The sequence below is a fragment of the Zosterops lateralis genome (assembly GCF_965231275.1).
Source record: "Zosterops lateralis genome assembly, chromosome: Z".
NCBI classification, from domain to species: Eukaryota; Metazoa; Chordata; class Aves; order Passeriformes; family Zosteropidae; genus Zosterops; species Zosterops lateralis.
This window is the reverse complement of record NC_139800.1, coordinates 19,987,963-20,060,051: the sequence shown is the minus strand read 5'-3', so window position 1 is coordinate 20,060,051 and position 72,089 is coordinate 19,987,963. Positions and strand designations below refer to the sequence as shown.

At 39.8% G+C, this 72,089-nt stretch overlaps 2 protein-coding genes across 3 annotated transcripts in view; both read right to left on the bottom strand.

Annotated features, from left to right (window-relative positions):
- GOLPH3 (golgi phosphoprotein 3) overlaps positions 1 to 21,847 on the bottom strand; it is a gene marked incomplete at its 5' end in the record, with an annotated part of 32,351 nt that extends 10,504 nt beyond the window's left edge. Inside the window, 2 exons of the mRNA XM_083883080.1 lie at positions 2,641 to 2,772; positions 21,632 to 21,847. Coding sequence (XP_083739206.1) covers positions 2,641 to 2,772; positions 21,632 to 21,847 — 348 coding nt within the window. The remainder of the gene's footprint in view (positions 1 to 2,640; positions 2,773 to 21,631) is intronic.
- A 16,926-nt stretch (positions 21,848 to 38,773) lies between these two features.
- On the bottom strand, positions 38,774 to 71,871 carry MTMR12 (myotubularin related protein 12; the record flags this gene model as incomplete). Of its 2 annotated transcripts, none has more annotated exons than XM_083884522.1 (16): positions 38,774 to 41,194; positions 42,149 to 42,310; positions 43,154 to 43,321; positions 44,026 to 44,198; positions 45,241 to 45,311; positions 46,918 to 46,996; positions 49,554 to 49,678; positions 51,813 to 51,919; positions 54,807 to 54,882; positions 56,015 to 56,138; positions 58,562 to 58,655; positions 59,269 to 59,399; positions 60,585 to 60,657; positions 62,416 to 62,555; positions 63,700 to 63,754; positions 71,714 to 71,871. In XM_083884522.1, 16 exons carry the CDS (start codon positions 71,819 to 71,821, stop codon positions 40,619 to 40,621), a joined length of 2,262 nt encoding a protein of 753 aa, XP_083740648.1. In that variant the 3' UTR covers positions 38,774 to 40,618. The 2 variants fall into 2 exon arrangements, with proteins under 2 accessions (XP_083740648.1, XP_083740647.1); XM_083884521.1 differs by lacking the exon at positions 71,714 to 71,871 and adding an exon at positions 71,217 to 71,372.
- Between the last annotated feature and the right edge of the window lie 218 nt (positions 71,872 to 72,089).

Sequence of the window (72,089 nt, the reverse complement as noted above, 5' to 3'; positions counted from 1 at the left end):
CACCACAGAAGATTAAGCCTTCAGAAGGGAGACCTTTTTTCTCTCTAACAGAGGGACTAAGACAGAAAAACGAGTGAATGTCCTGTTTCTTCAGAGATGCTGGTCCTTAGCCTGATTGCAAAAGAATATTCTTTATTCCAATTTTTCAGTGATTAATTAGGTACTAGATTTGCCTAGTATTTATCAACTAAGGAAATTTCAATTATGTAGATTATTCAATTTGCATTTTCCACAATGCACCTCTGCAATTAATCAAAGCTAAGGATTAAGCATAGATTTTTAAGTAAACTTAATTTTCTAGTTTTAATACAAGAATTTGCTCTTGCATGAATTGCTCAGAATCATTAGCAATAAAATACTCAAGTAAATCTGCCAAAGATTTGTTGGGATTCCTTTTGCTTTTAATAACTCTATTGATTTGGTCTCTGAGCCTGTAAGGCAATGCAGAGTACCATCTTCTATTCTCAATAACCACTTGCAAACCTCAACATTAATTTACTTGTTTCTAATATTGATCCCAGTAGACAGAACTCCAAAATGGTGCAACAATTAGATATTCTTAAGCCATATTTACAAGGATGTTGCAATATGTAACACATCATATCCACCTACAAAGTTTCACTAAGGTCCATCAAGTCCTTGTGCACTCTTTTCTCAGTCTCATTTGACTCTGTTATGGCATTCAATCATAGATTTAATGCATTTTGATCCATTCTGAAGTATAAAACAGTATTAGCAGAGATCAACCTGATTTAAGGCTTTAAGTGGAAATCATTGTAGCTATCATTCTTTCAAGTTAATTATATGATCAAAGCCACAGCTGCTTATAAATCTGTGCTAGTGCCCAAAAACCTTGTTCTACCTTCTTCTCGTCCTCACCTTATCACTTGTGCCCTACCTGATGACAAGATCAAGAGAGTAGTTCCAGTAAAAACTAAACTGATCAAAGTAAATAAGCTTTTGCCCCTGAATCACAACCTTGGATGTATTACTAGACAGCTCTTTCCACTTATTAGGTACAGTATTTATTTCACAGCCAAAGCTAAGGGCATGGGGAGCAGAGCCTGCAGAAGCAGAACAAGGAGGGCACTGGACAGAATAGAGACACTTAAATCTGGCCAACACAGAAACAAGACTGAAATTTAGTGTTAATGAAAAACTTCAAATAAGGTGCAAAACAACACAAGTCATTCACAAGAATGATTTCTAAACTGATGGAGATGGTGCAGTTATGGATTTTATTTGCAAGAAAAGTACTTAAGCAGATAACCTTCATTTAAATTTTAAATTAATGGCTATTTTTATAGAACCCTCCTGCCTGAAAACTGAAAAGTATCTCAAATACCTTACAACAGCAGAAAAAGTAAATCTCTAAATTGCAAAGATTTTAGATCACCTTAAAAAACACATCTATCCAATCCCAAAAACACATGATAAAATTTAACAAAAACGACCAAACCACAGTCAAAGAAAAACCAGTCACAGCCCAGACCAATAATTTTGCTTGTATTCTTTAATGAATATACATACAGGTTATTTTTCCATTTTCCTAAAAAACCCAGCAACCTCATGGTTAATATTTCAAGTAGATAGAACTGACAAGGTTTTCACAGAATGAGAATAACTCCTGACTGAATGCCTAAGAAGATTACTGAATGCCTAAGAAGCCAAAAGCTCTGGAGGAAAAAAAAAAAGTGCGAACTAATCAATGCTGAATGTGCCTAAATGAGGCTAAAAGAAGCAGGGACTGTTTGTTGCAACAGAGGTTTGATTTTTCTGAAGTGAAGGGAGCTTGGAGAAGGTTGAGGAATTCACAAGCTTGCCTTAAAATTTAGCAAAAGATAATATTGACAGGGAAATGTGCCATGAGAGAATTTATCTGTGGTGGACAGACAACATTTGACCAGGTTTTCAATAGGCTTATTTTACAAGCATCCTCTAATGCTGATGAAGTAAAAATTCTTCCAAGAGTGTGACTTTGCACATTTTGTACAAAAGGAAAAATTCAGTGGTAAAAGTAAAAAATAAAGGCCTCAAATCTTCAGCCTGATTCTACAGGACCATAGAGATGTGGCCATCTTGAAGGCCAGAGAGGACAACCAATTTAACACACCAGCCTCATGCTTAAACTAGATAGTTTTGTGTTCTCAGGGGCCCCAAGAACAAGGATGGTTTCCTTCCCATGCAATGCAAGCACAAACTGCAGCACTGTGTACACCAGAAGTAAACTGGTGGCTTGCAGGACACATCTGGTATCTGGCAGTTATTCATTCTTTTCAGCCTTAGCCCACATCCCACAGGCATTGCAAAAGGCAGTTCCTTCAGCACATTACTGCTGGTGCCACGGGCAGGAACTGCTCCCACCTCACCCCAGCCAGAGCCACTGCCAACGGCTGGTCGGCAACAGCACCAGCAGCACATCCGGAGAACAAGCATGGTCAGGGAACAGCAGGTACCAGAGACGTTCCAAGGCACCACTGAAAAACTTACTAATTTTGCGCATCCACCTTAGGTCATTACTCAGAATCATCATCCTCGAGTAAAGAAAACGCCATCCTTTTTCTTAGAACCAGTTGTAATTCATAGCTCCTGTACTGTGTGGAGCACGACAAGTACACGTGATCATTTTCCTGCACTTGCCTTTCTTGTTAGCAGACTTTTGCGCCTCATTCCGCAGGCCTCCAGCTGGAGACGCCCCCGCAATGCCAATTCAATTAACATACAGCCACGCAATCCCGAGGAGATGCAATCGTTCCAGAACGATGTGTAACCCTGTGAAGAATGAAAGACAGTAAGATACCTCCAACTTCACCTGAAAGCAAACAAAAAATGGGCCTTGCTGTGCGCGCTCTAAGCAGTTCTCCTGCTTTCACAACTTTTAAGTGGCATCACTAATCACTATCATTCCTGCCTTGAAAACATGAGAGAAACAGTCTCATCCTCTGCTAGTTTTGACACTCAGTTTCTGCCTTGTGAAGAACTGGGAATCCTCAGGAAAATGATACACAATGAAAGAGGGAGATACCACGAACTGTGAGGTATAAAGCGTACTTTTGTACACAGTCAAAATAAACGTGATATTTTTAAGACATCAAGTATTGGGCATTACTCACATCACATGGCTTTATGAGTGACCGAGAAACATTAACATGATTTTACACATGATGTATAAACAATGTGGCACTGAGAAAGCAGTAATAAAATAACAATGGATATGAAGTTAACTATGGAGTGTACTCAAAAACACAAATGTGGCAACAGCACAAATCACAGAACAGATTCTTTTGACCTGAACATTGTAAACTAAAAGGCAAAAGCTTTCAAAGAAATATTTCTAACAGCTACTATTTTGTCATTTAAATACTTTGAAAACATACGCTTTTAGAGCTTGAAGCACAGTTCTTATACAAACTGCAAAACTGCAATCCACATTTATTCTACAAAGCACACCACACGTACTGTGATTTATCTCTGTTTCTGCATTGACAGCTGTCTGCCTAAATGGCAGAACAGACCATTAGACCCAATACATTTATTCATCAGTATCTAGAAACACAACCACTGACTTTTGTACTCCAGTGTTCAACAGTTATGATCAAAAAAATCTTACAAAAAGAACTCTTTTATATGGAGTAGCCAACAGTGTTCTTCCATATTTTTTTAATATTTGACAAAGCAAAATCATTGAGAAATGTTCTGAGAAATGTTTGATATGATTCTTAAAGATTTTTCCAAAAGTCCTCTAGTGAAGCACTTCTGAAAACACTAACTTTGGGATACTTTAGAGAAAGGTGCTGTACACAAGACAAGGTGGGGGAAGAGCAGAAGAGAGCTCTGCTTTTCATAAATTTGTCTTAATCAATAACCAAGACTAGCTTAAAACAAGAGCAAGTCAATCTTATTATTTCTGTAGATGGAAGCTGCCAACGTATAAAGATATATCCTAAGCCCACTAAATTTACAAATCAGTCTCTAAACATTGCCATCAATTACAGATTGCCAGGACGTTGAGAATACTTGCTTCAGTTTCGCACTTAGGTATTTTCGAGTGCTGTATTATACAGATGACTAATACTTATGAAAAGTCCACAGAAGCCCTGATTCTCTAAGGTAATTACCAAAATAGGTCCCAAATATTTATTTAAAACACCATAAATATTAATCTGGAAAGACATTTGAGAAGTTATCTAATCAGCCTTTTGCTCTAGAGCTGATACTTTGCTAGTATCAGCCATTCCTACAATGCCATTCTGTAATTAAGATTTTGGTTGGCACCAGACATTTTCTGCCAAATAACACACATGATAAAGTACAGCATTTGCTTGAGCAGGAAGAGATATGACTCCCATGTTCTATTTCAAATCAGTCTCTTTACATAGTAATTTCTGAAGTCAGACAATACATATGCAAACTAAAAATCTACTGCACAAACTCACAGGCACAATAAATTTACACTGCTTTATATTCATAGAAAGTTTCATATTATTATGCAAACAATTAAAGTGCTGATACTTTTTCCCCCTTTTTAGCAATGAAAGCTGAATTTATTTTTAAAATTACTATTTTTCAATGAAGTAATATTAACTACACCACTTCCAGCACCAACTACCAGATGTAAACTCCTCTGTTCCAGTAGTTAACATGGATGGCCATAGGCTGAGGGGTGCAGAGAAATACAGGCTCATAGGATAACTCAGGTCAAAAGTGACCACATGACTTTCTAGTCCAATCTCCTGCTGCAAGCAGGTTCAGTTATGAAGTCAGGTCAAGTTGGTCAGGGTTCTATTCAAGCATGTCTCAAGAACTTCCAAGGATGGAGAACACACAACCATTCAACCGTTTTTAACCAACTAATCCTGAAAGACAGCTCAAAAAGATTACATCCTTCATAAATGGAGCTGCTTGTTTTGGTGGGTTAGATGACAGTGAAGTCATGCGAATGTATCCTGTTGCCACCATCTTCTTATTTTCCTTCTGTCCCCCAGGCTCAGAGTTCACAGGTGATCCTCTAGAAAAGGAACATTATATTTCCACACACAGAAACTGCACAGCTATTAACAGAATTAGGAAAGATATTCTTCTCAGTCCATTAAACTGATCTTTCCAGATTGTTCTGGCAAATGAACTGGTCAGTTTTGACACCTACTGCAAAATATCAGACAATCAAAGGAACCTTCAAAGAATATCAGTTTAGCACACACCAGTCTAACTAAATCATCCTTTAAATTAACTCCATCTTCCTGGAGGAACTAGAACTGAATGGGAGATGCTCATCTTTGACATTCCAAACACTCTCTTGACATCTACTTTAAATGGCATACAGCATAACTAGAAAAGGCGCATAGAAGAGAAACAAAGGGGTAGAGATAAATAATTCATGGAGAGGTGGAATGGCAATATAGAATAATGCACTATTTGTAAAGGAAACAAGGGCTAAAAGATGATAAATAAAGCTAGCTCACAGGTTATGAGTCAGTAGCCAATTTCTTTTGTTTTTCCATTTAATTGTTTTAACAGGAAGGCAGAAATTTTAAAAAAATCCTTTAAAAACCAAGATGGATAATGAAGTTTGACAGACAGCAATGGATCTGTAAACCACACGTGCATCAGGATGAAGTCAATGTTCACTGGGGGAATTGTCATCCTGATCCCATCCTCTCCCTGAATGCGACCTGGCCACTGCTCATTTCAGCACATGGAACAAGACAGTGATTTAGTTTTCAAAACTTCATTTATTCCTAATTCCTAGCAGTCTTAAAACACTTGACTGAAGATCAAACACCACTACTTAGAAATGCAACTCATTCTACTATTTAATTCTCTTAAACAGCACTAGTTTTCTCACAAATACAATACCAAGTATTTTTACTTCATCCATCTTCCTGCAAGAAAGGAAGATGGACGAAGTATTTTATATTTATATTTTATAAACTTTCTAACTCAAAGAAATATCATTGAAGTTGTTAAGCAGCAAGGGATAAGACTTACAAAGCAGGACATTATTTTTATCTGACAGCAATCACACTAGAATAGCACTTCAAGCTATGAATAGCTTGCAAGACAAAATTTTAAATCTACTATGACTCAAAGATCAAAAGACTGTTTACGACTGTCATGTTTATTTACACATACACAGCACAAAAGCATTTTTCATCAGACCTGACCTAGAAACTTTTAGCTAAAAACTAGTTTTGCTAGACAAGCAAAAAGGGAAATAAGAATAAAGTTTACACCAAATACTCATTACCATATTAACTTTGAAAGCTCAGACTTTCCACCCAGGTACAGCAAACCACAGAGCTGAGATTAAGATTCTCTTTCCACTTTAAGAACAAGTTATTTAGAATCCACGTTCATTAGGCCATTTCTTTCCCACCAGCTCCTAGGGCATTTATTCACTTTCTCCTACTCCCTTGCCTTTTACCCACTTCCAGCTCACGTGGGTATTCCTGTTCAGTTATTCATTAATCACTTCAAACTCCCACCTATTAAACAGTGCATTGTATAACAAAGGCCAATCCAAAACTACCTTACACTTACCTACACTTCCTGCTTCTACTTAGTCTCTTTAGAGCCATTAAGTTACTTGAGAGATTTTAAAATTCAAAAGGTTGTTTGCAACTTTTTTCTTTAAAAATATTGTTAACACCTTATCTCTGATCCAACAAGGCACTACAGTGATGACCACTATAATTTCTTAAGTGTGTAAAAAAATCAGAGCGAGAAGACAAACATGATCAGATGTGCCTGAAGATATTTGGTGCCGCGTATGTTGGTGATTTCTACACAATTAAGGTTGCCTTAAGACTTGCAAAAAATTTCAAAATCATTTCACTTAAGCACGAAAGAGGCAGCCTTCACAGAGCAATGATTCTCACAGCTTCCAGGCTACGGTCACAATAACTCTATTTGAAACAAACAAACAAAAAATAACTAAAAAAAAAAAAAACAAACAGCAAGACTCCACTCAAGGAACATCACTATTTTCTGTTTCCCAAGTGCAATTTAAAATTATCCAGCAGCAACTGTGAAAAAAATGCAATTAAGTTGTAGATGTCATCTTACATTTATGTAGCACAGACAATGAGAATGGCAATCTATGAAAAAAAAATCCATGAAAACACCTCAGATTCAAAGAAAGAAAAGAAAAATGTTTGTGGAGTTACAACTCTGAGGCTTCAAAATGCATACATGGTAATATGTGTGTAAATAAATATGATGTGTTTAACTCATGTGGTTAAGGGCAGCTGTTTACAGAACACAGACTGTAGCTGCCAATGCTTTCTAATCCAAAGAGTCTCAAGCTATTGCAGATTACTTTACAGATCACAGAGCCACTGCAACTGGAAATCAGCTTCTTTTTAAAAAGCACCATAAAGTCATGTAATGGAATATAACTTGTGGGTTCCTGAGGCCTACTCACCAAAAAAATTAAGTATTTCTTTATTTTACACAACAGGCCCCTCAGGCCCATCCTCAGATCCACACAGCCTCATATTTAGTATCACAGGTCAGTCTTAGGTCTAAGTTCTGGCTCTGACTCAGACTCAACTTACATTTATGAGGAACCACAACAGAAGTTTCTCTGGGATAATGCACATTAAGGTTCTTCTAAAGGAGAGACATCACTACAGCTACACAAACCCCTGAATTCCTGTTCTCAGGAAATTCCCAATTTTTCTTTTATGAAAGACACAAACAAAAAGACTTTGAAATTTGGTAAATAATGCAATTTCTGAAATTTCATGTACAGACAAAACAAATAAAACATTGGTTAAACTCTTTCCAGCCATGGCAGCTCAAGCAGAAGGGAAACTGGCCAACTAACAGAAAACAGAAGCGAACAATTACAACTCCTGAGGAGTTTGGGAGTCCCAGCTCTGAGGTAACACACCTTACTTGTCAGAAGATGTCAAATCCTCAGCTTCTGGGTTTCTCAGCTAGGAGCGCAATCCAGGTTAAAGAAAGCTTTCACCTTAGTAAACAGTAAATTATGAATTTACAGGTACCCGGTTCTCTATTAAAATAGTATTTTAAGAAAAAAACCTGTAAAAAATGCTGCTTAGATGATGAAAGAATAAGAAAAATTAGACCTCCCAAACTTGCTGGAGTTTGCTGTTACTTTTATTACTTCTGCATAGATGGCACTCAAAAACTCTGCTGAGGGTAGCAACATAAAAGCCCTGAGACACAAAATGATTGGTTTGTTTGCATAAACAAACACACAAGCTTGCACAAACAAGTGCTGAGCTTTCCCAAACAGGTGTTTCTTTCTTGCTATCTATTCTTTCCAATGTGTGGCAGACTATGTATATGTCCTCACAACTCACGGGCGTCAAACATACTGGAAAATACTCCATGCTTGCTGGCATCAGGGGAAGTGACTGAGGACAATTATCTGCAGGTCCAATTAGGGGCCCTTGCCAAACACACATGCCAGAATAATAAATATGCAGTTTGGAGACACATAAAACACACAACATTCAGTTCTGCTGTTCAAATGAGCCTAAGAGGAAACTGCTGTCAAGAGACGTAAGCCTGAGATGGACTAACTAAAGTGAATGTGGAACTTGGAAAAAGAACTTTTCACAGTCAATTCACATCATCTGTAGGACTGGACAAGCTAAATTGAGTTATCTGCTGGTATAAATTTTATAGGAGCTGCTTTTCATTTTGAATAGCACAATTAGCAAAGAGTCTACTTACATCTAGCATTTACACAGCAGTGTCATGGAGGGAAAATGTACTTTACATGCTCACTCTGTGAAGTTAATTCTGAGAGAGACTCATGTTATGTATATACACAAATTCAGATGTCTTTTCTTAGAGGTACCAAGAGTGGAGAGATAAACACCAGGGGAAAAAACAACAGGAAAAGAAACAGAACAAAGTGATACCCAAGTGTTCAATTACTTTCCCAGCACAAGCAACACCTGTGAATCACTACTTTTTACCTTGGAGAGATTAATTTCAATTTTACTGACCTTTCAAATCAATGTTGCCATATCTCGTTTTAGCCTTGCACAAAACCTTGCATGTAATTGGAGAAGGTATGTCCTCACACACATCTTCATTTTTAGCCATTTGAGGACTAAACCAAAGGAAGCAATCCAAAGCCTGAAGTGCTGCTGAAGACAAAGTATTTCTTCACTCCATGGAAGCACATTGCTGTTCTCTCTCCTGACCCCACAGCAGCATTTGTGTAGTCAGCCAAATGAGCAAGTGGTCTTTCTGAGAGCTAATGGCCAGTTTCCTCACCTGATTCACCATGCGGGTATACAAATTTCAGAGACAGCATGGAAAACATGTGGTTGGGACAGACAGCAAAACGTAACAGCATCCTATTCCGTGACAACCCACACTTCAATAGATAAAGTGCATTCAAACCCTGAATAGATTTTATAACCTGAATAGTTTCAGCTAGAACTTAGTCTCTTGGACAAAGAACAGGGGAAAAAAATTGTACATTACTGGGATACCCGTGCAAAAGCCATTCATGACCAAAATACACTCAGAAAAGATAAAAAACATAAAGCTTAAGGTATCATGCACTACTCATCATTATCTTTGGCTCCCCATTTTGGACTTCAGCAATGACGAACTTGATGATCATAAATTGGAAGTTATATTATTTAAATTTGACAAGGCAGCAATAGCATCCCTTTCTGGTTCTCTGAAGTAACACCAAGTTCTTTCAGAGGTGCCTACTAGCCTATTATTAGCCAATAAAAAGAACAGAGAGAACATAATATATATGTATAAAAACATAAAATATAAAATCATCTGTCGCCCATTGGAAACCTACTGCAAAAGACAAACAGACAATTTATTCTGAAGTAGAGGCTGTGGCAAGTTCTATTTCATAATGGACTTACAATTGTGACAGAATTGTCGCTGTTTTAAGTCAACTAGCTCCTCCCTGAAATAGCAGTTTTGTGATGACAAAAAGACAGCTGGGGAGAACAGAAGGGAAAGTATAACAGTATACACTGTCCAGATGCTCTGCAGCAGGTGAAGAGTTATTAGGAACTTTGATCTGCCACAGTTTTCATGTCAGAGATGTCTGCTTCCTTCTCCTTGCATCCTATCTCTCTAATATAAGAATCAGTCACAAGCAACTTTACAACTTTAATCTGCTTCACAACTATGATTGCTCATGAAACAAACACTGCCTAAAAGTATTTTGATTTTAATGAAGAGTACACGTGGAGTGAAAGGCACTGGGCTACTACATTCCCCAAAACAACAACCACAATCTTAATACACTGTTTCCCTTATGTAGTCTCTCTACAGCTACTAACATTATTTTGCATTTTTGACAGCACTTACATCACCTGAAGGACTTCTATAAAATATCTCCTTAAAGCCACTCCCAAATCCAAACAGGCAAAGTACAAAATATAGGCAGAACATATAAAGAAAGGATAACAAAAATACTTGGTTTATTATAAATAATGCTTTAACATAGAATTTCAATTCATTCTGTTGACCCAAAAGCCTAATTTTAAACATTCCAAATGCATCTACCAGCATTGTTCTATAACAGAAACACTATATCCTCTTGGATTAAATGGAGATACCAGCTGACAGCACTAGGAGAGGACAAAGAACAGTATGGAGCATTGTCTTTTACCACCTGTACATGATTCTGTTCCTATCCTTTCTAGCTGAAGGTGAAACTGCTTACTGGAACTGCTGATTGCAGTAAGACACATGGTCTGACGCTGCTGCAGGTAAGTAAACCTCTTCTGTGTGATAACACAACTACAAGCGGAAATCTCAGGGAAACCAAAGTCAGTAACTGAGTTACTGGGAAATAAAACAGCAGTAAGTTCACAGATTCTTTAGCTGAAAGTTAAATGGAAAGCTGTTAAAAGTTAGTAATTTATTTAGGAACATCATCGCTCTATAAAGAGCAACTAATACACTTTTGCATCTCTTGAATGGGGTCGGAGTCAACAAGACTGATTGTATTGATGCTTAATTTAATACTGAGCATATTTTATGAAGTATTTATCCAACAAATCTGACACCTGACTTTTTCAGTCAAAAACTTCAATTACATAATTTTTACATTATCCCTTAGAAATAAGGAACCCTTTAAAAAAGGATGCCTTTTCTTCCAGCATACTGTTAACAAGAAGCTTCACAGCATAACAGCAGGCAAACTGGTCTCATAACACAAGAAGACAAAATTCAAAAAAGTCCACAAACTTTTCCAAGTTTTTAATGACAAACAGAAATGCTGGTCAATACTAGAACTCCTCTCCTGTAGCGAACCACCATTTGTTCCACCTCAGCTAGAACCTCTGATTTAGCTTCAGTAGCCTTAAATGGACTAACATATAAAGCACCTTAAAATCCAGTGAGTCTTTTCATATTTAAAAGAATGTGTGGAAAATCCAAACATCAGAAAACAGTTACAGAAACAAAGAAAAGGAAAAACTATTGCAACATTCATTGAAGACAGGTTGGAATGTCCAAAATTACTTGAATTCTCAAGGTAAAAGTAGACTGCTCTCACCATAGGTATCTTACATGAACTGATCCATTTTTATCTTCAGGGAACCAAAAAGATCTGTTCTTTTCTTTCCAACGCAGGTTATTGTAATTTATACCAACCTGAAGCTGCAACAGGCAGTACATCTCGAACAACATAGTCAAACTATGCATATAGTTTAATTACTCAGCAAATGTTACTTTCTAATATACATTCAATGTATGTATTTTATAATGTTTATTAGCTCTTAATAGTTATTAACTTATTACCTCTAAGAAAATCTCATACTCCATGACACTACAGTATTGCTCAATGCCAGACAGATTTAAACAAAAAAACAAGTCCAGCTTCTCTGGCAGCATTCTTTGTTAAGTCCCAAATCAATTTCTTTTGGCAAGAAACTGTGTGAAAACAAAATGTTCAGGGTTAGGGTGTCTTGCTTGAGTAACTCTTCAATAATAGTTTCAATCTTTTCCCCCATCAATGACTTATCAAACAACAGAGACAAAAAACTTCCACAATTCTGGAATACAGGAGCAATGGTAAAGCCGAGAGCACATTCAATTTTTTTCCTCATGCTTAGATTCCAAGAGACCAAGCAATCCTGAAACACAAAACTGAATTTTGGTTCAGACAACAACATGGTTCAATAAAATTCTTAGTTATTAGCAAATTACTAAAAGACAAACCCTCCATTTTCCTTACTAAATGGTTTTCACACATACTGTCTGTCATATATTGATTTTCACTGCTTCTACAGACCAATCGGTTTAAAACATTTGGTTACAGACATGACCCAGCTTCACTTGACATGAATGCATTCAGGGAAGGCTATTTTCTCTGTATTATATAGACAAAAAATAGATTTAATAACCAAAAGTGGGAGTTTCATTTTTCAGATATCTCTAAAATGGGTAACAAAGGAATTTCAGATCCAGGAGAAGAAATAGTTAGAAAAAACATTTTGAAGACATTCTGAAGACAAAATAATTTTAGGAGATATTCATCCCTCTTACCAGTCATCCCTTAGAATAGAATCAAAACCTATCATAGCCTGTATCCATAACCTCAGGTGGAATCAGAAGGATTACCAGGCCCACTCCTGGCCCTGAGCAGGACACTCCAAACAATCCTGCCGTGTGCCTGAGGCATCTCCAGAATCTCACTCCCCTCCACAACCAGGGTCGCCCCATCCCAACTGCAGGATCTGGCACCTGCCCTTGTTTAACTTCCTGCAGTTGGTGATATCCAACCCAAGGTCTCTCTGCTGGGCCTCTATGGCTTCAAGCAGTCAACAGCTCCTCTCAAGTTGGTACCTTCAGGAAACATAGTATTAATACTAAAAAGATAAAAACAACATGCCCGAACCTTGCAAATGCTAAAAAAATATTCAAGTAAAACACTGCTATAGGAATACTCTGGATTTTTTCATGTGTCAAAGGAAAAATATTCAATCATATGCAGTTCAAATAAACTGGATTTTTCTCCACATTAGATTAGGTCTTTTTCAACCCATACCTAGATAACTCCTTCCTGCAAATCTGACCTTTCAAGTAAGCCACCACCTTCTCAACCCAGAAACTTGCAGAAATGATACATCCTAACCTACAAAACTTCTGAAAATTAAGAAGAAAAAGTCAAGCCAGAGTGCAGGAGTGTTTATTATTGGAATACTACAAGGCAAGGACTTTTGATGTTTGACTCCAGTCCCTCTTGATTTCCTCTTTTCATGCAAATGAAATCATTAGCCAGTTTACTGAAACATAAATGGTACTCTAGTTATAAATAGAAGATAAGCTAGTGGGGAAATCTCTGAAATGTTCTGACAGTCAAACATAGAAATACTTTAGGAAAGCATACTTACATATTCTACAAAGCGCAGAATTCTTGACAAGGAACTTGTCAGGTATTTGATTAACCTGCCACTGCATTTAGGAGTAAATAACACACAGCAACAGCTGTCAGATGCTGAAAGCACTAAAGCCAAATGTTACTGCCCACGTTTTCCAGCACATACACATGCATATTTTACACAGGCACATCTCTCATTAAAATGAAGACAATAAAAAAACTTCAATTTGCTTAAGAGGAGGCAACTAGCACACACACACTGCTGAACCCTTATGAGACCTCTGATTGAATCAACATTTAAGAGTCTGAATGCTCATTTAGAAATGAAAAGACAAACTTAGAAGCCGAACCTTCTTCATGATTAACTGTATACACAAGCACATAATGACTTCAAATATTTGCATGACTCTTGAAAAGTCACTTTCCATCAGTGTCCAGTCTCTATTCTCCATATTGGTGCAAAATTAGGATGTAATTAGTTTGTTCGATAACCTTTGATTTCAACAAACTGATTTCTAATCTACCTTCTATAGTCACTGAACATAAAATATGACATCTATATGAAAGAAATGCTTAATTAAAATTGAGTGTCCCCTAATGCTGGGCTGACCCTGGGTGATGGTAGATAAGCCCCACATAACTGTTCCCTCAGTCACTTTGGCATAGCGGGGAGAGAAAAGGAAGACTTTAAGTGAAAAAACAAAAGTAAGAAATGGCAAACACTTGCTTACCACCTCCCACAAGCAGGCTGATGCCCAGGTGGTCCCCTGGCTATGACCCCTACCCTGCTCTGTCCGTTCTTTTTACTGCTGACCATGGCACTGCACAGCCTGGGGTGTCCCTCTGGTCAGCTGGGGTCTGCTGTCCTGGCTGTGCCCACTCCCAGCCTCCTGCACCCCGCACTGAACAGGAGAGCAGAGTGAGAAACAAAGGTGGCCTTCATGCTGTGCAAACACTGCTGAGCAACAGAAAGCACATGGTGTGTGTTATTACCACTGTTTTGTGTTATCTACATTGTTTTGGTCAAAAATAAAAAACATGGCATCATACTGGCTGCTACGACAAAAATTAACTCTAACCCAGACAGGTCCAGTACATTTCTCTCAAAAACAACAGGAAAAACCTGAATCTAGTACGTCTTTCTAATATAGATAAAGCAGGTCCCTTATAGGCTTGACTAAGTAAGAGGTGGAGGTTTCCTATGACTAATTAGGCTATATTGATTAAATTATAATTCCATCCTCCAGGTTTATAAATACCATGTTTCTGCACCCAAATAAAACATTTAACCCTCTCTTCTACCTCTTCTTTTACAGCAGTAAACATTGTGTAAAACACTATTCTTTCAAACTGGGGAGCCGCACAGTGCTTATTTTTGAATAATCTGCATCTGGTCATTAACGTGGATGGAATCCTAGAGTCAAGTTTTGGGTCTTTAAAAAACCGTGTACATAAGGGAGAAAGATTCCTCTGTTCTTAGTCTAAATCTCATCCATCTTCCTTTCAGTTCTTTTCAGAACAAGCTTCTAGCTCCTCACTTGTTTCCCATCTCCACAGGTGCAAACAATTTTCAAGACACAGAGTACCTCATAATAACGCCATGTCAACATCTTAGTTATGTGGCTAAATAAGAAGTCCACCCACTGCACTGTTCTCACACTGAAAGGAACAAGTTCCTCTATTTAGTATTTAACTTCCAGTAACTGTAAACTGGAAGTCTCAGCCATAGTTTGCAGAAGCTGCTAAAGCAGGGGTTCCATTTAAATATCCAGCTCAGGCAATGTAGTTGCAGTTCCCCCTTCCTGAGTGATGAGTACAGACAGAACATCCTGACATTTACGTCAAGCAACACAATGAGTACCAGATACCTGCCTTGGTCACTGTGCCCTGCAGAAGACAACTGGAATTACAACACAGTACATACAGAACGCTTCCCTCCTGCCAGAGACTACCCAGTGTGCAAGTGCCATGGTAAAAATCAAGTGTCAATCGAAACAAAAAAAATGGAAGCGCAATGTGCTGTGCCGTACAAGAATGACAAGCTAAATACAAACCTCCATGGTTTGTAAAAAAAGATAGTCTAGCAGCTAAGGACTCTAAATAACATAACTACATGATGCTATCTAGTAAGACCATAAAGGCAGATGACTAGAAAGCATATAGCAAAAAGCAGCTTACAAGTGTTTAAAAGAGTATCAGCAACAGAAGGATATTCAAAAAGCCTGACAACTAATTTCCCAGTGTGATGGAATAAATCCTGTAACATTCACAAATAAAAAGACAGCTTTGAACATAACACCTCTCCCATTATAAAGACCTAGCTTATAGGGTGTATTACCTCAATGGTCCATCACAAATACAAGAAGGGGAAAAAAAAAGGGTGAAACACAGTGGTTTAGTATAGGTTGTGCTGGGGAAGATGGGAGAGATTTGGCATGCACGATGCTGGTTCAGACTCAGACCGACAGCACAGTGATTTTGTGCTGCGACTCAATTGTGCCCCTACACAACCAGGCTTACATACAGCATACCTGGAGGAAGAGAGCAGTTGAGAACTATTTTATGTGCAATCTCATAATTCTTGTCTGAAAAGCACATGTGAAATTATCCTGCAGTAACATTTTATCAATATTTCTGAGAGAAAGCAAGGTACTGAAATTTATTTCAGACCTGTTTGCAAGCCAGAAAAAAAAAACCAAACAGTTTTGCCACATGGCTAGTTAACTAATTCTTTTATTCTTTGACTAAAACTTATGAAAAAACGGACTGAGAATGTTGTGCAGAGGAAACCAAGCAACACATTTATTCCAGCATCCCCTCTTCCCAGTAATGTAACACAGAGATGAGAACGTGTTGTAGAAATCATTTGATCTGTAAGAAAGTCATTCTTAAATATACTGTCTGCAATGCTTAGTCTGGTCAATTTACCCTTGCAAAGAAATCCATTACCTTGTCCAGGACCTTGACTAATTGAAATAAATGCTGTAATACGTTATCTACATTAGGACCAAAGAATACCTGAAAAAATACACTACTTCTTTAATATAAAATATTATTTTCAGTTTCATTATTATTTCTCTTCTAGCAGTAAAGAGCAAAACTTTCTTATATATATACTTCATTCAAAATGTTTAATAAAAGCAGCTTGCTAAAGGGACAGGAAGAAGAGTTACATAACTAAAAAGAGGCATATAACTAAAAAGGCTCTGACAATGTTTTTGTCTTTGCCCTGCACCAGACAGCTTGCCATAAAAAAGGGACTTTGCCACACTCAAAGTTATCCATAGAAAAATAATATAGATTACAGATTAACCATGCTATGAAAGCAGAGATAACCACACCAACTGCATGCAAATGATTCAAGATCAGCATATCCTCAAAAGAGCCCAAAAGCAGAATTCACCCAGCAGCACGGTAAAGAGGCATTTTATTCATCTTGTAGCAAAGAGAATTAGAGTACTCCTCCTCCCACACCTCCTATCTTCTCCTAGTCTGTAATTTATCCGTAGACATGAAATAAAAAGACCAAAAAGTAGGCAACTATGAAAGAAAGAATTTTTCGCCACAGACATTACACACTTGGTTATTAGGCCCAGAACATTTGAGAAAAAGCATGTCTTTGTCCAGGTTTCAACACATTCATACATCACTCTTCAACTGCAATGCGAATGAATTCCCAGTAGACGCCTCTTCAAGTTACACTTGTTTGTCTCAGAAATTTTCCAGCAAAACTTGGGCACTTCTAAATTGACATTCAGTCTCTTGCTGAAACTGTTTTCATGAGATGAAAAAAGACTAAAAGGATACAAAGAAGACTGTTCAAAACCTGTTAATTTCTTACAAAGGCAAATCCCTTTGTAAGGCAGACTCCTGCATCACAGTATCCGTTTCACATCACATCTTAAGAGCAGGAAAAACACCACCCACATTTTGAATGTTTTCAAAATTCCTATGTCAACCTTTCACGCAAGCACCTTTAGGATTAAAATATAAAATTCAGAAACAAATTGAGACACTCATATTTGCAAGAATAATAAAGAAATTACATTTTAATACTAATCTGATCAATGCTCAAAATAGCCCATCTGAAGCAGCCACACTAGTTCCCAAATATCTCATTTCAATACAGCGAAAAATATCATAAGCTGGAGACCTTCATGTGACCTATTTGGACACAAAACTATGCTGCAAAACTAAATTTTTAGCAATAAATTAAATTTTTGAAGGACAATCATAAGCAACAAAGATCCAAGACAATTTCTGTACCTAATGAAAGTGATTTAACGTTACTTCACTCACACAAATGACATTTTAGCCTTCAGCTACAAAAGGGTACAAAATCTAAGAAATATTTAATGTTGCAGTAGACTGCAGCAGCCATCTATTTTTCAGCATACTTTACATGAGTATTCTTTCAGCAAGTGAGGAATTAGTTACAGATCAAATAAATATTTTATCTTGGTGGGTGCCAGGTCTCTCTAGCTGCTTGAATTTGTTTAGTTGTGGCAACTGTATAAAGGATAGAAGCAGCTGAGTGCACTGCTGTATTTGAATAGATTCCCAACAAAAAAGTAACAAAAGAAAATTTCAAAGAGGAGGGAAAAAACCCCACCAAACCCAAACCCACAACCAGAAGAAACCCTACAAGGATAAAATTCAGTGCAGCAAGTTACATAGCAGGACCACCTCCCAGCCTCTCCATTTTTATGGGACTGAATTACAAGATGCCAGGAGGACCTGTAATGAAAGGGCTACCCTGTACTCATCTTTAAGCTATCATTTTAAAATAAGTTAGAATATAACTCCCAATATTTATCACTCCCTTCTTTTGCTTCAGTAGTTCCACACCATAACTCCCTTCTGCTGTGACTTTGACCTACCCAATCACAATACTGTTTTTTTACCCAATACAGCGGTGGTTTACTTCAGTGCAAGCTTTTCATTCCTATAGCAACTGGCTACTGCTCAGCTCTAAATGGATGAACCTGACTCTCTTTTCCAGACATATTTCTGAAGGATTTCCAATACATGCAGGTGTATTTTCTTCCAGCTTATTACCTGTTCCTCCAAGGACACCACATCCCTCATGCTATGCAAGCATGCACGTATTTCAGCACATATCCCTTATAACCTATCGTGACTTTGGAATACAGAAATAGTTATGTGTACACAGAAAATACAGATTGAAGAAGAACTGTTGGCGGAAAAGAGCAACCAGAACACATACATTAGGTACAACTTAATTAGGCCAAACTGGTGGGGGACACAACATTAACAAACAAAAAGGCCATGTCCAAGAACCCTGTACGAATGCAGTTAGCTGTGTTCAGACATCAGGAATAGGATTGAGGGATGGTATGTTTGTTTTACAGCAGCCAGGAATTCCCATCACTGAATCCATACTGCAGCAGCAACCAGACGACAACTCTAAAGTCTTGCTGTGGTTTTTTACAACCATTGCATCACCCTGAAAACAGGATTCACACGAGTATCTAACAGTCTCCTGGAAACACTGAACTCATCAATGCAGCACTAAATGCATCTTCCTGAAAAGCTGTTTCCTAATAGCAAAGACTCTTCCATGCACACTTAGAAATTATAAAGGTTGCTCCATACATGTGAGGTATTTTGTATACAATTTACACGAAGTTAAGCCACATCCACTAGTGTTTAAAATTACCTAAAAATCTGAAAGCTATGTTATCAATGCATGTATCAATGAGTGTTCTGAGAAAGCAGGTGTTTTATAGGGAAATATGTTCTTTGGCCAAACAGAATCCTTGTTTTTATAATTTTTATTTATATGTTCTTTGGCCAATCCAGTCTACTTTTTGGGGTTTTCTTCTTATTTTAAAGTAAACATTAAATTGTTTTATCCTGTTGGAATAAACAGGAAGGATATTCTCAGCTTTAAATTTACAGGCTTTCAGTCAAGCTTGTATCTCATAAACTTGCCTTTGCCTGTCCCTTAAACTTCATATAATTTCAAAATTACACTTTACAGACCCTGTATTGCTTTTCTTTGCTTGCCCTCTTGAGAAAGTCTCACTCAAGTACTACAGTGAATCAGTTCTACTGGAAGTAAAGACTTTGTAGAAAGCATTTCCAGATGTGTCAAGTAAGTTAGTTCTGCTTACTTATCATTAGAACAACAGAGAACAAAAAAATATTCATATTAGGAAATGAGCCTATAGTTTTATTTCCAGTTTTGGAAGAAAACACATGATAAATGGTTTAAATCGTGTATCCCCTACACATGGGCACAAGCAGGGCCAAAACCAAAATCCAAATCCCAATGCCTCACATCTAACAAAGCTCAAAAGAGGGTATGCTGCAGCTCCTGAATTTAAGCCCCCTGCCTGCCCTAGAGATGACATTATAATTCTTTTTGTCTCATGTCTCCGCTGCAAAATCCCAAGGGAGTTACGGGTATCCATGCCACTGTAACAATTTAGTTCCTTTTTCTATACAAAAGAATATTAGATCACCTGCAATGTATGTCACCGCCGTGCTTAGCAAAGTCAGGTAATTTATAACCTTGATACACACCATTACAAAGGTAGACTTTTAGACACAATGTTAACTATTGCCTTTCGATATACCATGAAGACTTGTGCCACATATTGCTCCTGGGCAGACACAATGCTCCCCACCTTGAAACCTCCACAGCATAATGCCCACTGATTCAGCACACAATCCTGGTTAAAAAACAGGCTGAAAGATCACCCAGTTTATACAACCTTCCTCAAGCTAAGGTATCCTAAGCCAATCCTGCCAAACAACTGCTCTTGCCACTTCTAACTTAATTTCCCCCAACTATTCAGGCATGTAGGAAGAGAAATGCTCATATTCATTCAATTCAACAAGCCTTCAACTTCATACATTGAAGCAGAGATCCCTATCTACTGAGGTTATCAGTACACCATGGTAAGGTCCACCTAAAAAATGGGACTACAAGAATATGCTCCGAAACACACAGTCTGAGAGAGAAACAAAATGCTCTTGTAGCAGGTATATACACAGATCAGTCACAGAATAAGCCAGGTCGGAAGGGACCCACAAGGATCACTGACTGAGTCCAACTCCTGGCCCTGCACAGCATCATCCCCAAGAGTTACACCATGTCCCCAAGAGTACTGTCCAAATGCTGCTTGAACTCAGGCTTGCTGCTATGGCAGGTGTCGAAAAGCAAACATTAATCAAAAAAACAACTCTTTATTCACTATCAACCAGTAAATTTATTTTAGATGCAATGCCCTGTCAAAGAACAAGTAACTTACCAGCTTCCCTCCCATATTATCTTGTCCTCGTGAACAGGCACAGTTTCAAGAGACTCCCATTCAAATCAATGAACTGGATTAAATTATTTACTTGTCACAGAAATTAAAAAACAAAAGTAAGTTTACTTGACAAAAAAAGAAAAGCTAGTTGCTTAATCAAATCCATACTAAATCTCATATCTAAACTAAGGGTGTATTATGCTTCAATCATACACCACATCAAAATAAACTGCTTCCCTGACAGAACTCATTCCGCAGTGTTGTGCTCCTAAACTGACTGCCTTTTTCAAATGAAAAAAAATCCAACACACTGGTGGAAGTACACCCTCCTCAATGACTTACAGTATCATGCCAAACTATTAAGCAATGAAATCCGTAAAAATACAGAAATATATAATAATGCCATTTCTTCATTTTGACACACTTCTCATTACTCACATTTCTATCATACAAGCCTTCCCCCAGTTTTAAGATATTTTTCACATGCATTACTCTGCAAAGTCTTAGTGGAAAAGGGCTGCTCAGCATCCCAGAACACTTGAGAACCTCATAAGTACCAGAGTTCTGTCTGATAAAACCCACAGGAGGGGTCTCCCACATGAGAGCCACGGATAAGCTGAAGGAGGATAAAGGTACAAGGTCCACCCAGGCCTTCAAGTCCTGGCTCCCATATCCAGGTCCCTATCTTGCCCCAGGCCCTCTATATTCCCTCTCACACGTATCCATCCAAGTGACAGCCCTTCTGCGAGCCCCGCAACCAAAGGGCTACAAACTCTGCTGGGTTCCCTCTCCCCAAAATCCGTGCACCTTTTCCCCACCTCCTCCAAAACACCCAGCCTGTTCCAGACCCATCACGTCCCCCATCCCCTCCGCCCCAAGCCCACAGCCACACTCGCTCTGCCGCGCCCTTGCCCCTATCGCACCACCATCTCCTCTTTCCCACAGCGCCCCAAATCCCGGCGTCCCCTCTTCACCCTCTGCCCGGCGCCCCCGGCCGCACCTCACGGTCCTTGAGGCCCAGCAGCAGCACCTCCTCCATGAGGGTGAGCCGCGTTTCCTTGGAATCGCCCTTCTCGTCGTCGCCGGACTCGTCCCGGCGCCCTTCATCCTCGGGGCCGCCCCCGGCGCCCCGCTCCTTGTCGGCGGCGGCGGCGCTGCGGGAGGCCTCGGTCCGGCGCTGCACCAGCCCGGAGCTGCGCTGGGTCAGGGAGGTCATGGCGGCGGGCAGAGAGCGGGGCTCGGCGGCGGCTCGGGAGGGCACGGGCCGGGCTGGAGCCGCTCCGCCCTACGCGCCCCGGCCGGGGGCAGGCATGCGGAGCGGGCCGGTCCCGGGCGGCCGCGCTGGCGGCGGCAGCGGCTCAATATGGCGGCGCGGGCTGATGTCAGCGGAGGATGTGGCAGCGCCGGGCGGGGCGGCGCCGGAAAGGGACCCGCGGCCGGGGGAGCGCGGCCGTGACCCGGGGCGGGCGCTGCGCGGCCCTCGGGCGTGGGGGTGCGCTGCCACAAGTGCCGGGCCTACACAGTCATTAAAGTCGGAAGAGACCTTCGAGACGATCCAGTACAACCGCCCGCCCACAACTGCCCCTGTAACCCCTAAACCACATCAGCCAGGGCCGCATCCAGACGGCTCTTGACCTCCAGGGATAATGACTCCACCACGTCCCCGGGCAGCATTTCCAATGACTGACCGTTCGAGTTCAGCCACAAAACCGCCTGCCACTGCTGGCGCGGCCTCCCAGCCCGGTTCCCCGCAGGGAAAGCGCTGGAGGCCGGTGGATTTGGCGAGGTGCGGGGCTGGGGGAAGGTGTGCGGGCCCAGTGACCACAGCCTGGGGTTTGCACTGTGAGCCTCGAGGCACCTCGAGTGCCCAGTGAGCAGTCCTGGACCCTCGCAGGACGCCGAGGAGCCGGTCCAGGGAAGAGTAAGGCAGCTGGGGAAACTCTGGAGGACAGGTGTGATGAGGAAGGAGCAGCTGAGGGAGCCAGGGGTGTGTAGCGAAAAGGAGGGTCAAGGGCAGAGCACATCACTCCTTGTGACTCCCTGAAAGGAGCTGTAGCCGGGTGATGAGGGCCTCTTGTCTTGACAGGACGAGAGGATACAGCCTCAAGCTGTGCCAGAGAAGGTTCAGGATGACCATTAGGAGGCATTTCTTTGCAGAAAGGGTGATTAGACATTGGGCCGGACTGCCCAGGGAGGTCGTGGAGTCACCACAGCTGGAGGTGTCTAAGGACAGATGGATGTGGCCCTCAGTGCAACAGGATGGTGTTCTGTCACAGGTTGGACTCAAAGAGCTCAGAGGTCTTTTCCAACCTGGCTGATTCTGTGATTCTGTGTCCCTGTCCATGGCAGAGCGTTGGAACAAGATGATCTTTAAGATCTCTTCCAACTCAAATTCTGTGATTCCATGATTCTATGTATATATACTTGTACCTGTCAGGTGAATTCAGGTGAGCTCTCAACAGTTTTAACTTCAGATTTTGGGGACGGACCCCCTCAGCTCTGCTGTCAACTTTTCAAACCTTGAGCCCTTTTGTATGTGGCATACCAAAAACTCAAAAGAATTCCTATCAAGGCTAAATCCCATGTAAGTTTTCAGGCAGTGTAATTTATTGCAAATACAGGTGTTTATGGTGTAGGCAAGAATGGCTTACACTTTTTAGCTCACAGTTATTGCATTTAGCGATAGTGAGATACATAAATACAAATATATGTAAAATAGGTATTTAATATATAAATAAGATGTGAATAAATAGAGGGTTGGTTTTAGTGAGTTGTTTGTTTGGTGTTTTAATTTGTTGTTGGTTTGTTTGTTTGTTTTTTAACTGGACGCTGATAACCAAGAGCTCTGAGTCACTCTGGAAGTGGCTTTAGCTTTCATTATTTTCCACACTCTCAGTTCTTGAATCCCCTGCTATTGTGACTCAGTGACAATTTGGTGCAGCATAAGAAAGAATAGCAGATGGACAGTCCTGATCCCCAGAGGATCTGGATCATCGCGCATGTGTTTGCTGATTGTTTCTCTTCTGGTTTTTGAGGCCTGCTGATTATTCACAGTCCACTTACTATGTGATGTTCTGATTTTTTTAGAAATCTTTATGGGTTTTTTGTTAATTAAGATGTACTGCTGTACCAGCTCAAATGCCAAACCTAAGCTGAAGGATATAGCATCACTGTTACTTTTATCAAATTAACGTTTGCTTGAAGAAGAGATACCACAATAGCACTACAAGATGTGTTTCCTGGAAATGTCATTTCTGAATTGTAATTAAACTCAAACATTTATCAATTTAGTCCTTTCTGAGCAACTTGGATATTTTACTGAGGATTACAGTCCAAATGACAGGCATGTAATTAACCTGAGTCATTCCCTTTGCCTTCTTTTAACATAGTCACTGTATTAAGTTTTCCTCCTGTTCTTTGGAGCTCCCAAGTTTATTGAGAATCATATTTAGAGATCAAAAAGAGGTTCCAAAAAGCTATTTTAAAAACCCATATGCAAGCTATCCTGGCTTACTGATGCAAATTACTTAGCTGCAGTGCTGCTGTTTAAATTTTTTTAAGTACTGTTACTGGAAAGAATTTAATCTTTATCAAGTCTGATAATATTTACCTATTTTCCCAGAATGCAAAGCTATTTGTTGAATACATTTTCTGACAGGACTGTTAACACTTCTTACATTTCATTTTAGTAATATCCTTGATATAATTTGCCTTGTACCCACATTCAATTCACATTCAAGCACGGCTTACATTTTCTCTAATTCGTATCTTAAAGCAATTTTATTATCTCCATTTTTATCAATAGAACGCACTGTTTGGGCTGTTACAATTATTTTCACTTTCCCACTGGATTACTGTGGCATTTAAGTATATTTTCATTTGGTCCTGATTGTATTTTAAAGGTTAAGTAATGGAATGTCCATTATTAGCTCTTTTTTTTTTTCTTTTGGGGTGGTTTTTTTGGATCCTTTTTGGAAGGGCTCGAAGGACCCATCATTACTTTCAGTATCGTAAAAATCAATCTTTAAAAATAGTTGCTAATTATAACATTGATTTGCTCTCTTTTCTGTATTTTGTTACAAAAGCAAACAAATTAGGATCACTTATAGGTTAATAATTTTTTGTTGATCAGTTTCATTTTTATTATGATGAGGTGTCCAGTGAAGTTCCTTATACCTAACAGTCACTTTTTTGACTTAGAAACTCCAATGTTTGCACAAATTGAATGGTGCAATTTCACACAAATGTGTGAAATTTCCTCATTGTATTTCTTCATTATTAATTTCAGTTCTGACTCGTTACCTGATGAACATAAACTAAGAAGTTCACTGTGAATCAAATTAAGAACACATATACTTGAATTTTGAGTGATATTTTATTTTTTATACCTGTGCAACACTGATACACAAAACTAAAATCTGAATGAAAAAGATTGTAAACAAGACATGTTTCAGCACATGATTTTGTTGGTTTTGATCCTTTCTACACAGCAGAGAGCTGGTGTGCCAGAGAGGAGCACCCTCTGGATACTTACCTAGAAGATCCTTTGTCATAACCTCAATAACTGCAGTTTATTTTACAGTGCCAAGCAGTATTTGAAAAATATTTCTGAGTCCTGCATGGCTTCATCAGGAGTTCAGACGGCTGTAGCCCCCAACACTGCAATGTGTGGTTGACATTGTTTGGGTTGTCCCTGGGCATCTTCTTGGGCAGACTCCCCTTCCTCCCCCCATCCCAGTGCCAGTGGTATCCAGAGAGCTGAGCCCAAAATCTTCAAAACACTCTGTTAAGAAGAAATAACACAAAAGCACAGGCTGTGGCCTATAAATAGTTTTGTTCATCTTGCAGTAAATTGACCTTGTAATGCATCCTAGTTTACTCTTTAGTCCATCTCTGACAGAATGCAGTAGTCTTCTGAAGTAGCTAGGATATTTTCAATTGCTGCTAGCCAACTGGGAGGTTGAAATAAAAGGGAAAAGAGCAAAGGCATGAATCTGAAACCCTTATTTTTGTTGTGCTAGTTGCAGGTTTGCTTCTCCATGGGAGCAGGGATTACTTCAGTGATTATGTCAGGAAAAGTGAGTGGTAAACTACTTGCAAGTGTGTGTTGGGACAGCAGGTCAGGAAAAGAGTAACTATTTATTTAACACCTGAGGTAGGAGCTCACATTCTTGTAAATACAAACAAGTGTTTCACAACTTGAACACCAGAAACATGACACGGAGCTGGTTGAAGCAAGAAATTGCAGACACCTCAGCCTAACAGATGTACCAGGCTCTGGAATTTCAGACACAGAGGGTGAATCCTACTGCTCCGGTCACACCATCATCACAAGATATAGGTAGGCAGATTTTCTCCTGAAGAACAGTTAGATTAATAGGATGTGCATGTTTCAAAGCTGACAACAAGATAACAGGAGTTGTTCTCCAGAAGGCTTCAGCTCTTTTATGGCTCCACCATCCAGCAGTTTCACCAGTCAAGCTTGTTTACATTCCTGCCTGTGTCTTCCATTCCCTCCCAGTGAAAGTTTGGCACTCCCAATTAGGCCGCTAAAAACAAGTGTCAGGTGGAGCCATCGCCTGAATCCCTGTGAGGATCTGACTTAAAAACAGCAGGCAAGAAAAAGGCCATGTTCCCCTGTATGGTTTCAAGGATCTATTGACAGGGTAGTCTCATATATAGGCACAGGATCATTGCTTAAGGAGCACTGTGCTGGAGTACAATGTATAGAAACCCAAGGACCAGTACCAAATGGTGGTAGGAATTCCTTAAGGCCAAAAGTTCTTCAATACCATGCTGATTACACACGTGCTGCTTGAGTGCTAGACTACATATTAATGCCAGCAAAGAACTGGAAACAAACTGTTGTGAGATTTTTTCTATCCAATATTATCAGTGTGATCTCCAAGAACAGGATTTTCACTGCCAAGAAGAATCAAGATGTTGAAAGGTACAGAGTGATGAAAGAAGAAGGAGATCAGAGATGAGAGACAAGACAAAGTGAGTGGGCTTGTGTATGATACTGTATGTGGGAAGAAACCAGAGTCAATGATCAACTGACCGTAGATGTGTCTGGTACACAGTGATAATGTGATATTGTCTCTTTCAGTTTCAGCTGCACCTGTTTTACTCATGCTGTTGTTTTGGTTACTAAATAAATCCTTCAGTAGCCAGTGCGGACCAGCTGGGTTTTTCTTCTTGGTTTTAGGAAAGCATTTTCCAGCACTAACAGCAAAATATTCTAAGTAAAAAACTACTTACTGGTGACTCTTTCTAGCTGTACAGCAAACTCTCATTTGGCTTTTAGTGTCCAACTGTTTGGACATTGTTTAAATTGTCAATTTATAAAATCAAAATTTGCCAATGTGCCTTTTCCAATAGCCATTTTTTAAGCTTCTCCCTTAGGATGATTCAAGGACAATGTTCTGGGCTTCTCAAAAAAATTGTGTATTTAATTACTACTTTCAGCAGCATAAATTCCAGCATTTAACACTGAGCTCATATAAAATCAGATGCAGCCACTTAGTAATAAAATTTATCTTCAGAGGAATTTGAGTTACAAACCAGCACATTCTGCTTTTAGGTTTTGTATCTACAAGTACAATAAATTGTAGATTCTTAGAAAAAGAGTGACTGGCATTTTAGGAAGACCAAATGCAGACATGAGAAAGTGCTGTGCACATTTGCTAATTTTTAAAATTTTGAATATTTCCATATACTCTAGTTTTCTTATCTCCATGAGTTCAAATGACTGTGATTCCTGAAATCTTTGAATTGCAGTAGCATCTTCCTTCTTATATCTGAGTGAAATTCTTCAGCAGCAGGGATCTCTACCGGTCAATTTACTATTACAATTACAGAACTGAAATCATGACAACAAAATTATCACTCAAAGTGCTGTTTGTAATTGAGATGTCTTTTCATTTCTACGCAGGGGTCCTGTTCAACTTGCATTCCTAGGAAAAATGTGCAGTTCTCTTGACAGATGTTCATTGTGCAAAATGAGTTCTATGAAACCTTCACCAAAACTGTTTTTGGTATTTCGGCAAAATTTAAAACATTTAATGCAGTGAATTTTTTACAAGTTCAGCTTTGAAAAGTCTTTACTTCACATCCTAGTGTAACAAATACTTTACTATCTGTTCCTTGTAACATATAAAAATACTCATCAACTGATTAAAAGATACATCAAGCCAGATGGCGCAAAGAAAATGTTTCCATAGAGTTGTAATTTACAAGATAAATGGTGATTAGAGCAGCATTCATGTTGTCTAAATAGAGAGTACTTGTGTGCATTCAGAGTGTGTGTAGAATAAATGTCAAATTCTCTCGGTAGGTTTACACCCTCTTGTTATGACCAAAAACCCATGCAGAGAGAATCAAATAATGAGTAGTAATTTTGAACTGTAAATATGAGGCCAACAGAGCCATGGGGTCAGTGAGGGAAAAAAGTACAGATTCCATGAACTAGTAGTCACATTAACTCAGAAAAGGTGTGTGAGCAGCTGGCAAATAAAGGGAATATCTAGAAGCATTTTGTAGTGGCCATCTCTGAGCCTCTATAGTAATCGTTGTAAGGTAGAAAAAGCTGCTGTTCCAAGTTACCTTGCTCCTGAGAAATCAGCCAAGTGCATTGCACTCTCTGTGCTGCTCCTGGCAGAGGTGGCACACCCTGCTTGTGCGTGGTGGTTTGTACTCCTGATGGCAGGCGTGATTGCCATCCACCAAGAGGGAATGCCAGGAGGTTTTTAAGTCTGGCAGAGATGTAATACTTTCCATAATACCTTCTACCCAGGGAGCAAAAACCACTGATAAACATTTGTAGATTAAATATACCAACATCTCTGGAAGCACATCTTGTTAATTTGCTGAAGTTAGCTTTGAAAACATGGAAGAATACAATCCAGGTCCAGTCCTAGGGAGCACTCTGTCACACCCTCTTGCTGTGAACTGCCTTGCATGGTTGACTATGAATGACAATGGGAGAAAATTCCAGAAGCTGTTTTTTTGGAGGAGATGTACTTGCTGTTAGCTGGGGAAGTTCAGAAGTGAGACTCAGCATCAGAGCACTCCACGGCACTGGCACCTTTCTGTGTTGACCTGTAATCCAATAGCCTCTGCTGACTGCAAGGCAGAGAGCTTCAGAGTATTATCCTGTGAACCGATCCTCAAAGGACTAAAACAAGTCAAACATGGAGTGATATTTTGGGGGGTTAATTCTGCACTGGATCTTATCTGTGAAAAAACATCTATCTTCTGTATTGTAAAATTATATTATTGCTGTATCATTATATGGGATGGCTTTTAAAGCAATTTCACTGGCAAGCACTTTACCATCTATGCAAATATATAAATCTGCTGCAAAAGAGCTGCTATTCAAACAGAAATATCTTCATAGGAGATCTGGAAAGAATTTTTTAAGTGAATCTACACTGCAGAGCACATTCCTAATTAAAATTGGCATGATAATTTGAATGGTTGGGACAAAGGCTGTTTAGGATGTTAACCGTGTAATAGAGATTGATGAGCATTTTAGCTGTTTTTAAGGTTAGCCAGTTATTAAAAATTTATTGCTGTCCAGTTGAATAAGTACATTTTCATAAATCCTGATTGCATTTAGGAGTTCATTAGTGAACTACAAATGTGGAAGAACTCCTGCTATGTACTAATATAGCACCAAACATAAGGCTACATGTACAGAACTAAGTAGAGATCACAGAATCACAGAATATTCCATGTTGGAAGAGATCCACTAGGATCATCAAGTGAATGGCCCATATGGAGATCAAACCCACAACCCTGGCATTATATTAGCACCATGCTCTAACCAACTGAGCTCATCTCAGTGTTGAGAAGTACAATATTTAACTGTGAGACATAGAGCAAGGTGATTGTAGAATGCCTCCTGTCTTTTAAAATTAGTATTTGTAGCTATCACAGTGAATTCAGACAGAGCAGAAACCTGACTAGCAGTCAGGGACTGTCAGAAAACTCAGAAAAAAAGATAATTTTACCATCAGCCTTGTACCTCCATAGAATGTTCATGTTTCTGCCTGTTAGTGTATTTTTTTCTCTCCCTGAAAGCTAAATTGAGGAAGAAGGTGGGGAATTAGAAACTTCACTGTTGAAGTCAAAGAAAGCTAAAACAACACCAGAAATACAAGGCAGAGCTGGAAAGGTTACAGGACTCTTTTTCTAGGCATGCTGGTACAGGGAAGGACGACTCTCTATCCAGAAGCCTCGCTGGCTGCAGAGTGAACTGGCAGCTTGGTGCATTTCCCTGCGTGCCCAGACATGCAGCAGCTCGCATGTCAGTGAGCCTGACAAAAACAGTGTTGAAAAACTTGGCAAGAGAACAGTTCCCCAAAACTCCTTTCTGTATCTGGGAGGAAAAGGAAAGGAAGTGTGAGAAAGCTCTTGCATCACTTGTTCAGTTTGGTGCACTGGTGTCTTGCTGAGAGCCATTTACTTCTGTTGTATTTATTGTATTTATTTTTTTCTAAAAGTACGAAGTTCTTGCAAATATTACCTTGACTTGGCCAGAAGAAGCTTTCCTTTCCTCTTGAATCAGCTGACATTAAAACTCCAAGCCAGAACAATCTGTCTTGCCTCAGAGCCTTGGGCTTAGAGCAACAGCAGCATGTGGCAGGTGACCTTCAGATCATTTTTCTGTGCAGCTTCTGAACTGGCTGCACAACGCAGCCTCCCAAAAATCTGCCTCCCACAGCTCCTGGGGGCAGTGGGATACTCACAGCAATAAGCTGTGTCAGTGAAGCCAGGTTTAGACCTTCAGGACTCAAATAACTTCCCCAGGGAGGAGAGGAAAAGGATTAGCAGCTAAATTATTGCTCATTGCAAATTAAGATGGAAGTTGGAAACAAAATCTTAGTGGGGAAACTCAGTTGATAACTAATAATAAAAATACACCCAGCAATCTGAAAATGTGGCCCTGGAGTGTTGCAGGAACTTCCAAACAACAGGGATGTGTCTGTGAGGGAGGCCCTTGGCTGCAACAGAGGAGCAAGAAGAGCTGCACAGCAGACAGTGCTTTCACCTGCATAGACAGTAAATCAAGATCTCTGCCTGGTTTACAAGGCATCTTTGGAAGAAAAAAAATAAAAATGCATTTCTTTCTGCTCTTGCTGAGGTTCAACAAATGACATCTGAGCTTTCCATTTTTAACACAGAGTATGTCACACTGATGAGTCAGCCATCTGCATCAAGGTGGCCTACTTTGGTATGTATCACTTTTTCTCACTAAGTGTTTTCCCTAATATTTACTTAGGTACCAGCTTAATTCTCCTTTCCAAGGGATAAAACTGTGGTTTTAATTAACAGCTATTTACTACACAGTTAAGCACTTTGGAAAGAAAATTTAAAAAAACCCCAACCTAAGCAACAAATGCAGAAGCAGAACAAATGCATGAGCAGAAGAGATTTTTCTGGCCTTAATGGTTGAAACACACCTGTGGCTGAAACCCAGTAGGGTGATCTCCCACTGCTCAGATCAGGAGAGCAGGACCAGCTACGGTGCCAAAGCAAAGAAAATACTCCTTATCCTGGAAACATGGTTCCACTCTGAAACACAGCTCTGAAAAAAAATCCCAAAACTAAACAATCCAAAACCCACAATTAGGACTGTCCCTCTTCTTTAAATCCAACCTGTTTCCTCACTGCAAACTCAGCCTGGAACTGGAGAACCATCTTGGCCCTTCACCATCAGTCATAAACACCCTGCAGCCAAAAACAAACCATTACTTACATCTGCAAGACCCCAAGTTTATAAACTGGCCTCAGATATGAATGTCACATTTGAATGTGTTTGTTCATCATGATTAACACAAGGCTAATACAAACTGCTAAGTATTTCTGACATCCTGTTTTATGACAGGAGCTATTTCTGATGCTTTGCAAGGCCATGTTGCTCTTAGCTATATTACTGCATCAGAAGTAAAACTTCAGTAAATGATTTTTATGAAGTTCTGCTTCAAGCAGACAGTAGCAGGGACTTCATTTTGCCATTAACATCAGGAAATATGGCATAGAATATGAAGGACCAAGACTGTTTAGAGAAGAAGATGACATTTTACCCCTTTCCATTGGCATATTTGTTTTGAAAGATGATGTTGCACAGAAATTACTCTTAAATTTAAAAATACATAGGCAGATAAAACTAGTTCAAAGTAGACTTTTTACTGTGGTTCTTTAGCACAGCTGATGAAAATTTAAAAAAATCAAGACTCCTAATTCTGCTTCATCTGCCCGTTTCCTCATCTGCAGGAAGAGATCTTTCTTGATCTGGGCAGTTGGCCAATAGGTTACTCCAGTTAAGAATAAAGCATCTTTGATGCAGTTTGGTTTACAGTGTGGCTTATTTACAAAAATGTAAGAAGCCCTGCTGCTTTGAGCACAGGATAAATCAAACAGCTGGGGACAGCTTCTTCAACACAGCTCTTTGAGCCAGCACCTGACCCAAGCACCATTTTCAAGGCTTTTCCTCTGCCAGTTCTCCACAGAGCAGTTCTTCACTTCATGCTCCTCACTGCCATCAAATACATCTCAAAAATCTAATGGAATTGACCCACTAAAGTGGCCAGTGAGTGGTGGCACAGCTACTCCCTTCCCCATATGACACAGACTGCTTGGACTGCCATAACTCAGCAGTGAGGATTTGGTGGTAGCCAGCAACACTGACATAACTTGGTTATTAATGCCACATGTACCTTCCCCTAGCAGGCCCAGGGAAACACTCAGGAGGCTCGGGAGATATGAATCAATGGGTGATTCTCACTGAACCAGATCATCCTGCAAGTGTGGCTGCCTAGGTGACCCCTACTGGCAGACCAATAGTTAAACTGATTGAACAAAGGCTAATAGAGACACATGAAATATGTTGTCAACACCTTTTATATTCAGCCATACCTAAAGGAACAAAAAATCCTGCTATAAAGGCTTTCCAAAGGCTCACACAGTAAAAGACATGCTGTTAAAGGGTGCAGTTGTGTTTAAATGTTTGTGGCAGGTTGGCCTTGGCTGCATAGCAGGTGCCTGCCAAGGCCACTGGGTCACTCCTCTCCCCAACAAGGCAGGTACAGAACACAAAATGAAAGGCTCATGGTTTGGGAAAAGGGCAGGGAGGGGTGACTCACCAGTTACCACCAGGGGTGAAAGAAACAGACTCAACTCACAGGTGTCAACTTACTGTCAATTAAATCTGAGTAGATTATTGAGAAGTAAGAATGAATCTTAAAAAGGCCTTCTCCTTTGGGGCACAAGGAGAGCATGCCCCTCTCTTTTCCTAGGCTCAACTTCATTCTGGGTTCCCCTACCTCCACTCCTCCAATGGCACAGGGAATTGAAGATGTAATCAGTTCATCACATATTGTCCCTGCTACTCCTTCCTCCTGGGGAGGACTTGTCACACTCTTCCACTGCACTGTGTGGGGTTCCTTCCAGTCCTCCATGGATTTCTCCAAGGTAAGTCTTTCCCAGAGGCTGCAGTTCTTCATGGGATGTTCCAGCATGGGTCCCATCCACAGGGTGCAGTCCCTCAGGAACAGGCTGCTCCACTGTGGGTTCACAAGTCCTGCCAAGGAACCTGCTCCAGTGTGGGCTGCTCTCGCCACAGGTCCTGCCAGGAGCCTGCTCCAGCACAGGCTTCCAGTGGGGTCACAGCCTCCTTCGGGCATCCACCTGCTTCAGTGTGGGATTTTCTGTGGACTGCAGATGGATCTCTGCTCCCCTGTGGAACTCCAGGGGAGTCTCCCCTGTGGAACCCAGTGTGTCTTTTCCTCCAGCAATGGAAAGAGTTAATTCTTTCCTCTCTCCAGTTCAGGTGTATTAAAGAATTCCTTTTCATTCCTATGGTTAAATTTACTGTTTTTCAACTCTAGTTTGGCACACTCAGGTGTTATGTTACTGACTAAATGTAACTTTTCAAGAGAAATTTCTTGGCAGGGAGCAGCCATTTACAATGTTCCTCTGACAAATACAAAGATGTCAGTCAACTTTTCCCTCAATGTGTTGCAGCTGGGGAGACATTTGCCTTCTGAGGCTGGAGCTGGAAGGCAGCAAGTTGTACATTAATAACTGAGAGGGAAAATGTTCAAGGAGGAGAAGGTTGTCCATCAGCCTAGATAGAATATTAATGTCAGCAACTAGCACAAGGAGGGCTATTACTACTTTAGTAAGACCTAAAGATCAGAAATAAAGTTTATGTTCAGTCATTTCCTGCTGCCTAAATCATTCTGGGTTCTTGGTAATTGTATTTTAGCTGTTTCTAGCATTCAGTATTGCCTGCAGAATTCCAGAGGTTTGCCATATTCATGCAGCCTGTACTTAATATCAAGCCATTCAGTAATGGTTTTACTATTACTGTATTTCATTTCACTGACTTGCCCTTTTTATCATCGTTTCTGCCAGACAGCTATTCAGCTGCAATTTGAAACATAAAAAGGGCCATTGCTTTCAGAACAACATTAGGTAGATAAATTTTCATGGAAAATTAGAGAAAGTACTAGATTCTACACCTGAGAGACATAATGGGTAGATTACAGACACAGCAGATAACCTGCATTAAAGTAAGTAAGTAAGTAAAATATGCTAAAGGAATGTGGGGGAGTAACAATCAGCTCACCTATGTGTGGCTGAAGCTTTGAAGAGAGCAGCAGGAATGCACCAGGAATCCAAAACCACTTTCTGAACATTTGCCGTTTTTAGATTACAAGTCAGAACACGATATTTGCTTTTCAGCAGCTGCCCTCAATCCCTGCTTACTCACCACCCAGGCAGCACAATGATATTTAAGACTCTGCCAGCCCAACCAAAGCACAGCCTAAGGATCTACAGGCCTAAAGAGCATAAGAACACGTTTAATGGCCATAGACTGAGTTCACTGGGTTTGCTCACATTACTTACCTTCCTGCTGTGGCAATCAGGTCAGATCCAATGCAGCTGTACTTTAAATCACCCTGTAAGGCTTCTACAGGCAACCTCAAAACACAGCTGGTTTGGGTTGTGTATTTTTCTTCCCTGTCTTTTTGTTTTCCCTCACAAGTGTTAAATAGTTGGAGTTGGCCATCCGTGCTATTTACAGCATTTCAGTTTGCTGCATATTAGAGGTGACTCCCAGGATTTCTATCTTTTTTCAGCAGCACAGTAGCTGGAGAGTGACTTTTCCTGCACCTGTGGGTCCACCTTTCACCTCATCTGCTCCAGCTGGGGGCTGCCAAGTGAGAGGGGTATGCTCAGACAATATGCTCCTGCATCCCCACAAGGTGATTTGGATCAACAAGCTGATCTGATGGAAAGCTAATCCACAAAAGCAAAACACCAATTTCCATAAAATCAGCTGGTAAGCAGCAACGGTGTGAGGGCACTGCTGGGCAGTGATTAGCAGCACTCCGTCTGGCAGCTCCCCGCATTTGGTGCACATTAGGTGTAATCCAATCCCAAACCTGCTGGGAGAACAGACCATGGTTCTGCTGTCACTTGTGCAGGTACCATCACAGCAAAGTGCTGAATCTACAGGAGATATTCTGCACGAGAAAAACACATTTTGGGATTATCACCCTGCTTTTTCTTTGATGCAGTTTTTGTTTGGGAAAAAGTGTTGTGCAGGAGGAGTTTTCTCATGCTAAATAATAGTAATGACAACATCATCAACAACAACAGGACAACTTCCAGAACAACTGTGCTCTGTATTGGTGGGGAAGTAAGAGACCTTGTACTTTGAGAACTTTTAAAGTCATCTATGGTGCTTCTTGTCTGGCTTTCAAATATTCCCACCACCTCCTGTAACAGGAAAAACAAAGTACAGCTGCAGGTATAAACCCAGTCTTTTCCAAAGTAAAATGAACCACCATCAGAAAAGCAAGAAATATTTTCTAATGGTGAATCCACAGTGGAAAGTCTGGAATGGGAAACTGGAAAATGCAGGAAGTGACTTGTAGGATACAAACTGGGTTCATGTGTATAGTACACTGAAGGAGGGTGGTGAGGAACATCCTTTTCTGCTTTATGAATTGGGGTCAGAGAGTGGAAATGTATTCTTGCATCACCAAAACATGATGCAATGAGCACTTACATCCTCTACATAAAATTAGCATCTCTGTCATCACACTCATGCATAAACATACTTTCAATTAATGTCTCTAAAACAAAAGGAAATGAGTCCCACTGATTGCAAAGTGAGCCCACAGAGTTCTGACTTTTCAAGGTCTTAAGAAGACTTGAAGGTTTACACTCTATTAGCAAAACTGTACATTAGTTCTAGTAGTGTTAGCTGTTCTTAATTGGAAATTTTCTTCAGATAGTAACAACAGTAAGGTTTATAAGTTTCAGAAATCATAGAAATATCAGCTGGTTTCCAGGAAATTCAGTGGTTCCATAGACTGAATTTTGGCTCCTACAATATAATGAAAATTTTATTTCAGGACCCAGAAACGGACAAAATACAAGATTTTTAAGAAGTTTCTTTAAGAGAAAACTGGGATACCTGACTTGACTGTAAATGAGCAGATTTTTCTATTTGAGAGAAGCATTTCTTTTAGCCTGAGAACTGCAGGTTCGGATCATGCCTGAGCTGCAGGTACAGAGGTTTCTTTCTGTTGCAATCTGCTGCCCTGATTTCCTTACTAAAAACACAGGGCATCTAATCAATGTTCTGTCCACCCACCTGCTTTGAAAACCAGTAAATAATTTTGATGGTATTTGGCAAAAAAATTATTTCAGAAGTTTCTAGATTCCAACAGGCAATCTGGAGGTTACATGGCCAGGCTGTGCCAAGTTGTGAGCATTTACCTGGCTCCCCAGGAACTATCACAGAGTTTGAGTTGTCCAGCAAGTCAGCAGCAGTGACAAACCTATAAACTGCTGGAACAGCACATGACTTAGGAACAGGGAGGAGATGTATGGAGAGCAAAGATGTTCAGGCATGAGCAAGGGCAGGAAATGCCAGAAGAAAGGACAAAATGGAGTGGCAAGGCAGACAAGCAAAGGCCATAGTAAATCAGTCTTCCTAGATCTGTTGTTCACAAAGTAAATTTACAAATGCATTTCCTACGCATGTCTTATTCACCTTTTTTAAGCAGCGAGGGGTAAAACTAAGTGGGTTTCATTTTAGTGGGTTGCTACATGAAAACCAGGAAAACCAAATGCTTGCTGGAAGCAGAGTAACATGCTGCAATTGAGCACCAGCATTTACTGTTCTACAGGGCTCCACAGCAACCAAACCATGGCAGCACTGAGCACCCACTGCCCATCCAAACACTTGCCAAGATATTAGCAGTCCTCTATTACATCTTCTCAGCCTCCACAGCACATTTAAAGATGTGACCCCAGTCAAACTTACCTTCCAAGCTGAGGGAGTCCTCTGGGCTCAGAACTGTGAGTAAATGTCTACCCATGTTCTTCTAACACAGGCTGAAGAACCTCATTGCTACTTCCTTTGTACTCAATATTGTAGTGCCCTCTCCACAGAACTGTTTCTTCAGCTCAAGTATCAGCTCTCATTATCTTCTATGTCTACTCCTCTCCAAGTTAACTCTATCATCCCACCAAGTTCTGCCATCCTGTCATCCATTTGCATGCCTGCAAATGCTAGCAAAAAGCATTTGTTATATCAACTTTATTACAAACCAAGAAAAAGGGCAAGACCCTAAGAAGGGTTTTGCCTCCTCCACTCCCCACACCTGCCCAGTTCATCCTGGAAGAGCATGTGTAGTTCTGTACACAGAATGTTCTTTTCAGATTCACTAAGTTCACTACTCAAATCTCCTTCCTGTCCCAGAAAATGAAGTCCATCACACGATTTTTAAATGGAGCTTTATGCAAAACCAAGCTCTTTGTGAAGGAGCACCCAACCATAAATACTGCATGAGGTCTGCAGGTAGTTTAGAATGAAAGCAACCTGTGCTGTGACAAAATTAATCCATTGTAAGAAGTCATCAGCAGAAAGTATTCACTTACCTCTGGAAGAAGTTATGCCTCCATGCTTCAAGCACAAAAGGAAAAAGTTTTAGCTGGAGCAAACGATCAGGAGGGCAGGCTGGCTGTAGCCACCTTAATGAAGTACATGTTTGCTTTCCATTATGCTGCACATCAATAGCTGAACCGATTCAATAGTGAATACAGTCTCAAATCAAAGCCAAGTGGTCAAAGTACAATCACTGGTCTTTAACAGGTGTGGGTGAGGCAGAGGTACACCTTGTGGTACGTGACCCACAGCTATTACTGTGTAGGGCTTCAAAAACAAAGCTGGCACAGTCTTGTAACATTTATGGGTTTTTAATGTGTGATTTGCATTTGCATTGCTGCCTTTAACCAGGGGCTTGCAATTTGTATAGTCTTGAAAAAAGTGGAATTTTTAAATCTGTATTCCACAGCTTACTGTGACTACCTCAGTCCATCTCACACATCTGGTTTGAGAAACACCCCCCTGTGGCAATTTCAAAAACTTGCTTAGTCTTACAATGCAAGAACAAATGTCACCCAGGACATGAGGGAAGTATACTGCTAAGACAGAAACAAACACTCTTTAATAATCCCCCCCAACACAGACACTCAGCAGACAACTTCTAGATGACCTTTAACTTCTCACAGCCACCCTACTTCACTGCACTGAACTGTCCTCTCTCCTGCATTGGTGGCATCACTCCAGAAGAACAGCCAGATCAAAACTGCACAGCTTTCCCACAACAGCCTGTAAAAATCAGGATAGAACCAGGAAAGCCTTGCCACTGCAGAAGGTCAAGTCTGCTTGACCTTCTGATTTAGTGCATCACCTGCAAAGTGGACATTAAACATATATTCTTATTTCAGGACAAATAGTTCAAAGTATATTTTATTGACACTCTTCAAACAGCCTGTTAAAGAGAAGTAACAGTATTTAACAAAAAATTAACAAAAAGAAGGGAAAAAAGAGGATAAAAATCTGTAAAACTGCTAGCTTGCATTCAGTGTTAAAACTTGGGAGGTATAAACAGAAGTCTGGAGTAAAAATATGAAGTATATTTCCAATCCTTCAGTGCAGAAAACCAGCAACAATGGTATTTACTCTACATTAGAAGTGTTCCCATGTTCAATTCCAGATATATGCTTCTCTTCTATATATATTTCTGATAACTTATGTACAAATAAGATGTCCAACATCTGTTCTTTAATACAAATATGTAATCTTCATGACTGAAATATTACAACAGTTAGATCAAAAGTATAGAAAAATCATTTTAATATATATTTTTTTAATGGCAGCGTTTAAAAAACCCCACCCTTGAACCCAAATGACCTTAGAATGACAAGTATTTCTTCACTGTAATAATACACTGCTCATTCAACATGCAAAGTATTATTGCATACATGAGTCACATGAATTACAACAAAGTCTGAAGGAAATGTGCTGTACAGCCCCTTCTAGCAAGTGCTAGCTGTAAAGATCATACATATCACAGAAGAAAGCATAAGTACTAGTGTATTTTTAAATAAAACACTACAAACTCAAGTATTGTCCTCGCACTAAGACTTTAAGGCAATTAAGAGCTGGGAAGCTTCAGTTTGGCATAGCTGCATCAAGCTCTCCCCTTTCCCAGTTATGAGATTTTTAGAGGGCTGCTGATGAATTGTTGCTATACATTAATACAACTCAGTATGAAGTCATAAGTCAGTAACAAAAGTTTAATATCCCCAGTTTCACTGAGCTGATCAAATTTAAGCAACAGTTTATCCACCAGCTATGTTTTCCAGCATGGATTTCTAAATTGTTATGAGAACAGAGAAAATATTCAATGTGTAATTTCTCTGTGTAACTGATTTTATGACTTGAATCCATTCTTAGGGTATTACAGAATTTAAGAGTTCAAAACAGATCTAACAGTCAAATAATATTCAGCTTTACAAAGGATAATTATTTGCAGTAAAAATTTGTATAAACATACACACAGTAGATCCAAGTCAACAGGCATTTCTTTATGGCTTTTTTCACTGAGGTACTGTTATAATATCCAGCAACAGGACACAAGTGTTCTATAAACACCACATTCATAAGCTGTACCACCAACTCATGACAAGTGGTAACAGACTGCAAATCCTGCTTTGCTGCAGGACTACAGGAAAGAGTCTTCCTTGCTATGTGGAGAGTCTCAGTGCAAGCTACGGAAAGCCTTAAAGGCAACTGGCATCAATGGGGAAAAGTTAAAATAAAAGTCTCACTCTACTTAAACAGAGAAAAAAATACTCATGGCAAATTGAAATCTCATTCCTTATAATTAAGAGCAAATTTAATATTCCAAGGCAGCAAGGGCTTGTAGCACAGCAGCCATACATTAAGGCTTGAAATGTGTCATTAAGCATCTGACCCTTGAGCTAAGTGCATGCACAGGGTCAGAGCAGCCAACCTGTGACCATGACACCACAGACCAACATCAACAAAGGGAAGGGGCAACATGACTCCTGTTGATCCAACAGCAGGCAGAAAGCCCCTGGTGACCATGAGTGTATTCCTCAACTGTCAAAAGCTCATTTGTGAGTGCACAGTTAGTTGCAACTTTCACTGTTTATGTGTGGGCAAAAATGCAAATCACAGTACTCCAGTCCCAGTACTCTTAACAGAAGGGTAAAGAGATGTTCTGATAAGATAGCATGATTGTTGTTGCCATATGCATTTATCATCCCACCTCTACAACAGAAAGTACTCTTTTGCTGTTTTTTCTTTTTTTTAACAGTGGCCATATGGTTATGCCAGCCAAGACTCCCATTTTTATTACACCTATGCTAAAAATATGTTTCTGCAATAAATATTGTTAAAGTGAAATGGAAGTTCAAAACATGCTTAGTTAATTACAGCAAGTATTTCTTTCCAATCAAAGATTTTTAATCCCACAAACCCATCAAACAGGTTGCAGATGCTCAAGTTTCTTATATGAAGATACAGGACAACATTTAAAACTCAGTGCTTAGCCACATACAATTCCTACTGTAATCTATATACATGTTATAACATATCCCCACTTAGATCAACAAATTCATCATCCCTCTTGACCAAGTCATCTTCATCTTCCAAGTCTTTCCAGGTGCTAGTGGGTAAAGCTGGTTTGACAGACTGTCTCTGCAGTAAAGCAAATGGAAACAAGGATGACAAACGGGCAGAATTTCTCCGCATGGGAACAGAATGTACGGCTCCAGAAACAGCCTGACTGTGTTCTTCATCCATTTTCACCTGCAGGCTTTGCACTTCCTCCATCAAGTCCAAAATCTTGGCAGCTGTAGCTATTGTTCCACCCCCATGAAGCTGGGCCTCAGGAATCCATCGCAGGTACCGTTGTGCCCAGACTTTGATCTCGGGGCCGTCGATGCGTGGCAGCAGAAGACCATGGTAGTCAACAGGTTTACTATGCCAGCTATCATAAAACTCCCTTAAGCTGTTAGGGGGTTCATCTGAAGAATTTATGAACTTGCCAATTCTTTTACCCAGAATGTTTTTAATTAAATGATCTGTTTCCTCCCTGAAAAATCCTCTCTTTGTGGAAGGCTTTGCCTGTGTCAGTGGCAAAGAAAGCTGCCGTTGATGCTTTAAGAGGAAAAAAAAGGAAAATATTCAGGTAAATATTAATGCAATGGAACTTCAGAAAGCAGCTTTAAGAGGAAGAAAACCAAAGTTGTATTCAGAAACTTCTTACAAGCAATAGTCACTTGAACTATATAGAAAAGTGGCTGTGTTTAAATTGCTAGTTTTCAATACATCAAGTACTTCACAGAGCACACTGAGTGTTAGCACACTAACTTCCCTGCACTAACCAAAAGTAACACCAAAAAAGCAATTTTCTTTGAAAAAGCCAAACCCTTCACTTATATTCAAGTATTGCAAATATCCATATTTAGTTTAAGCTAGTTAGAAGTTAGAGAGCACTTTATTTAAAGGTTTTTGTCTGGTGGTCCCTCATTGCATCTCAGATTAATGCTGTGTCTCACATGAGAATGCTTTATACTGGACAGAATTTAACCAATGATTTGCAATTGAAAGAGGCTACTCCAAGAATTTTTCCCCGAGTTCGTGCTACATGCCAGTAATGAGGTGGTCCATCCATAATCCAGACAGTTTTTTTTGCTGTTGTTGGTCTCTCTCCCACTCCAAGTGCACACACACACTCCAGTTACACTCAGACAAAATTAGGGAGGCAATCACAAACCTATGCATTTCAGTCAGGTACTCCATGGAACAACTAAATGAACTCCATTCAAACACTGCAACTCATATGAATATTAAATCTCATGACTTATCAACAAGCTTGCATAGAAGTATGAAGAAAAAGAATCCCTAACTTCATTACTATGAACTATAAAAGAGTTACTTAAAACTGAGGTCAGTGCAAACTGGGTTCTTAAGATCTAGGTGGGTCTGAGGTACACATTTATTTTGTCAATTAAAAAAGTTGCACCAATACTTTCACTGTGAGTACATTTGAAATAAGATGTGCAAAATATTTCCAGAATTAAAAAAACAGTTAAGCAGCACATATCTTACTTTGAACCGTGCAGTCTTCCGTTGACTTTTATCTGGTTTTGGTTTCTCTGCATAAAGAGGGTTGTTCAGAAAAGCCTGGGCCTTGGGGTCAAACTGCACAGCCCAGTCCCACACAGTAAGGAATCTGAAAGGACCACTTTGTGTCTTGAGGCTTTCCCCACTCTGCCAAAACAAACAGGTCACATTTAACACTGCTAGAAGGGAATTCTGATCAAGCCAAGGTGAAATTAAGAAACTGGCTTTTCAGAAAAAAGGCCACAGAGTTGCAATAACACTCGTGCTTTCTACATGTTCAGCAACTGAACAACACAGTGCAATTAGACTTTCACAGATGAAAATAAAGTTAAATATTCTCAGAAAAAAAAAGAAGTTTTGAAACTTGGGCCAGAAACAGACACTTTGATTCTTCAAAGACAGAGGGCATGTTAGGACTCTAAACACCAAAAGTTATAACTGCAGTCATACAGTGCTACTGGTCTGGATTTTGTGATCAACAATTTATTTGTATGAAAGACCGTAATCTTCACTTTTTCTCTTGGTCTCTGTGCAGCCTTGCAGAGGATATTCCCATTGCTCCCAGCTTCTTAGGCTAGAGAAGAGCATGAACCAAATATAAATCAACATTCAGGAAATGCTGATTTTGGAATACAACAGAATACACTATACAAGAATTTCATAGATAACTGATTCTGCCAGAGAGCTGGCAGATTCTGCAGAGAGCTCCTTTACCTACCTTGTAGGTAAAGGAGCTCCAATTTCACTGAAGGGCATTAAACATGAAACTACAGCTACATATTACAGGTAATGTATTCCTTCTGTCATCATACACTCCTAAGTGTCTGAACTTGACTCCTTATAGCCAAAAATTCACTTGTTCACCCTTCAAGGCACTTCAATGAGTAAGGAAAAAGGTCCTGTGGGGAATTAGCTTTTTTCAAGTGTTCCTTGTTTGTTGGTCAAACTCATTGTCCAACACACTGCATCCACGAAATACCAAAGCCTTACCTTATTAGTGTCTCTTTGATGTTGAGAGTTGAAGAAGAAAGTGCTAAAAATAGGCACATAGAGGCTGTCTGACAAGACAGTTAAGTAAGTTTCTGTGAACTCAAATGCTGGAGGATACTGTTGTACCAGCTGCCAAACACAATTTAGCAGGAGCAGAAAAACAGGAGCCTAAGTAAAGAAAATATTTAATCAGTTTCAAAAACTTTAAAATTGTTCCACCATGCAAACTATTTATTTTATAGTATTTAGTGTCTCCAAACACAAATCTTAAGGCAAGAAGCTTGATTAACTACAGAATATATTGATTAACTGCTACATATATATTTGGCTAAAATCTGAAGAAATATTATCTGAGCTACCTTGGCCAACTATTGACATAAGAAATGAGTACTTTCTACTCTGAATTTGACAGTTGTCACTATGCAGCCTTCTAAAGGTGGCAAAGCAAAACTAGTTTACAGCAACTCTCGATCAGAATTAGTCATTTTAGACCTATTACTTCCATTCAAATAGCAATCTGATCTAATCCCAAAGCAAGAGAGTATAAATCTCCAGATGTGACAGGAATAGGCAATTAACTTGAGTTATTTCTATGCACGCTACTACCATTTAACACAGTTTTTAAGGGCACAAGAGAACTTTCAAAAGATCCTAAGACTGGGAAATTTTACATTTGTTCTCTTTAAAAATAAAGCTATTGCTGCCCTCTAAACAGCAAAAATAGTGGCACTGTACAAACATCAACCCATAAAACAAAACTCAAGAGATCCTCAAAGTAACTGGAACTTCTGGACTAACAACTAAATCCTTCCTCATGCTGAATAAGCTTATAAATATTAAGTAAGGAAAGCAATTTAAAAAAAAAATCATACCTCCTCTTTCTCACTTTTGTGTAAGTGGTTACAGCGATCCAAAAAGCCATGTCCTCCAATCACCCACTCCTTCTGAATAAGGCTCTGAAACCCTGACTTTGTTCTGCTGTATGAATCCATCATCACTTGAACCAGACTCGAGATTACACAGCACAGATCAGTAGCAGTCTCTTCTACAAAGGAGAACAGAAACCACGTTCTCTACTGAGCCATTCCTCAAACTTGGTGTAAGAAAGCAAAGCATTGCCATGTTCACATAAATGAAATCATATTTCAGGATCAGAGCAGCACAGACATTTTTGCAAGTCAGATAGAAGTTAATCCATGATTCCAAATTTAAGATTACTTACACATTTCTCCTAGGAAATTACTTTGACAATAAAACCTGCAAGCCCCAGACTTTACTACCATAACTTGCCTGTGCCCTTCAGTCTCCCACAAGCACACACTGCCTCTCAGCCCAGCTATTTGTCTTCACCCTTCCTATCCTCCACACCTCTTTTCACAAGGTGGGAAACAGCCTCCTCATACAACATATGTTCTTCTCCTTTCCAAAAGGTGCTCACAGAAAACACCTCTTTCCTGTGCTAGGTTCCTCAAATGGCAATATGTGTGAAAAACTCAACTAATTACCCATCCAAGAGTCACTTAATGGTTAGCTTTAGGTTTGGTTTTACATGTGATTATTCTGTCTAGGAAAATAAATTCCTCAACATGTTTACAGTAAGCATATTCTTCCATGTATTTTTAATAAAGAGACTGCAGAATATCCAACATTTATCTAGAAAACATAGAAGTTATTTTGCAAAGTTTTCATATTACCGGTTGGTCCTTCATGTAGATATGGTTCCCCTACCCCTTAAAGTATAGCAAAGGGTCTAGGAGACCTTATATAAAATAAACTGAGAAACAGGTATGTTACCTCTTCTTTTATGCAAGACTCTGCCAATTTATCAGCAGCTTTTTCATTCATATCCTGGAACTTGCTTACCAGTTTTTCTTTACACCCCTGGAAATGCTTCCTGTAGTTAATGTGCCTACCTATTTTCTTTAACTACAGGAAGCAATTCTAGGAGTGTGAGAGATTTAGGTGTCTTACTTCAGTGCTGTATGAATTTTAGCAACTCTCTACTGTAATTATAAACTTACAGCTTAAGCTACATCAAAATGAATTTAAACAAATCAATATATAGGACTATCTCATTAAATTCTTACCTATGAGGAGAACATTTGTATGCTGTATTTCCAGACACTCAGCAACTTCTATTGCTTTCTTCAAGACTCTCCTGTTTTGGTAAAGGAAAAGTTGAATGAAGTTTCTTATATGAGTTTCCCCTAGACAAGGTTAAAATGCCATCCTTGAAACTTGACTAGTTCTTTAAAACACCAAACCCATGCTCAGTTTGTGTAAATGAAGAACTACTTAGCTTCAAGAACATTTTATTTGGCCATTAACCATGCGTTTGCAGTTGCTATGATACAATACTTCACTCTGATCAACAGCAGCCATCACACACTGAAGTATTACAATTGCTAAGAACCAGATATTTATCCTGGAAAGAGCCAACATCACCACATTTTTGTTCAAATATACTACATACAACATTTCTTCCAAAATCTGGTTTTAAGAGGCAGAGGGAAGGATGAGCAATCAGCTCTTGTAAATACTCAGACAAAAGCTACGCAGAGAACATTATTACACAAGGTAGACTGAGTGGAATTACAGATCACATAAAATCAGATGTAAGATTGCTGGTTTCTAGATCTAAATCTTCATAAAGTTAGTTATTTTTAGCAAAAGCCTGCACACAAATTAGGATTCTTGCAATATCTTAGGTCACTTAATAAAAGCTGACAGTTTATTTCTTAAGTGTGGAGTTGTCTGATTCTTCTTTGTTTGATCATCTATAACATGGGACAAGGCATTCCTACTACCTGCAAGAGCCAAGAATAGGCTGATCCAGGAACCAGCTGGATCCAAGTGTGGAAATGACCAGTCTCAAAACAACCTAAGGATAACCTAAGAAACCTAGTCTGGCTTTTACTTTAAACTACTTGTGATCTTGATTATGTCAATGAATTTCTCAACATATATGGTTTCCACTAGAACCTTTCAATAAACACACATTTAAATTCTGGATTAACAAGTTAATAATTATCAATATTTATTGATTGTTATTAAGACCAGAATGGACTGGAGGTGACTGCAGAAGCACCCCATGGTAATTTACCTGATCACAGAATAAACTGTCAGACAAAAGAGCTAGCACAAAGTAACACTGAAAACAAAACTCCTCAACATTCCACTACAACAAGCTGAAGTTAGCCAACACCATTCCAACACTTACTCACTGTGGACTGCTGAAAGAAGAAAAGAGAACTTAAGGAACAATCAGCACAGCAGGGGGACAAAACAGAAGAAACGTCCTTTTATAAATCTTTGGTGGGCTAACATCTTGAACACTGCACTTCATCTCAACCTAAAGGACATCACAGAAGTAAAGACTACATAGAAGAATGGCAAGGCCAGTCGGAGACACAGAATAGTTTCATACAAGAAAAAAACAGGATTCTTGAGTTTGGAAAGAAGGTGACAGCGCAGGATGGAAATTACTGGATCTGTATTTTTAAATGGCTCTCTGGATGAATTGTAATTGGAATGATCTGCTACTTCTCACATGCCTTAAAGTGGAAGGCTTAACAGAAGCCTGCACTGTTAGAAACATTGTCTCAAGTTGCAGAAATAAGATATATAAACAGCACCATAAGCCTGTCTTAATTTTTTTTCCTACTGGAAGAAATGTCATCCAGTTTCAAGAAACTAGCTAGAAAACCCACTACAAATGCAATTACCAACGATTTAAAACACAGAAAGCTGAAGTCAGACCAAACCTGATTATTTCTAGCCAGTTTGTGCTCTCCAGTAATGAAAACCATTTCACATCAGTTGCCCAGAAGTCTGTACTGTTATCTGCAAAAAGACGAGAAAAACAAAAAATTGGTTTGTTCGCACGTACACAGTGATAATTAACAGCCATACATTGAATTACCCTTCAGTTATGAACAGATACAAAGCAACCTATCAGCGAGCAAATCTCAATTGCTATTAAAGCTGACACCCTTTAACTAAATAAGGGAGTGAAGTAGTCCTACAAACACCAGCAGAGTTTCACAGTACTACAGTCTTTTAGAAAATGTTGAGGCAATGAGAAAACGTTTTGGCAATGAAACCAGGTAAATAAATCTGTTGACAAGATGGACAAGTAATAAAAAAGTTTAATTAGAGATGATGATCTACATAAAGCTTAACCTAAAGAGGCTAGATTTTGAAAGTCATTACCATCAGAGCCAGAAATCTATGGGTTTAGAAGTAGGTTATAAAAATTTACAGAACATAAGACTACCTGAAAAACAATTTAAACCATTTTTAAATGCAACTAAAAAAAGGCATTAAAATACATAAATGGGGAGGCCAAGATCAATATCACAGTCAATAAACCCCTATGAATTTCACTAGGACTTCTGTAGGTTTTTTCAAATGTCACCTAAGTGTCCATTGCTTTTATTTCTACCAAAGCCAGTTAACAAATATTAGAAAGGTTTCACAAGCTGATATAGTCAATTAGAACCAGAATAGATTACATTTCTTGCATGAGACAGACCTTGAAGCACAAAACCTACAAGAGTTCTACTAGTGAGAAACCAGTTACACACATGTCCCTCCTCTCCCCCATCCTTTCCATGACAGCTTCAACTCCACACGTTTCTGTGTAGCTGCCCACCTCCCAGAGTCTCTCCAGACACTTCCAGTGTTCAATTCCAGCATATTTACACACACTTCTGTCTCTGCTGCATCTTTCACCTACGCCTAAAATGCACAGGAATATATGTGTTTCATTCCTGTAGCTGTGCTGCCTCCATGCCTCTGCACCTCATCCTGCTCATTACACAATTTAAACTTCTCTCCCAATTTCTTTCACCCTGGACATAGAAACTAGTTCTCCACAAAAGTATTAGACTGCATCTTCAAAGATCTGTTCCATTAGACATAGTCTTCACCAAATCCCACTACCCTCACAGCAAAATTTTCCTACTACCTGATCTAAACCTGCCCATTTTCCCTTGTCCTGTGATTTCATGCTCTCATCTAAAGTTCATCTCCAGTTCTCTTGTAGTGCCTTTAGGCACTGAAAGGTTCCATAAGGTGTCCCTGAAACCTTTTCCTCTTTAGGCTGAACAATCTTAATTCTCTCAGTCTTTCCTCACAGCAGAGATGCTCCAGCCCTCTGATCATCTTGGTGGCCTCCTCTGGACTCCAGGAGCTCCCTGTCCTTCCCGTGCTGGGACCCCAGCTCTGGATACAAAGCTCCAGGTGGGTCTCACCAGAGCAGAGCAGAGGGGCAGAATCCCCTCCCTCCCCTGCTGCCCACAGGGCTCTGGATGCAGCCCAGGACACGTTTGGCTCTCTGGGCTGTGAGTGCCATGGCCAGGACAAGCTGTCTGTACCATATTAACTAGGCACGTACAGGACTAAAGTAATGGTTAATATGTTCAGACTTTAAAAGATGGTAATAAGGTCAAAAATTTCTGTAAGATCTTAGTACTCCTGCAGAAGGTTACCTGAATGTTTTTCTCAGACTGAAAGTGCATAGTGCAATACTCAGTAAGGTACAGTCTACTAACAAACCTTATTTAAAAAACTGCAAGAACAAACACTTACTAGATTGCAGTTTCAACACATTTCCTTTTGCGTGAATATAAGACAATGATACAATTACATCATCAAAATACACAGTATTTCCTGAGATGGGTTAAATGACTTAAATTCAAGCTTTGGCCTTTTTCTACAAAGAGTAAGTTAGCAGAAATCAAGTTAAAATATAATTATTTTTAGCTCTTAAGATTCACTATGGATTTGACAGTATATTCCAGACAAAGTCCTCAGTGTGAAACTCAAATACCTCATACTAAAAGTGGAGTGGAGCTTTTTTCATCTCAAGAGGTGAGGTCAAAGTGCTTCATGACAGCAAAATAGTTAGAAAGTCTCAGAAGAAAGAAGTCTGAAAGCCTAGAGCACACTTTCACATGGCTCCCATTTTATTGCTTTTAAAGCAAAGAATTTAAACAGCTTCATGTTTTGAGATGTGACCAGTGTATAACAAAACCTAGAGCAAAAATAATTAGCATTTAGTCTCTTTTCTTGACAGAGGCCAAAGGCTAAAAAAGCTGGCCACAGAAGACTGAAAAATCTTCCCCACAAACTTCATTCCAGCTAGTGTATTCCAACAGACACTTAAGACTCTACTCCTTCAAACATAATTTTCAGGTACTGTGACAGCTTAGCAAGAGGTGTTGAGGTCAAAAAAACTATAAACCTTCATTCACATCCCAGACATATGCAGTCTTCAGCTGCATATTTTAAAATCTGCTTTTAACCACCCTCAAAATGAAGACACCAATCAAGAGAACTACTGCACTCAGGAGACACAGCACATCATTGTCATGCTTTGCTTTAAAGTCTGACTTACCTATCAAAAACAGCTGTTTAAATCTTGTGTATGCAGTCTGGATATCTTGCAGAGATGGAAGGCTGCTTGACAAGTCATCCAGTTTCAGGAGTTCATAGGGAGGTTTGCTAATTGTCTTATAGATTCTAAATCAAACCAATCAAGAGATTAAAGCCTTCTGCTTCACAAGTCAAATAATGCATCAACTATTACCACTGAAGACAAAGTTAATAGGCATGTTTTGTCAAAGAACTGAAATACTGAATAGAAGATAGACACTCTAGAAAGACAGTGACCTCCATGCATTTTTAAGTACTGTCTGAAAGCTTGCCTACAGGCTTATAACAAAATTTGATGCTTTTAATGTGATACCAATAAAATTATACTTGTGACTATTTGTACAGTTATGAATATTACAAGCACTACTTGATTTTTACTACTGTTTCTTTAGTATTTTCTTCACTACACACACCAAAATCACTTTACTAGGAGGCTGCTAGAGCTGTATCCTGAAAGAAGAGATGAGTAGAAACACCCAAACCTCCCAGCAGAAGTTTACAATTCCTCTTGACTTTTGCCAACCAGATTCTGATACCTGGCTGCCAGGTCTTCTAATGAAACACACAAGTAAAGGAAATTAGTTGGATTCAAAAAAGACAACATATCTTGCACTTTCATATATATCTACTGGGGTTTTATTCTCTTGAAGGAGAGGAAAAAAATACCAGGCCAGATGATGTTTGGCTTAGACCCAGAACATTCCCTCTCATTCATGCTCCAGAGCTCAGAGGAATATCAATTTAGTAACTACATCTGCTGTCACACTGGCCTTTTTATTACCAAGACCTGGGAAAAGTTGCTCTAGCTCATATATCAGAAGTGAGGCCTTGTGGGCACTTTTCCAGGCAGGACAGAGTGCTGTGCTTTCTGCAGGCTGTAGCACAGAAACCTGCTTTAGGTGAGGACTACAAATCAGAAACACAGGTTACCAGATCTACTGGAAGATGCATCAGATCAGAGAAGTGAGGGAAAGCAATTGCTGGCTAAATATAATACTTCTTCCAAATGAAGCAGTAAAGAACTTACGTTGGAAGATCAGGCTCTGAACAGCTTTTTAAAAAAGATAAACTGCTAATTGTAAATATCTGCTCTGTACTTGAGTTGCTACCATGGCACTTTAACACACCCTGATGGCCAATTTGTAGACTTATTTCAGACTCCAGTGATTAAACACCAGTACTGCACAGCAAAGAAAACCAGCAACACTGCCCCAAGCTCAAATGGCCACAGAGAAGGGATCAAAATATCAGAGGACACTTTGTTACAGCTTACTGCTAGTTTTATTTACTTTTACATCATGAAATAGCATTAAAGACAATTTTAAGTCATATAATCTTTCCCACTTCAGGGTAGAAATATTAGAGAATCTGCAGGATGGGCCACAACCCTTTCCCATGCAAGTATTATTGATTTTATAAACAAAAGCAATTTTAAGAGGCCAATCAGGCTGTTTTCTAGTTCTGTTTTCCTAGCTCTGTGTGATTAATAGGTCTTCATCTATGAGGAGCAAGGAGCTAATGTTCAATGTACAGATTGTACATACGAGTCTGATCTAACAGGTGGGTGCTGAGAGAGAAGCTCTGCCCAGGACAAACAACAGGTTGAAAAAAAGCCATAATTAAAGGGCAAAAAGACATTGTCATGTCAGACAGCTGTGCCCCTTCCCTTAAGTTAAACTCATCATTTTTCAAACTACTGAACTAATTCAGCTCACTACCCCATCTGAAAACGTGCTGTCAGCTTATACATCTGAAAGCTGCAGTAGTGAATTGCTTAGGCTGTCTCAGACATTTTAGATCACCTTATCTCAACTTAATTAAGAACATGAACCTAGCCCTCAGAAGGTAGCAGTCTTAAAAACTCGGTTTGAAAATGCACCTTTGGAATCTACATTTCTCTTACTTGCAAAACAATTAAGCCATTAAGCCCTACAAGCTTTGCTGCTGCTTTACCAAAATAACATATCACAGTTTGTACAGATTCCTCAGAAATATGTCTATATGTACTTCCACAGAAAAAGCCTCCAGTGAAGTTCCAACCCTGCACAAGTGACCAATGCCAGTGGGTCAAGGCTTAAGCACATTCCACTACACCAAACTACTTTCAGATATAGAACTTGTTTCCTGATGTGTGAAAGCTTAAAAGATATAGCATATATGGAAAAAGAGAAGCAAGGTCCATACCAAGCAAAGTGTTGTGGACAGAATAGCTATTACTGACCCATCCAAGAAGGCTTTTTGCATTTGTGAAGTGCTGTCATCCTGTTCTTTGGGAAATGCAGACATTTTGAGAAGAGCAGCACCGTTATGGCAAGACCAACACCAAATCTGTAGAAAGACATTTACCAGGTGAGAAAAATTAGTAAATTGTCCTATACAAGGTATTTGCTCAAGTGATTGACTGATTTCAAAATTTCTCTCTGATTTTGCTTCACTGAGTTTTTAGTGAATTTAATAGTACCATCAATAGAAGCAAACTCCTATACCTGCACCAAAATTACATGCCTGAGTACACTATGTCACTATTTGCAAGCTTTAAGTTAGGCTTTAAGCACTTAGCCACAGAGAAATATAAATTATGCCAAAACATTACTTTCTCAACTTTCCTCACTGGTAAAAAAAAAAAAATTGATCAAAAAAATCTATGGCCAAATTATGTTGGAATATATGCCCCAGCAAGATAGAACTTATAACCTATATAATTCTCCATCAGTTTCTCCATGCAGATGGTAGTTTTTTCTAGTTGTTCAGCCTTGAGATAACTCACAATAGGTGCACTGATTTTTTCCATTTGAACACTGCATAAAGAGAAGTCTAGGCATATGAAATAAAGTATTAAACACTCCACAGCTGAATCAGATGACATAGTCACAGGTATTGTGGCAAATCAGTCCTCAGAGCTTCTTAACTTCCCTTTACACATTGTTTCCTCATTCATACTTACTCCTTGAAGCTCTCAAGATGATCTGTAAACTTGCATTGAAACAGGGAGTAAGAATCATTTTCATCGGGAATATTACACAAATGAAATCAGGAAGTTGAAGTTCTGCTACCAATTTACCAAGTAACCAAGACCTGCACCTCAGAAAGATACAGAAACCTCACAAGCATCAAGAGGGGAAAAAATTACTATTCTGTCCTTCCACTGCCTTCTCAAACCAATTTAATATGGTCCAGCTATCGTGACGCTGTCTTCACAGAAACAGTTCGGAAATAATTAGAAAAGTTCTATAAGGCCTCTGAACAGTGGACAGCTACAGATGTTGTCATCTATCTGGACATCTGTAAGGCCTTTAACATGGTTACCAACAACATCCTTCTCTCAAAACTGGGGAGACAGATTTGATGTGTGGACTGTTCAGGGATGAGGAATTGGTTGAATGGTCAAATCCAGAGAGTACTGGTCAACATTCCAATGTCCAGATGGAGATCAGTGATGAGTGGTGTTCCTCAGGGGTCTGTGCTACAGCCAGGACTATTTAATACCTTCATCAATGACATCAGTCAGTGAGATCAAGTGCACTCTCAGCAAATTTCCAAATGACACCAATCTGAGGTGGTTTGACAGGATGCCATCCAGAGGGACCCAGGACAAGCCCAAGGAGAGGTCCAGGAACATCATGAGGATTAACAAGGCCAGGTGCTGATGCTGCACCTGGATTGGGACAACCTCCAGTAACAGCACAGGCTGGGCATGAACAGACCCAGAGCAGCCCAGAAGGACTTGGGGGTGCTGGTGGGTGAGAGGCTGGACATGTCCCGGCCATGGCACTCACAGCCCAGAGAGCCAAACGTGTCCTGGGCTGCATCCAGAGCCCCGTGGGCAGCAGGGGAGGGAGGGGATTCTGCCCCTCTGCCCTGCTCTGGTGAGACCTGGGGTCGCAGCACAGGAGGGACAGGGAACTGTTGGAATAGGTTTAGACAAGAGACACAAACATGTTCACAGGGCTGGAGCACCTCTGCTGCGAGGATACATTGAAGAATTGGGGTTGGTCAGCCTGGAGAAAGCTTTGGGGAGACGAGACCTTTTTGTGGCATTTCATTACTTAAAGGGGCCTATAAGAAAGATGGGGAAAACTTTTTAATATGTCTTGCTATGATAGGACAAGGGGTAATGGCTTGAAACTAAAAGAGGGTAGATTTAGAACTACATATATGGAAGAAAGTTTCCACAAGTACGGTGCTGGAACACTGGACGGAACAGGATGCCCACAAAGGTTGTAGATGCCCCAGAAATATTCATGGACAAATTGGACAGGGCTCTACACTGAGAAGATGCTTTGGTTAATTCCAGAGGGGGGTTAGACTAGATGATGTTTAAAGGTCCAAACTATTCTACAGTTCTGTGAACGCAAGATGGAAAAAAAATCCCAAACCGTTCTGTTTCTATGTAAGAGCCAGTGTAATAGGTCTCTGACTCTGAGAAAAAGTGAACAAAACTCCTTTGACCTTTAGGCAGGACAGTACAGTATAATCTCCTCCATGGACCAATTAACTTAAGAGCCCAAAATGAACATGGTTTTTCTTGTCAAATTTAATGGACACACAGTAACTAAGGTAACTTCACAAGTGAGATTACTTTGCTCCTTGTTTCCATCTTTTCTGTCTTACTGGTTCTTGAATTACAAGGCAGGAAGCCAAACCCAGCTTGCTACAGGCTGCAAATGAGTATATTTAACTTAATTTTCTGTTGGACTGGTAGAACTAGTTTTTCAGTTGGGTTATCTGACTTTGCAAAAACACTGCATCATCACAGCCATAGCACTTACCAGAACCCAAGCCAGGTAACTGGAGGTGTTTAGCTACACCTTACATGCACCATCTTCACCTCAATATCCAAATAGCATTTCAAGGCCTACATCTTGCCCCAGCCAGATGTCACTCAGCAGAGTCTCATGAAAAACAGGCTGATGGACACACAGGCTAGTAATATATGTAGGCTATAAGACATTAGTAAATGTGAGCTATGAACAGTAAATAATATTTTGCTGTTATGTTATGTATATGTTATATATATGTTTTGCCACATATTACACTGTTCAGTGAAATATGTATCAAGCACTTCAATATCTATTTCCCTTCTGTAGATGACCACATATGCATGTAAACTGTTCAAAACAAGTTCTGAAAACAATATGCAGTAACATCTGCAATGTTAGTTGAATTTCTGCCATCTCAGTAAGAGTCTTACCCTCAGCCATACACATATACTTACAGGAATGCCTCTGCCTTCATACTTCAAGATACTCTCTTCAGAAATGCATAAGGGAACAACAAAATACAAAGGCAGCCTAAGACAACAAAGAAGAGCTTCTTGGTCTCAAAAACTGAACAAAGAACAATCTCCAAGCTCCTTTTAATGATGGTGAGTGCTCTAGCTCAAATTCTAATTATATATTCACCTTGCTACAATAATCTTTTTACTAGATAATTCTATTTTCCTCAAAGCTGTCCCTTTATTTTCAGCTGAATAAGGCTTTTTTCCCCAACCTTGAGGTCTTAACTATTTTCATTGCAACACTCCCCCACCTTTGAAAAGGTGCAATTAACTGTAACCTCTAAGACTGATTGCTAAGACCACCTTGGTTCTCTCATGCTTTGTTGATTCAAAAGATACCCTTGCAATATTAAATTACTAGTTCTGTTTCCATGCCTATTAAGCAGTTCACATCCTAATTCAAGAACGTCATTTAATATAGCAAGGATTTCCAACATCAACCAACACTATTTATGTTCAAGGCCCAGAGAAGCAATTTGGGTCTCCCAAGAAAGAGTTCTAGAATAAATAGTTAAGACTCTGAAATACTAGTTTCCAAGGTCTGTGAAATCATTCAAGATTTGACTATGAAACAACAGTAGAAGTATACAATGCCTTGTATACATCCCAAAAGACTCACCAATAAATGCCACCCAGCTAAACTGGCAGCCAAGCTCAGCTAAACTTAGCTAACCTTCTCCTAAAGGCAACACGACAACTTCCACCAACATATTTTGCAGATTTATTTAAACCAGTTACCTTTCAGCCACTCAGCCCCCTCCCAACTAAAACTGTGGAAAATCTCCATTGCAAGTAACTTGAAATTTTACCACAGTAAAGGTCCAGGACTGAGAAAGCATCATCCTAATGGGTATGACAGAAGTGTAGGTCTCAGACACACATATTTTCTATTCTCCACTCCTGGATACACTCAAAGCTTGATTTGACCAAGGTCCTGAGTAGTCTGAACGTAATGTGGAAGTCAACCCTGCTTGAACCAGGGGTTGTGCAGGATCACCTCCTGAGATTACAAACCAAACTATTCCATAAATAAAAATGGAAAACAGACCCTAAATATAGTCCTAAAAAACTGTATAACCCCCAGCACCAAAGGTACCACTGATTTTCATGAGTCCAAAGTTCACTATAAACTAGGGCGAGCTTACTTTTCAGAGACTCTGTAGCCTTCATTGGTGGTCACTGCTTTGTATTTCACATTCCCTTTGGTCCGCTCCAACTCATCACGCCAGTCCTCCAGGGTCTCAAACATCACAGTTTGGTTTCTCCCATCTGTCAGATCAATAATATTAACTTTGCAGACTGTCAGGAACACTAACACAAAAGCTAAGTAAATCTATTGGTCACTATTAAGGTAAGCAAGCAGAACCTCTTATATACAGAAAAAGCCTTGAGTCAAAGACAAAATGTCTTTGTACACCAAACTGCCTCTGTTTGACCTTTAACATTGGCAATATTCTGTCAAATAGTGCTGTGACTAATAACTTCAGGAACAGTTTCTCCGGTAGAAACAAATTAGTTGTTACAGAACTTCCATACAGCTGGGGCTGTCCTCACATCCAGCCTAAAATGCAGGATACTATTTTATACTAATGTAGCTGACTGGTATCTAATCCTGTAGGTAAAATGTAGAATTAACAATCATTCCAAAAATCTTTCTACAAAAATTTCAGATACTGCATTTCATTTAAAGTTCCCTTTTTTCTCATGAATAGTTTTGCATTGAACAGAACATTTCAGGCACTCAGTAAGAGCAGAAAATTAATTACACTAATTCAATCTCAATACTTTCAACCAAGAATCTTCCCTGTCATTCTACTTAACCACCTCAGAAACAGTTAAGACAGCAGCTTGACTTAGCCTCAAATCTTGTACAATAACCATACAATTTATGGAGTAATGTCAATTGTTTTAAGCACAGATCCTAATTAAGTAACATCCTACAACATCAGCTAACATTGAAATACCAAACAGAACTATGATTTCCAAGGAAGATACAATGGCAACTTGAAACTTTCCACTGTAAGAAGATAAGGTAAATAAAAAATTTACAGCTCAGAACAGAACATTACTAATGAGCTCTTGGAGACAAGATTTTAGAGGCATCAGACTGTGAGAGGCATAAAAAACAATTTCTACAGTCTACTTGGTTTATCCTGTAATAATTTTATGAAAAATGACACCTAGCCACTTACTACTGAAAACAGCTATTAAAATAGGAAAGAATTGTAGGACAGCACTTTGATGTTGCTTTAAAGAGTAGGCTTCTCCCAGGCTCAGTCCCTGCCTGGAAAAGCTTGCAGTCTTTCCATTGTTTGTAGCTGAAACAGAACACCAGTTTCAGGTGAAGCCTGCAGGAACTACCTGAGCCAGCAATGTGCCCTTCCTTGCAGCAAACAGACACCTTGTCCCTGGTCTGCTTATCAAAGCCATTGTGTCCCAGCTGAATGAAGCCACCACTGCTCCCAGCTGGAGGGCTGTGCCCAGTGCTGGGCTCCCCTGGGAAGGCTTCTGGACCAGGCTCAGTGAGGGCCCTCTGTGATCATTAAAGGGCTCAAAGCATCTGATACGAGGAGAGACAGAGCTGGGATCATTCAGAAAAAAGGACTTGGCAGGGGCCAATCTTTCTGTGTGTTATAAGCACGGAGGGGTAGAACAGGGGAGGAGAGTACAGAAGATGGATCCAGACTCAGTGACTTGACAAGAGGCAGTTATGCACGAGCTGAACTGCAGCAAATCCCATTTACACGTAGCAGTAACACTTTTCACTATGAATAGGGTAAAACAATGAAACAGTTTGTCCAGAAAGGCTGTGGAGTCTCAATACTTGGAGATACTCAAAACCCAACTGGACATGACTACGCTTGATGCAGTTAACCCTAGTCTGAAGAGGGGCATACGGACAAGAACATGACTAGATAACTTCCAGAGGCTTCTTCCGACCTCTATGATCCTGAAATTCCTTGATGTATTTTGGTAAGTGTTTGATTAATACCTTGCATACATCAAAACCTCCCTCTCTGAAAGGAATTAGTGTTGCCAGTGCACCAAGGATCAGTTTCCTAATTCAAAACAGCATTATTATTTCAGCTAAAGTCTGAATTACTGTTAGAAAGTGCACCGACAATTCTTTATCCTGATTTTTGCAGCCTAATGTATTATTCAGCCAAGTTTGATCAAGTGGGAAGATTATGTAATAAGTCAGCTATAAGAGGAAGTCAGATGCCTTGCAAACCTATGCATTTTTGCAATTGGCTGGAAGAAGCATATTGCTTGCAAATAAGAGCAAAAGGGGAAATACTTTCTCATAGAATGCAGCTGCAAATGCGGCAATTTTAGAATTAAGAGCAGGAAGTCTGGTTCACAGCTGTAATACAAAAAAAGCCCCACACAAATAAAATAAGCAAAGTATTTTCTTAGATGAACCACATGAAAAGCATTTGCACATTTTAGTCACAGGACGTCTTCAATCCAGGGATGCTACTCCTGCTTGGAAAATTTCTGTGCAACTTCCTGAAGGACACCAAAACCAACAGGAGACAATTTAGAGGTTTTTAGCAACATGCCTAACAATTTACTACAAAAGGCTACCTGCCAGCAGGACAGAGCCATAATCTGAGCACAAACTCAACTATAGACCTCCCAGACTGCTTAACAAACTAACTGTGCAAAAAGCCGATCAAAAAAAGATTTACCTGTGTTGTTTGGAGCAGCTGATGCATAAGAGAACAGAAACAAACGTTTAAGCAGCTTAGGAGTCTGACTATGATGAACTATACCACTGACGATCTAAAAAAGAAGCAAAAATTAACTCCCAAACACACACCAACACTGTCAGTGTAAAAAAAAGTTTGTTTGTTTTTTTATCAACCCCTCCATCCAGGTTTTAAACACAGCTGATGGGTTCTATCCCCAGCAACTGAAATCTGACTTTTTGGAAGGTGTCTCCATTGTCTGCAAGACACTGTACCCACTTTGCCTAAGTAGCATTATATATGTTCAACCTCCAGAATTATTCTTATTTAAATAAAGTTAGTTGACTCTTAGTTTGGAGTTGAGACTAGTCAAAAAACCGAAGTTATCAGGAACGTAACACTATACTGACGTCTAAAATACAATGAAATCACATGTCACAAATAGAATGGCTTTACAGCTTGCCTGAGCTGGAGCTAATTTCCTGTAGCACCCTCAAGTTCCAGTTTTCTTTAAAAAGCCTCTGACCCTATCTTTTAACACCTTTGCATAATGAAATTAATCTTTTACTTTCTGTCTTAGCTGGAAATGATCAGAAAACACTTCCAAGATTCAAGGATCTCTCAGAGTGAATTTCATCCTTCCCTCACCCTCACAACACCCAACACCAAGTTAAAAATAGAAAAGCAAATTAAGTTACTATACGTACTCTTTTCACTTCCTCTTCTTTTGTGTATCTCAGGCAGAAGTTAAATACTCTAAGGTCTTTACAGTAGATAATTAACTTCTCTGGGTATTTTCTTAGCTGTCCTGTTAGAAGTTTCTTTTTCTCATCATAAACTGCAAAATTAAAAAGTGAATTAAATATCAAAAAGGTACTTGTATGTTGATAAAGTTGTCCCTGACTGACTTTACAGAATTCTCAAGAAACCGATTCAAGCCCAAGTTTTCTCATGACAAAACAAGCATCCTACAACACAGCCTGGCAAGCTCTTGTGCTGATACACTCAACCTTTTCTTTTAAAACCCATCAAATTACTTCATAAAAGGTCAAAGGCAAATTTGCAGTAAACCAGCTGCTCAATGATCATATCTGTTCACCTTCTGACTGCACACTAAGTTTAAAGTTTCAAAATAGATAAAAAACAATTCAATAGTTTTACCCAAGGGGAAGTCCCCAGACAGTTGAGATCATTCTAAGTTCCTTAAAAATAAATTCTTTTAACCAACATGAAGTCCCCAAGGCAAACCTCTGCCCAATTCTCTTTGAGGCTGTACCATTTCACAACTTCAAGTGCTGCCAGCTGGGCCACAGTACATAAAACTGAAGCGCCTCATAACCATCTTCACTGGTCTCCCTGAGTTCACTGCTTCACAAATCCACACCACCATTTATAAACACTATGAATGCTCATAATTAGTCCAAGAACAGGGTTCTTAATAAAGCCTTCCCCTACTTAGAATTATCAGCCCCATTCTCATTTATCTTTTTTAGCAATACTGGCACATCTCTAAGCCCTGATGCACAACACTCAATTTAGCTGACAATTAAAACCTCCTTTTCCATCTCTCTTAATATGCTGAGGACATTATGAATCTCATAAAACAAAATTCCCTTAGACAGACAAAAATAATTATTTGACAATTTGGTACCTGTGCTGCTATTGCTCAAATGAAGTGAATACATCCATATTTATAGAAATAGTTGATACAGGGGAAGATCCTTGTCTACCAAATTTAGAGACTTTTCACAGTACACTCTCTGCTTTGAACCACTGCATTTTGAAGCAATCATTTTTGTCTGTTGCAGTAGACAATTAATCAAATTCATTTAATCAAATAAATTAAAATTAATTTGACAAACTTGAGGGATTAGACTGGGTTCTGAAAAATTTCTAATCTGTCATTTCATCATTAAGTATAACTGCAGCTGCTTTTTTAAAATCTATTGGTTATCTAAAAAGGATGTACTTGTACAAGGAGCATCAGCACCCTAAAACCCCAAGGGGTAGAAAGCTGACTTACCTCCATATATTTGATCTACACATTGAAGAGTTATGTCATTTTCTCCTACAATCTTATTCTTAAATTGCGGCTCCTTAGAAACAAGAAAAAAAAAATCATAGAAATGTCATACTACAGTACCACCTTCTGCCAAGTAAAGGCTTTCCATACATTGTTTTAGTATCAGCATTATTTCTTATTCTAGTAAGCCGTATAAGGCAGAACACTGAAGAACAGTTATTAAAATACAGATAGATGCAAGTTGCACACACAATACAGCTTTATTTAATTCTCAGCCATGCTTGAAATGTAGATACAGTTTTTACTTTTCAAATAGCTTCAAAGCATATATTTCTATTGAGAGTCATTTTTTGAACTAGAATCACTGCAGTAAACAGGAAATACAGTAACTTCATGAAATCCAAGCCCTTTTATGACAAGTTTCCTTGCTATGGGAACCTGGCAGGAAATACAAAGTCTCTTAAAAGAACAAGTATCTCAAGAACATTCCAACATTAAAGTCAGATTTATCACTGGGTAAAGTGAAGGCACACACACAACCCAATTACTTTATCTACTATGTAACCAAACTTGAAGTGATTTGGAGTTAGTTCCCTTCACTTCTACCATTCCACGAGTTCAGTTAGAAATGGCATTTTAGTGATGCCACGATTAAACACTATCATTTTCAATATGATTACCAAACATCTGATGCACAGCAAATTATATTTTACTGTGAACAGAGTTAACCTTGTTTGAGTTTCTTCCAGGTCTGCAGTACTCTGAAGCAGGTAGCTAATACCGAACTTCTGTTAAAAAAAATATAGTCACCTTGGCATGTTATAAATCCAAGGTTCAGGGCCAGCAGGGAACAGAAATTAGCATGGCCATTACCAACTTTCCACAGATCACTTGAGATTTACGTCAAAAGATTCTGCAGCTTTGTTTTAATTAATTCCAGAAGGTCCAATAATCTGTATTTGGCTGCAGAAGCCTTAGTTTAATTTTTAAACTTTGTTAAATTTTACCCCAAGAAACTTCCTACTACAGTCAACGTGCATCAAATCATATTATTTGCATTGTCCTTAACTGTCAGGATCACCTTGAACTTGGGAGCCACCAGACTCTTTTCACTTCTAACACCTAAATGGACTAAATTATTTCAATGCTTAAGCTTATCAAAAGCACTGTGGCATTACCATTCTCCCCTGACAGCTCAATTTGAGCACTTAAACCAAAGGAAAAAAGATTGAAATAATTTTTAAGATTTGGGGAGTTTAAAATTTTTCAGTGTTTGCAAGCTCAACAGCACTAGGTTTTAAAATCTTTTCAGTAAACATCAGACTTTGAATGAAAAAATTCAGAGCTTTACTGAGCCACATAAGTTTTTAGAGCATTTCCGCTGAGTATTAGCTTACTCAGTTTTGTACAGCCTGAAATGATTCTGCAGATGTAGCCCAAAGTCAAATCAGGCAGATGTTATCCATCATCAGAGACATTTACACTTCCACAAACGCTACCAAGACAGAGAGTCAGAAATCAGCTTTAAACAAACTGTTGATTAGTTTTCAAGCAAAGGGTTCTTTTAACTTTAGCTCCACCAACTCACAAAATATAAAGAGTTATAAACTATGTCTAATCTAAGTGTCTACATAAATGCTTGCATTGCCTTTGCTTAAAATAGATAGTAGAGCTTGAGGAAGGATCAAGCAGATGCAGACTGATTCAAGTTATTCTGCATCCATTAGGAAATTTTATACATTTATGTTTATTCTGCATCTTTATATAAAGGAAAGATATGATTATTTATGCAGAGCCTGTTTAGTCATAATTAAAAGACTTGTATTCTTACATTATCATCTGAAGCAGAATCATCATCAAGGAAAGAAATCTTAAAGTTTGTGCACACGAGTTTCCCATAAGTGCCACGATTTGACCCATCTTCTTGCATATACTTGTACACTGTGCTGGCTTCACAAAGCAGCAGTTCACCTGTAGAGAAGAAACACTGACTTGCAACATTAACTGCCATTTACAATTGAATTATTTCAATTGTTATCTCAAAAGCAGCAATAACTTCCTGACAGTTTCTCAGAACTGTATGCCTAAAGATAGTTCATCACTGTTACACAAAGCCATTATGAGGCAGCTGCTGGAATCAGCACATTGAGAGCCTTCCAGGTTCCTAATGTTATTCCAGAAGGCTTGAACTGCAAATGTCTGGCAGCTCTGTAACCAGAGGTACCTGTGTCATGGCCTACTGCAAATGGCAGGAGAAGAGCAATCATTCAAGTGGGTATTTGGAAAAAAACAAAACCCAGCAAGAGCAGTTTGTATAGGCAATAAACAAGTTGAAAATTATTCCAGTCTTCCTTACTGTTAAACTTTAAGAATGCTGAAACATTTGAATTAGTTATTTCAGGCTCATCATAGTTATTTTTTCATAGCTTTGACTATTTTACAGGTCCCGAGGCTATTTTGAAAGTCTCAAACACAAGTTCGCATAAATAATAGTCAATTAAGTTCTCATGTTAGAATTCACAGGAACTGAAATTCAAATTTAAGAAACTAAAGTTTTAATAGATGTGATCAGACAGACTCTTGGATCTTCCTGAAAAATGTAGGAAACACAACAAAAAAAAAAAAAATTTCATTGAGAATTTTACATGTATTTTGTCTTTCCTTATCTGGGAAAATATTTTTTAAAAATAAATATTTGTACATTATGTAAGAAAATCTTAACAGTAAATGAAACATTGGAAGGCTCAAGTATCTCACAGTAGAGGCAAAGCTACTAGAAGGTAAATTTCCTCCAGTCCTTGCAAACAGACATAACCCACCCAATTTTAACTTCTAAGAAACAGGGCAAACTCAAGTATTGACAGTTCTCCACATGCAGCTTACCTGAGGACAGTGTAGTCTGTAAAAAATTTGGGTTTATAGAGTTTTTAACATCCCATGCAGATAGAGATGTTAAAAGCATCTCAACCTGCATGTGTTGTTAAACCAAACTCTGTACTTTACTACTTGTGACACTCAGGTCACATGAGGGTTTGTTGCAGGCATGGAACTATTTAAGTCTTGTTCATTAATCACTAATATTTATTACATAAGTCTAGTAACATACAACAGTTACCTGGTAATAAGCGAGGATTTACTTCCTTTTCTATGGGTTCCTTTATGTGTATTTCCTAAAGAGGGAAAGTGTAATTATTACTTTGCAAAGATCACACCTTCAACAGATGCTGTTAAGAGCTACACCCTCCCACTTTAACTCCTCACATTCTGGCAAATTAAAATTAAGGAAAAAAGCCTCCTAAACGAAAGGAGTGTGCATCTGCAATTTGATCTTTCCCCCCAGTGTCAGAAGTCTGTTTGATAAGAAATTAAGTGTTTTGACATCCACATTGTCAGTTACATGCATTTGTGAACACACAAAAAAATGCACTGTGTAACAAACAGAAATAAAACATTACCAATATTTTTTAAGTTCTCTCAGCACACCTAAATGGATAAGCATAAACTTAGTATTACAGCACCATCCCCCAGCTCATTCATAAGCTTTTCCATTTATGACTTGCTATTGTTTCTAATGGACCCTCCAGTTTTCCAAGTTTTATCCATGACTCCCTGTTTCTGATTTTTTTATACACTTCATTTCAACCAAAGTACCTAAGTTACTTAAATGGTACTAACTTGACTATATGGAAAGGTATTTCAGGATCTTGGAGCTAAGAGGTAAAAACCTGGTGACAGGATATCCTCCAATTTGGACCCAAATTGCACAAAACAAATGTATTAAATTCTCTGTGTCACTTATTCTAGCCCTTAGGCACTGACAAATTTTAGGGCTAAAATCTCCAGCCAAAAGACTATTAAACTAGAGGAGATGCTACACCCTTCCTGCTCAGCCTGTTCAGAACTTCCTCCTCCGAGTCCAAATCACTTTGCATGCATTGGAGTCTTTCTGGAAAACCATCAGTTAACTGGAAACCCCCCCGGGGGTACAGCAGTAAGTAAGCTAATTTTAGTTTGTCACCAGCATCCAGAGTCAGCTACTGCAATTTAAGGCAAGCAATCAAAAGAAGATACAAGCAATAATAATTTTGCTGGATTAAATACAGAGGAACAAAAGCCCCTGCGAGTACAAAAATAAACAGCCTCTGGCATTCATATAAACACTTGCTCTCCACACTCAGAAGACTTAGAGCTAAGTCTGAAGGCTGCACAGCAAAACTAAAACCACCAGGAAACCATGTCATGAGAACAGCAGAGATGTTCAAGATAGGCCAAAAAGAGAAAAAGGTTATAAAATGAAAGTGGTAGCTGTGTGAAGAAAGAAACCCATAACTACAGCTAACAGCTAATAGAGAAATCAAATCCCAGTTTGCTGCCTTTGTCTTAAGTGTGGATGCTGTAGAGGTAATATTTAATCAAAGTTCAGGCTTTTCGGCTAAAAAAGTTAGCTAAAATGTTACTACGACTTAAGCTGAATACTTCTGCATTCAGAGGAAAAACATACCTTTTCTTCCTCTAGTGTTGTCTCCTCACCACTGGCAGCTTTAAACTAAACTTTGGGTCTCCAAGTGCCTTTAACAGCTCTGCCTTATACAATCATTCTTTGTGTCCAACGACATTCAACACTGCTCAGAAAACTGCATGCCAACAATCACTTCCATGGAACAGTAAAGCAGTTATACTAGCCAGGTGCTTTTCCACCACCTCTGACTTTGGGAGGTGCCATAAAGAATGTAGTAACTACTGTTCCTGCACACACACTGTTGTACTTATTGCCATGAGTACCAGTTTATGCTAGTGTTGGCAGAACTGAACTGAAGAAAAAAAAATACCTGACTTCAAAGAAATTCTTTGAGCTTACATATGTTAAAACGCAATGAAGCTTTTATAACGGGTTTCAACAGCAAATAATCTTGAACAAGTGTTTTGGTTACAAGTTAAAATTGGTTATCTTCTGGACAGAGTTAGAAGTTTAATCAAATTGCATCACAGTAGATTAGAGACCACGAACACAGAGATCACCTTGTAAAATCCAGTTTCACTTTGTGGAAAAAAGCCTAGACACTGAAGTGCTTATGATAGGCAGAAGTCCTATAACATTCAACAGATTCCAAGAGTTAAGCCTCCAGAAGTTCTGAAATTCAACATTTACATTCCCACAAAAAATTCATAAACATATTAAAGGTGGTTTTGATACATATATGCTAGAGATAGCTAGACCTCAAGCCATGAATGATGCTGAAGAATCCATGCTGCTGCACTCATTTTCCTAGAGAGGAAATACACTAGATTTTACTATGGTCACATTTTGCATTTGCTCTTTTCCATGCGAAGGTAAAGATCTGCAAGAAAAACTAACTCATCATGAGTCAGTTCAAGTTGTGTAGGAACACACACGTAAATTCAGCTGCCATCTCCACTCTGTTTCAACTTTATTTTTATAACGAATGTAAGCTTTGGAGCAACACAGATCTTACCACTAACAGAAGAGCCTGTTCGTACTTCAATTCATGCTGCTCCACTAATCAGTCACACATCCACAGTCACCCACCCACTCCTTTATCCCTGGATTTGCCTGACAATACCATGAGGTAATTTGGTTTGTAAAATCAGCTGGGAAGTATGTACCTGTCCTACATTTGGTTTTATTGTTAGTGCCTATTGTTAGCAGAACTGGCTCATCAACAGGTCAGATGAGAACAGAAACAAAAGAAAGGGAAGCAACAGATGTAACTCTGCCCCTTTCTGCAAGCTACTGAATACATCTGGACCTCAGATATCTTCACCCTCTGACCATTTGTTGAAGCTAAGCATGCAAGTACTTTCCATAAGTGACCACTGGAAGCCATGCAAACCTCTAGACAGCTTTTCATCTGTAGCTCCCCTGATCTGAATGCCACAAACAGCATTTTGTCACTTGTTACTTTAGATACAACACGGGAAGCCCTACTACAGATCACAGTTAAAAGCAGTCACCCATAGGACACCATGCAAATGAGGAAAATTAACTTTGATTCCGTAATTTCTGAGGCAAAGACCTCAATTCTGCTGAAGGTTTTAGAAACTTCTTTCTAAGAGATGCTTCTCACCTCTGCACTTACCTAGTGCTACATTCTTTCTTCCAGGCTCTCAAACCATGGTAGGAAATATGGCAATGCCCTTTAATTATTAGTTTTAACAGTACAGTGTACCAAATCATGCCAGAACTTCAAGTTGACATGTCACACCAAATTAACTCATAACATATCCTCCTTCTTGCAAACAGAAAACCAAAATCTGTTCTCCTTAAGGAAAGTTCTCTTCTTGTTTTTTACCCAAATACATGGAACAACTGCACAGTTTGCAATAACCAGGGACTACAATCACCTCTCCTCCAAAAAAATTATTTAAAAGGGTTAAAATATTTTCCTCAAGTCTGTCTGGGGAGACAAGTCTTCCCCAGGTGCTGAAGGCATGAGTGAGGCAACAGGGTCAGGTAGGAGCGATGTATATTAACAGGGTTCAAATGGTTGGAGCAGGAAAGGAATCCCAAATGACTTCTGCATTTGCCCTACAGTGTCACCACGAGTGAGAGCAATTCCTCTCACTCCATAGGGAGGTAAACAACTGTGTACTGGAAATATGTAAAGAGAGAAAAACATTCCCTGCATGCCAGAATCCAGATCTTGATAGAGAATCTGTTTGGGGTTTTTTCCATCATTACTGAAATACATATATCTATGTGCCTATTGATACTGGATGTTGCTCACCCCAGCACAGACACCAAGCATACAATATGCTGCTGCAAACTGTAAACTCTGAACCCACCTTACCCCACAGTAAGGCTTCCACTGAGCCATAGCTGGACATTTGTGCTACAGGTATTTATGACAATGAAAAACAAGACTTTTACTAAACATGCTGAGAAAACATGTTTGAAAGATTCAAATAATGAAGGAACAAGTTATCACTTCCAGGGTATCAAGGGTACTGGCTAAACAATTGACAGCTTTCAAAACTGACAGCAAATAGTGCTGCAAGAACACAATACTTTGCTGGTTTTATGTAGTTTTCCACAAGTAAGTTCTGTGCAGGGAAGCTCTACATCCTGGTGAGGTTTGCTATGAGCATCAGATTTTTTCATATTCACTTTACTAAAAGAGGAGTGAGATAAATGTATACTTAAGAAAGTTATCAGTTGTGAAAGTCAAACTGTGTACCAGAATACTTGTAAATTAGTTGTGGTGCTCCAACAAGTGAATACAGTGCTCTTGAGTAATATAAACTTTTGTGGAGAAAATCCACTGGAATTCCATGCAGAAGAGGAAACACCCATGCAAGTACTGAATACCAACTTTGCATCCAGAAACAAACCACATTACATACCTGGTACTTTCTGAAAGACTCCTTGTTGGTCAGACAAGCCTAATGCCATGCAACCCAGAGCATATACTTACTACACTTCAATAACATTGCTGAGAATAATCTCTAACTGCTCGTTTTCCTTCCTTCCAAAGTTCCATTATCCAGAAGTCTATTAGATCATAGCACATGTTTTCCCTGTCCGTTTCATCTCTTATCCTTTCCTCTTTCCTTACATTGTCCTGTCCATCTCCTCTGACATCAATGCCTGGTTTCCCCCATGACAGCCCAGCTGTCCACTTCAATTCCTATTCCTTATTCCACCCTTCAACTCCACCATTCCAATTGTGAAGGAGGGATGTACTTTTTTAAGTCTGATCACTACAGAACACACAATATCGTACCAAGATTTACAGGCAAGGAGTATTCACGGTGGTTACAAACTAACAACAGAACAGGAGCTGAGAGAGCACAGGAGGTATGAAAATTAACCTTCAGCCCTCTGTGCTGTATCCCAGATTGTAGAGACAAGCAGCATGAAGCAGAACAACCTTTTCCATAGTTTAAAAGCTAACAGGAAAAAGCATCCCATAAGAATGAATATGAAGGATTTAGCTTTAAAGAATACATGGAAAAATACTAGCTTGAAATCTAATTTGAAGTCTAACTTTTTGTGCAAATTAAGATTTTTAGGAAAACATGATCTACCTTGTTTGACCCATAAATAACTTCATTTTTCAGTTTGAAAGAGTTAGAAATCATGAAGTAATTCACTGGTTCTTGTTTCGCTGTTTCCACAGACACATATTCTGTGATCTGAAATGTCAAAACATTGACTTTATACCCTAGTATTCACCCCACTTCCTGCAGTGTAGCCAAGTCTGTCCTGAGGGGAAGTGTGTCATTAATATCAACATCCTACGGTCTCCCTCTCAACAGACCACTGATTGATTTGCAGTTCCATATAGTACAGCTTAACTAGGTTATATTTAGTCAGATGTTAAAAACGCTGCTTTTCCAGACATTCTGGGGTTTCACAGTAGAAATTATTACTTCTGTTCCTTTAATAAACAGCATTTTCTTTTCATTCCTTGCTTCCACCTGGTCATAAAATAACACAAATAGAGTTCCTGTTTCTTTTCCTATTCAAATTAACGCACGCAGCAGGTTAAAGCTGACTTCATTTTATGTTTCAGAATACTGCCTACTGTGTCCCTCAGGTATCTGAAGATGGGCTAAACAAGGTGGGGTTAAACCAAAACTCAGCTCTACCTGTTAATTTCCCTATTGCAAGGCTCCCCTAACCTGGAAGCAGCAGTTTAAGGCTTTAAAACAGCTTCCCAAGCAAACCAGACAAGGCCACAGAAGCTGGAGGCCGCAAGCAAGGGAGGGCCACAGATAACACACAAGTCTATTGCTCTGTACCAAATAACGATTGATTGGAAATCTTCCCTTAGGCTGAAGTACAAAGAGATTCAAGGCAAAGCTCTGCAAATTCATGGAGAAGTCCACCATTAACTCCAACCCTACACAGCTGCAATCTCAGGCTCATGAAGTCCCTGAATTGCTGTTTCCCACCTTCTGACATGGCCTGCCAGAGAAGCATCACACCTGTTGCTAGCACTTCTTCCCCAAGCACCTGGAAGTTAAAATGTCTTGATGAAAGCTCCCAGTTGACCAAACTATGTTCCACATAAGAGGAATTAGAATTTCCACCGTTGTATCAGTCTAGTTCCTTTTAAAACTCAACAACATGAAAGTTAACTTGAACAGGAAACCTGTGTTCAGGAAGTTGTTTTTCTTGGGTGCACACAGCTCTGTGAGAGATGCACATTTCTGATTACTTTAGGATATTTAAGCAATACGCTTTTTCTAGACAACAAAATAGCCTCACAAGTTTTGTCATATATCTAAAATTTTATTTTTAATCCTCATAAAAGCCACTAAAGTCTTCAGAACACACAAAGAGTTAATGACTGCAATGTCTACTGAATCAGGATATTTCATACCGGGCCTCATCTTCCAGTGTTAAACACCTTGGTTACCCTTCCTGCAACCATCAGGATCATATTTGAAGCATTACATCACTGCACTCAAAATCGAATTAAAGTATTTTTTTATTATTTGGTATCTTGCTGCACTATGTATATATTTACTTGTGCTCTTTCCAACCAGCCATTTTTTCTAGCAAGCTTTAGTCACACACCACACTCATTTAAATGGTGAAATGTCTTCCACTAAGTCCAACAAGTGAAATTGTTTCTTTCACAAAATCCAGTTCCTTGTAAATTTGTGCAAGGTACTTTCCAAAGGTGAAAAGGAAAGACAGGGATATATCTGCTGACTCCAGAAATATTTGTACCTATCATTTACATCTGCTTTGACTGAGAAATACAAGAAAGAGATAAAACTTCTAAAGTAAACTGATGAAACTACAAGCCACCAGGACTGAAAAACATATGAAACCGGATTTGCTATCACCGAGGACATAAGTTTTAAATACCACAGCTGATTTTGGCCGTAACAACTCAGATTGTTCTTTCAGATCTAGTGTAAAATAAAAACAGCAGATTCACCAAGGTCCTATTAGTGACAGACTTTGCACTAACTAACAAGATTGACAAAAACCCTCTTCCTTAAGAAGCTCTCAGGAGAATTAACGATTAAGAATCCGTTTGACATAGATTACAAAGAACTAGGAGGGGAAAAAAACCAACACTTATGGCCCATATTGATCAAATGTTTTTCCTAGAAAACAGCTGTTTACCAGGAATGAGAATGATAGAACACAGAATAACAATACTGACCTAATACCATGTGCTAACAAGATGACCTCAGTAAACCGAGCCTAAAGTCACTTTGATCAAACCGCCAACACAAGTTTCGATAAATAAGTGAAAGGAGACTGGGCAGAACAATACCAAAGACAGACAGAGAAATACACACACTGCCAAGAATTCAACATCAAGCTGTTAAGGAAGGACATCCAGCTCTTTCCAGCGGCGGAACCGCCAGCAAGGAGCTCACCGAGCAGACCGTGAAGTGATGCTGCTCAGGGACAATAAGAACAACAGGTTCGGAAAGTCCCACCTTACGGGCCGAACAGCCGCACCCACACCTGGCCAGGCTTACAGAAACAGCTCCGCTGACCAGACAGATTTCTTTAGGTATTTTTTAAGCTGTTTTCCCGCCGCTCCCTCCCGGGGCAGCCCCGGCAGGCTGAGCCCCGCAGAGCGGGCGGCAGCCCCGGCCCGGCCCCGCTCCCGGCCCGCTCCCGCCCGCCCGGCCCCGCACCTCCGGGCTGATGTAGGACACGAAGGACGGCTTGGCCGCCCTGGCCCCGCCGCCCAACATGGCCCCGGCCCGCGGCGGCGCTTCCCAGCGCTCGTCCCGAGCGGGGAGGCAGCGGAAGGAGCGATCCCGCGGCAGCGCGGCGACGCCGAGCCGCATCACGGAGCCGGCCCCGCCCATGCCCGGCCCCCGCCACAGCCCCGGCCCCGCTCCCGCCGGCCATTTCTGCCGCCCCCCGCCGGCCGCCCTCAGGGGCGGGGCCTGCCCTCAGCGCCCGCGGGTTCGGCTGTCCCGGGTGCCCGGGGGTGCCCCGGGTGCTCCGTGTGCGCTCCGTGTGCCCGGGAATGCCCCCCGTGTGCCCGGGGGTGCCCCGTGTGTGCCCGGGAGTGCCCCCCGGGTGCCCGGGAATGCCCCTCGCCGCTGTGCCCTCGGCCTGCGGGGCGCGCCTGGAGCCAGCCGGGATCCCCCTCGGCTTTTCTAATTCCGGGGTAAACACGTACATTTGCGCGGAGCTGCAGGGACCTCCCGCTCCTGGCCTGTTCCTTGATCACTTCTGTAGAGTCATAAAACCGGGGATGGTTTTGGCTGTGGAGGACCCTAAAGCCCATCGGCACCCAGCCCTGCCGTGGGCAGGGACACCTTTCCCCAGGTTGCCCAGAGCCCCCTCCAGCCCTGGGATGGGACACCCGCGTCTTCCCTGGGCCCCCTGTGCCAGTGCCCGGCCCCTCACAGGGAAGACTTTCCTCCTGATACCACATCTAAACTTGTTTAACTCATCTATTGCACTGTTTCTTAGTCAGCTGCCAAACGCTTTCTTATGTTGTATCTGTGCAACTTAGAAAGCGACTCAGCATGAAGGAAAATGTAAACAAGACA